The following is a 51,062-nucleotide window of genomic DNA, read 5'->3' as shown; positions in this document are numbered from 1 at the left end:
ATCTGAAAAGAGCAATTGATGCCGATTGCGCAAAAGACGTTCAGAAGACGTTGCGCCGATCCCGTCATTAACTCTCATTAAAGCGTCACTGGCTGGCATTTTGCATTAATGGATGTTTGCGTTACTGCAACGCTGCTTTAATGGTGGGCTCAGTGCTACGATTTGAAAGCCTTTCACGCTATCACAGTCACGGATGGGTTAACGACGGGAAAAGGACAGGGGAACGATCCCATCCCTATCCTGTCTTTGTGTGATAGTGTCCTTTGTGTGATAATATCCACGGGTCATATAAAAATTCATAATAATTTTGGCCCCAAAACCTTACCTCGACTTATACATGAGGTCGAGTATAGACGGTATTTTGCTATATGGCCAACATGGCTACCTCTGAATATGTTTCATAGTTGAAAGGCGTGTGTCTATGTGTGTGTGTGAGAGAGAGAGAGAGAGAAAGAAAGAGATGGTCAAAAATGCAAAAATGGCACAATGCTAGAGATCAATAGAATCCTTGTTTTCCATTCCAAAATTGTTTTGATTTCACTGTATCAAAAGAAAAGGCAGGAAAGTGAAGGCCTCTAAGAAGGCCTACTTCTCAGGTCAAGATGTTCAATGGCGGCGTTGCCTGGTTCTCCCAAAGTGTCAGTGAAGAACTCTGCAGATTTTGGGGTGAGGGAAATAAGCCCTGACTGAAGGAGGAAAAGAAATCAGTGTGAGGGAAAAAGCAAGGGCAAAAAGGAAAAGCCAAAACTAGTCTTTCCCCGAGAGAAATGTGTTGATGTTAATGGAGTGGGGCAACGAGACAATTACGTTTCTAACTTCTGAAGAGACAACAGAATGAACTTATTTTCCTTCCTTCCTTCCTTCCTTCCTTCCTTCCTTCCTTCCTTCCTGTCATATTTGTAATACTTTATTTCTTAACTTTCAAACACTTTTCTAAGGTAGACTTATGGGGAAGATATGATTGTTCTGGAGTGACCATTCCTGTATAAACAGAAGAGCATAACAAGCAATCTTGAGGCACATATTAAAACCAAAAGAAGAGGCCAAGAAATTATGTATTTGCTTGTTTATTTATTTCGTTTATATGCTGCCTTTCTCCCCGAAGGGACCCAAGGCGGCTCACGGATAAAACATTTAAAATCTCAATAAAATTCAAAACAGGAAAGGTTAAGAATGTGGAAGAGTTACTCCTTTTGGATAACTATAAGGTTCAAAACACGCTGCAGAAATAATCTATTTTGAGACCGCTTTAACTGCCCTGGTTCAGTGCTAGGGTGTCGCGGCAGAGAGACGCAGAGACAGGAATGGGGGTGCAAAGCTTCTTCTGGCCAGGTCTTGGCCAGCCCCTTTTATTGACATCAGGGTTACATTAGGTTTTCATTATCTCATAGTACATCAGAAGGCAATTTGCAGAATCAGGGACCAATGTGTATTCAGGAAAATCCTAATTAGCAAAGGGAACAGGATGTGTACACTGTCTCAGCCGAATCAACATGGGCTTATCCAATTATGGATAAAGCATTGTCAACCAGAAGGTGAGTCATGACCTCGTGGTTTGCCAGCGAGGCCATCACATCCTATTCTCGGTAGACATTGCTATCCTGGGAGGGGGTGCAGCCCCTGGGCTTTCCAGGGGATGCCACATCTCCCTCTTTTTTGTTTTTTATGAGCTGGTGTACATATCCTGCGACCAGCTGCTTTTCCGTGGTTGTCATTGTCTTTTGCGAAAACCTAGAACACAAAGCAAGAACACATTGGATGAGATGGCAAAATAGGATCATAATACAAAAATGATAATGCCATATACAAGAAGTCTTTTCAGCCAATGAAGGTCTGGCAAATAGTAAATCAATCAGCTTCATAATCCAGAATATCCAATGTTCTGGTGGACCTGAGTCAGGTAAATCATGTAGCTCTTCAATCAAATTATTAATGGAACAAGAGTTATCTGACAATTTGAAACAACACATATCTTGACGTCTTCACACAGCAAAAGTATTCAGTTGGGCTATGGAGGTATATTGTAGTCAGAGGTGAGTGTTACTGCTCTTTGAACCCTGGAAACATCCAAGATAGAAGGGTGTAGGAGAACAGGAACAAGCCTACTCAGACAGCACTGTGTGCCATCAGACACATTGGCAGGTATAGAATTATAAGTTTGACAGTTACAATTAAAAAACTATCCAGGTGGCAACAAAACATGGATATATATAAATGAAATCCCCTTTCCCAAACATTTTGATCTCCCCTTTGATACCACTGGGCTGAAGGGGCTCCACTGGTCAAACATAATAAACCAAGTACAACAGTTAACACAGAATTATGGGTTAATACAGCACATATTTTTGATTTCTTCACATAGCAAAAGTAAATAGTCTATGGCTGCTCCATTGTCCAGAGTGGCATTTCTAAGTTCATGTTGTTCATGATTTAGCATCATGTGAAATTGTTGAGTGGGTTGAAATATTAGGTTCTGTGGGTTTAAGATACTTGGCTGATGTCCACACTGTGCCTATTGGGGTTGACACTGCTGCACAGCCTCTTTCCCAAATGACGGGGGTTGCTGGTCCTTTCCGCTGTCTCTGGAAACTGTCAATATCACACCAAGGGCCACAGCAGCAGGGAAAATGAAGAAAATGTTTCTGTGTTGGAAATAAATAATCAGACAGTGCAATTAAATTATTCCAGGCAAATCAAATATAACAGATATGACCCGGTTCACAACCTTTTTGTGTTGATGGGGAGGTTGCATTCCCCCTTTTTTGTTTATAGAAGAAGGCTATCCATAGGGGAAAACATAGAAGAATGGCAATAGCAGACTTTAGTAAAGAAGGTAGGATACCAATTTTAGCAAAAATGAGGAAATCTATTTTAGCAAATCCTTTTCTGCAAGCAGACCTATGGAGTACAGGATTAAACTCCAGAACAAAAAGGACGAGGCAGAGGAGAAGGAGGGGGTTCTCCTCCCTCCAGTAATCCCACTATAGCTAACCCAGATGAAGAGTAAGAGAGACAGATAGACTGTGCTGGTAAGAGAAGCTCTCTCTCTAGGAAACAATGTATAAAAGAAGGAAGCAAAACAACACAAATGGAGGAAGAGTACAAGAAATTCAGGCTTATGTGTTGCAGAAGTGTAGCACAAATCCAAACACATTAACAGACAGACAAATGAACAATTTCTAGGTGCAAGAGGACTAGAATCTGTTTCTAAACATGTACCACAAATTAGGTAGATGGGATATGTAGTCCTTTAGCCATGAGAATATAAAGCAACTTAGACAAAACTTTTTTCCTACTTTAGCCAAGACAGTTTTTACAGATAGACTGTGCTGACCAGAGTGAAGCTTAACAGCAAGGAAAAAGACGCTTGAGAACAGGAATTAATCCCTATTGAGAAACCAATGCAGCAAAGACCTTTGGAGTAAAGGAAGGGAGCTGTCTTCACATTTGCAAATCACAAACAGCCAAACAAACAAGCAAATTAACAAATACAAGCAACAGTTAATAGGATCTACAACAACCTTTAGTTGTTGCAATTCTCCAGCCAAGCCTGGGCAAATCAAACACATAAAGGAGACAGAGGGCAAGACAAGCTGACTACTAGAAGAATGAGACATAGTTTTCCAAGCACACTCTAAGTACTGATTTTATTCCACAAAATGGTATGTTCTCTTTGTCTGTAAGATTTGTGCATCCAAAGAGAATTTCAATTATGCTTTATCACAATCAAAAACGCAAAATTAACACAGATTTGAGTGGGGGGGGGGAACCTAGAAACTCCTGTCCCTTTACAATTTCCACAATTAAATAGGAGAGAACAAACTAAAGGCATACAGAATCCTCTGAAAACAGAATGTAGAGACAAAAGTTGAGACAGTGTCACTCTGCCTGAGCACATGTAGAGTGCCAGCAACAGAAAATAGTGAGACATTTCTCAATCTCAATTTGCAAAGCAGGAGCAGAAGAGGGGGGGGGGGTCCTTACTCAATTTGGAATTTCCTACTGAATGATCTTATCCACTTGCCTCATGGGCACAAAGGAAAATGCAGAAATGCAAAAACACCGACTACTGAATAAACTGGACTTACTGAGGGGAAGGAAAACTTCCTGTCTTTTAAGATCCCAACACTTACAAAAGTTCTCTGAAATGCTTAAAATGCCTACAGGGTTTTGAGTTTCTCAAAGAGCAGTTTCTACTATTCCTTTCCGAGAACTACCTTCTGAGGTCTTTGTTCTGGAAGCTGAGGCTGAAACAGTGTGCCTCACCTCTTGGTCAAGGAGCTGGGTTGAAGCTGAGATGGTGTCATCCATTTTCACTGTTTTTCCCAGGGAGCTGGGCTTTTGCCTCTTCCAGGAAACACATCTCCCAGTGCCACTCCAATCTGAACCACGGGAATGGGAAATATGACCTCTGAGGTTCCCTTTCTCTGGCATGTCTGGCTGGAAAGGTTTCCAAAGCTTGGGGTTTTGTGGTTGAGTCCATGCCCTGTTTTCTGGGGTTTTGACCCTCTTGGCCTCGAAGTGCTTATTTGGGGTATGGTTCTGATCTCTCTGTAGACTGTAGTCCGAACAGTAGCAGAGGTGTCTCCAAAAGAAAGTGAGACATTTTTCTTTCCGTTTGGGCAAGGGGGGCTTGCTTTCCTGAGATTTACAGAGCAACTAGTAATATAGGGGCTCTTGGAATGGAGTCCCTTGGGGGTCTCTGGCAATTTCTGCTTGCTATGGTGAGGCAGGCCTTCGGGTGTTTCCATCTCTCTTTGGGGAATGAGGGAAGGCTGAGTAGGGCTTTTAGATGGATCTAAAAAGCCTTTTTTAAGGGAATTTTCCCTAGCTTTCTTCTTTAGGGCTAGGGACTTTTCTTGTCTCTGTGCTATCATCAGATGAAATTTTGAAGAGAGCTGCCTTAGGTGCTGGGAAAAGGTTTCCCAACCCGCAAATAGCTCTGACTCTTTGATTTGGCATCCCAGAGACTCTTTGCTCTTGGGATGAAGTCCTCTATATATCTCACCCATGAACTCTTTATTCATAGCTTTGGAGGGGCGAGCTATTCTTGCAAGCAACATTTTCCTAGCCATGTATGTTTCTGGACCCTCATTTGTTTTTTGCTCTTGTGCATAGTATAAATCCTTGGCCAGTTGTCCTGGCCACAATAGGCTCAAGATATGTCCCATCCAAGAGTACATATCTTGGGACAAAAGGTTTCGACACATCACTGCTGCTTCCAGGTTGTCTCTGTCCACAGAGGACATGCACAGCCTAGCCAACTGTGTCAGATGAAATCCTGCAGCATATGGATAACTATTTGCAGCCCGAATCATCCATTTTATGCTCGTTTCCTGATTTAAGGGACCTAACAAATCTGCCATTATACATGCTTCTGCGATGGAGAAATGGGTTTGTTCTTGATTTGACGTTGCTTCCCATTTTTGAACCTTGGCTGCCAAAATGGAATTTTCCTCCTTGAGGAGGTTGACTTGGGCTATCAATTCTTTAATCTCTTTCTTCATTTTATTGGGGAAAGCCCTAGCAATTTTGGGAGCTTATCTGAGTCTTATCCTCCAGTGGGAGGATGAAGGGCAGAAAAGCTGAGAAAACTTAATAATAATAAATATAAATAAATACTTTATTTATATCCCGCCCTTCCAAAAAGATCAGGGCGGCTTCCAAATGCAAACAAAGCACAAACACAGATTAAAAACACAGCGACAGCATCAATACTAATACAAAAACAATAAAAACAATAAAAAGCCCCATTAGCCCATCCTCATGGCCACGGAAGAGGAGGGAGGCCCGCAGGATGTTTAGTCGGGGAATGCCTGCTTAAATAGGAAGGTCTTGAGGTCCTTCCTAAATTGGGCCAGGGTAGTAGATGAGCGGAGCTCAGTGGGCAGCGTGTTCCAGAGGGCAGGGGCAGCTGTGGAAAAGGCTCTTCTAGAGGTAGAAACTAGCCTAGCCCCTGGCACCTTCAGCAATTGCTGCCCAGATGTTCTGAGGGTGCGAGGCGGATTGTACGGGGAGAGGCGGTCCTTCAGGAATCCTGGGCCCAAGCCATTTAGGGCTTTATAGGTGATAACCAACGCCTTATATTGAGCTCGGAAGCGTATAGGCAGCCAATGAAGATCTTTAAGTATAGGTGTTATATGGCTGGTCCTGTTCGCACCAGTGACCAGCCGGGCTGCCATATTCTGTACCAATTGGAGCTTCCGAGTTTGGTATAAGGGTTGCCCCATGTAGAGTACATTGCAGAAGTCCAATCTCGAAGTTACCAGGGCATGTACAACAGTTTCTAGGTCCCTCCGGTCCAGGTATGGGCGCAGCTGGCGGATCAGCCGAAGCTGATGACAGGTGCTCTTGACCGTCGCATTCACCTGAGCAGTCAGATGAAGCGACGAATCAAGAAGCACTCCCAGACTGCGCACGGAGTCCTTCACGGGGAGCGTGACCCCGTTCAGGACAGGTGGAATCACCGTCATTCCCGGACCGGGGGAACCTATCACTAGTACCTCCGTTTTCTCTGGATTTAGTTTGAGTCGGTTTTTCCTCATCCAGTCCATTACTGACTCCAGACAGGCCACGAGAGGAGAGACGCCATCCCCGGTCACTGCATCAGTCGGAGACATAGAGAAAATAATCTGGGTGTCATCAGCGTACTGATAACCCCGCGCCCCATGTCTCCGGATGATCTCTCCCAGCGGTTTCATGTAAATGTTAAATAGCATGGGAGACAGAATGGCTCCTTGAGGGACCCCAGTTTTAAGGGCCCGCTCACTGGAGCACACGTCTCCCAGCTGCACCATCTGGGACCTCCCAGAGAGGTAGGACCGGAACCACTGGAGCACAGTGCCCCCGATCCCAACCTCTGCCAGGCGCCCCAGAAGGATACCATGGTCTATGGTATCGAAAGCCGCTGAGATGTCCAAGAGCACCAACAGGGACACGCTACCCCCGTCGATGCTCAGACGGAGATCATCGACCAAGGCGACCATGGCCGTCTCAACCCCGTGACCCGCCCGGAAGCCAGTTTGAAATGGATCCAGATAATCAGTTTCATCCAAGACCGCCTGAAGCTGGATCGCAACCGCCCTCTCAATCACCTTCCCCAAAAATGGTAGCAGCGAAACAGGCCGATAATTATTATGTACCAGGGGGTCGAGGGAGGGCTTTTTTAGGATCGGTCTTACGGTGGCCAATTTTAGATCCGATGGAAACTGCCCATCCCTCAAAGAGGTGTTGATTATCCGGTGTAGCAATGTTGTTACTACCGGTCCCCCCTGGGCCGCTAACCACGAGGGGCAGGGATCAAGAGAGCAGGTCGTTTTCCGAACACTTCCGAGGATCTTGTCCACATCCTCGGTACTCACCAACTCAAACTGATCCAGTGTAACACAGTCCACGGAGGCTCTGGACACTTCTACCCTAGGCTCTGCATTAACATCGGCGTTCAGACCTTCGCTTATACGAGAAGTTTTATCCACGAAAAAGTCATTGAAAAGGTCGCAGCAGGCCTTCGAAGGTTCAAGGATCTGGTTCGGGGCAGGAGGGAGCTGAGTTAGCTCCCTGACCACCCTGAACAACTCTGCCGGACGTGACTCCGCGGACGCAATACGAGCACCATAGAACGAATTCTTAGTTGCTCGTATTGCCTCTCCATAGTCCTTCAACAAGCGGTCTAGGAGAGTCTTGTCGTTTAAGCGTAGGTATTTCCGCCAACGGTACTCTAGTCGTCGCAGGACCCGCTTCCTCGCCCGGAGATCTTCCGTATACCAGGGCTTACGATTGGAAGCGGGCCTGAGAGGACGCTTGGGAGCGATTCTGTGTATAGCCCCAGAAAGACCGGTATTCCAGATACCGGTAAGGGCATCAACAGAGTCGCCGTCGTTTCCAACCGTGAGCCCCTCTAAGGCTTCTTGGAACCTCTGAGGTTCCATCAGCCTTCGAGGGTGGACCATCCTAACTGGTCCACCACCCCCGGGAGGGATACGGGTAGAAGCCTTGATTTTCACCTCTACCAGGAAATGATCCGTCCATGACACGGGGGAAATCTTAGCAATTTCCACCCACGGATTTTCCGCGTCCGTACAGAAGACCAAATCGAGTGTGTTACCCGCACAATGCGTAGGACCCTGTATCAGCTGGGACAGGCCCATGGCCGTCATGGTCTCCATGAATTCCCGAGCCGCACCGGATGGAACATAGCTGGCCGTGAGGGAGATGTTGAAGTCACCCAGGACAAGAAGCCTGGGCGTCTCCAACATCAGCTCAGCGACCAACTGTGTCAGCTCGTTAAGGGAGTCCGCTAATGCACGGGGTGGCCGATACACCAACAGAATCCCTAGACTGTCCCTAGCTTTTAGGGTCAGGTAAACACACTCAATATAGGAGGTCTGTCGGACGTGGTTCCGGGTGAGGGACACGGTGTTCCTATGCACCAAGGCCACACCCCCCCCCCGCCCACCTAACCTGCGCTGGTCCTTCACCGAGTACCCGGCAGGCAGGGCCTGAGCCCACACAGCATCCCCTTCAGGCCCCAGCCAGGTCTCGGTAATGCAAGCCAGGTCACACCTAGAGTCCTCCAGAAGGTCATGGAGGATGTGGGACTTGTTGTTAATAGACCTGGCATTGCACAGGAGCAGCGACAGGGTTTGTGGCACGGTTGGAGAGACCCTCAGGTCCTTTAGGTTGGGAGGGGGACAGGAAGGTGAGATAGATATGACGCATCTATCACGCCTTCCCCTGGAACGCAAGTCCCTTCTCCCACCGCCATACCTCCCCCTGCCCCACACAACCTCTATTGGAGCTCCGCCCACCAAGGTGTTATCCCTGGCCCAGGCATCCCCCACAACCCTGTCCTCCCCCCACCCCTCTATGGCTATTAGAGGAGCAGAGGTGAGCCACTACAGGCATCCTCTGCTCCAAGGGCCAATCAAGCCTCCCACACTAATGCTGCGCAGCTGCGCAGATGCGCAGTTGTGGTGGTCCGCAGTCCGTAGGCGGTCCTCCCGAGGCGGTGCGCTGCTGCGCACCTCCGACACCCCGGGAGGAACCGCCCGGCAGAGAGAGCAGTCCCAGCAGCGGCGGCGGCAGCGGTGGTCCGGTGCGAAGGGCAAGAGGGGGCGTGTCAGAGAGGGCCCGGTCGCCCGGCTTTATCTCCGCCGCTCTCACCTGGCGGAGTTCCCTTCTGGCTTCCCCCCAGGTGGTCCTTAAAGAGCCCCTGCACCTAAAACTGGCCGCCAAACGCCAAGGCCAGCACTGCAAAGTCCAAAGAGGAGCCCCTTCGGGGTGCTCCGCAGTCCGTGGACGGTCCTCCCGAGGCGGTGCGCTGCTGCGCACCTCCGACACCCCGGGAGGAACCGCCCGGCAGAGAGAGCAGTCCCAGCAGCGGCGGCGGCAGCGGTGGTCCGGTGCGAAGGGCAAGAGGGGGCGTGTCAGAGAGGGCCCGGTCGCCCGGCTTTATCTCCGCCGCTCTCACCTGGCGGAGTTCCCTTCTGGCTTCCCCCCAGGTGGTCCTTAAAGAGCCCCTGCACCTAAAACTGGCCGCCAAACGCCAAGGCCAGCACTGCAAAGTCCAAAGAGGAGCCCCTTCGGGGTGCTCCGCAGTCCGTGGACGGTCCTCCCGAGGCGGTGCGCTGCTGCGCACCTCCGACACCCCGGGAGGAACCGCCCGGCAGAGAGAGCAGTCCCAGCAGCGGCGGCGGCAGCGGTGGTCCGGTGCGAAGGGCAAGAGGGGGCGTGTCAGAGAGGGCCCGGTCGCCCGGCTTTATCTCCGCCGCTCTCACCTGGCGGAGTTCCCTTCTGGCTTCCCCCCAGGTGGTCCTTAAAGAGCCCCTGCACCTAAAACTGGCCGCCAAACGCCAAGGCCAGCACTGCAAAGTCCAAAGAGGAGCCCCTTCGGGGTGCTCCGCAGTCCGTGGACGGTCCTCCCGAGGCGGTGCGCTGCTGCGCACCTCCGACACCCCGGGAGGAACCGCCCGGCAGAGAGAGCAGTCCCAGCAGCGGCGGCGGCAGCGGTGGTCCGGTGCGAAGGGCAAGAGGGGGCGTGTCAGAGAGGGCCCGGTCGCCCGGCTTTATCTCCGCCGCTCTCACCTGGCGGAGTTCCCTTCTGGCTTCCCCCCAGGTGGTCCTTAAAGAGCCCCTGCACCTAAAACTGGCCGCCAAACGCCAAGGCCAGCACTGCAAAGTCCAAAGAGGAGCCCCTTCGGGGTGCTCCGCAGTCCGTGGACGGTCCTCCCGAGGCGGTGCGCTGCTGCGCACCTCCGACACCCCGGGAGGAACCGCCCGGCAGAGAGAGCAGTCCCAGCAGCGGCGGCGGCAGCGGTGGTCCGGTGCGAAGGGCAAGAGGGGGCGTGTCAGAGAGGGCCCGGTCGCCCGGCTTTATCTCCGCCGCTCTCACCTGGCGGAGTTCCCTTCTGGCTTCCCCCCAGGTGGTCCTTAAAGAGCCCCTGCACCTAAAACTGGCCGCCAAACGCCAAGGCCAGCACTGCAAAGTCCAAAGAGGAGCCCCTTCGGGGTGCTCCGCAGTCCGTGGACGGTCCTCCCGAGGCGGTGCGCTGCTGCGCACCTCCGACACCCCGGGAGGAACCGCCCGGCAGAGAGAGCAGTCCCAGCAGCGGCGGCGGCAGCGGTGGTCCGGTGCGAAGGGCAAGAGGGGGCGTGTCAGAGAGGGCCCGGTCGCCCGGCTTTATCTCCGCCGCTCTCACCTGGCGGAGTTCCCTTCTGGCTTCCCCCCAGGTGGTCCTTAAAGAGCCCCTGCACCTAAAACTGGCCGCCAAACGCCAAGGCCAGCACTGCAAAGTCCAAAGAGGAGCCCCTTCGGGGTGCTCCGCAGTCCGTGGACGGTCCTCCCGAGGCGGTGCGCTGCTGCGCACCTCCGACACCCCGGGAGGAACCGCCCGGCAGAGAGAGCAGTCCCAGCAGCGGCGGCGGCTTTGGAAGAATGTCCTCCAAGTCTGTCGTGAAGCTGTAAAGCCTCTTAGACGTGATTGGCTTAGGGTTTAGACCCAATTTTTAGCCGAAGTTGGTGCATACCTTAAAAGGTTTGTCCAGTGAAGAGTCTGGGTTAAAACCACTTGCTCCAAACCAAAATTGGCCAAGACCTTAGGGGTTATTGGCATTCCCTCCACCTTTCAACTCAGGTAGAGTTTAAAGCCAGGCCACTTCTAGTGTTCTGACTTTAGGATTTGTCTTTGCTTCAGCTATTCCTGCTTCTACCACTCCCAGCCGGGGCCTTACAGGCGATAAGGGAGGAGCAACCACTGGAACAGGGTAACCAGGTGGATCTCCTGGAGGAGCTAATGTGGCTAGAGGAGCGGGGGGCTGTAGGCAGGATTTGGGGGCCGTGGATTGGCTTAGCCGTCCCACGGCCGTGTTTACCACCTGCCAGGCAATCAAGTGGGGTGCCGCGGCACGAGGCTCAGCCTTAAGATGATTGCCTATCTTCTCCCATTCCTCTGCAGAGTATTCCCCTCTCTGGGTACCAGGGACACTGGCATGAGATCTCTGCGACTAAATTTTTAATGTTTCTCTGGGTGATTTGTTTATCCCTTGACAACTGCTTAACTATAACTCCCTAGCGTGAGACCTTTGCTTGGCGGTCAGCGTTCCTCCCATACTCACGGGATCCTTTGAGGATGTGTGCGCAGACTATTCCAGTCGAGTGAGCTGGGCCAAAGCCACCTTCTCCGTATCACGTCGGGGTCACCAGCTGTCGCGGCAGAGAGACGCAGAGACAGGAATGGGGGTGCAAAGCTTCTTCTGGCCAGGTCTTGGCCAGCCCCTTTTATTGACATCAGGGTTACATTAGGTTTTCATTATCTCATAGTACATCAGAAGGCAATTTGCAGAATCAGGGACCAATGTGTATTCAGGAAAATCCTAATTAGCAAAGGGAACAGGATGTGTACACTGTCTCAGCCGAATCAACATGGGCTTATCCAATTATGGATAAAGCATTGTCAACCAGAAGGTGAGTCATGACCTCGTGGTTTGCCAGCGAGGCCATCACATCCTATTCTCGGTAGACATTGCTATCCTGGGAGGGGGTGCAGCCCCTGGGCTTTCCAGGGGATGCCACACTAGGGAATCCTGGGAAATTGTAGTTTATTATGGCACTCTGACAGAAAAGGATAAATGTCTCAAAAAAACTACAGTTCCCAGAATTCTTTAGCATTGAGCCAGGGCCGTTAAAGTGGTCTCAAACTGGATTATTTCTGTAGTGTGTTTTGGACCTAAAAGACTTCTAGTTTAATAAACCAAAACCCAAAATATACTGCAGAAATAAGCCAGTCTGAGAGCGCTTTAACTGCCCAGGCTCAACACTAGGGAATTCTGGGAACTGTAGTTTTATGAAACATTTAGCCTTCTGTCAGAGAGCTCTGGTGCCACAGTAAACTGCAACTACAAAAAATAATAATAATCCAGCTGTAATCCAGTTAGGTCCAAAACACGCTGCAGAAAAAATCCAGTTTGAGACCACTTTAACTGCCTTAGCTCAGTGCTAGGGAATCCTGGGAATTGTAGTTTGTTATGGCCCCAGAACTCTCTGAAAGAAAAGGCTAAATGTCTCACAAAAGTACAGTTCCCAGAATTCCCTGAGCAAGGACAGTTAAAGTAGTCTCAAACGGGATTATTTCCGCAGTGTGTTTTGAACTAACTGGACAACAGCTGGATTTTTTATTTTTGTGGACTGGCCATACTGATGGGGGGATTCTGGGACTGGTAATCCATAAAAGTGGCTTTCCCACACTATGGAAAGGCATATCTCCAGGCCCTAGATGCAAGAGTCTACAATCCCACTAAGATACTTCTGGGAGTCCTATAATATAGGACAGTATACTACTACTACTACTACTACTACTACTACTACTATTATTATTATTATTATTATATTTATTATTAAATTTATTTGTATCCCACTCTTTTCCCAGAACTGGGACTCAGAGCAGCTTCACAACATTAAAAAACAGTACAATTAAAGACATAGAAAAAAGTACATTAAAAAGGAAATTAGTGTATTGTGGCACCAGAGCTCTCCGACAGAGAAGGCAAAATGTCTCAAAAACTACAATTCCCAGAATTCCCTAGCATTGAGCCAGGACAATTAAAGCAGTCTCAGTTTGGATTAGTTCTGCAGTGTGTTTTGGACCATGGTCTCCCAAGGACCAGCTCCAGTTAGTCCTGAGCAGGGCATTTCCGATAACCTACAACCTCTGAACCTAGAGAAAGAGTGAGATGTTGTTAGATTGCAATTCCCATAATCCTCACCATTGCCTATTCTGGCTAGGGATGATGGGAGTTGTAAACCAAAAAAACCCAGACTCCAACTGCAGAGGCATGCATGCCCAGTCTTAGCTGAATATTTAATTTAACCACAATTACTCCACATAGCCTTTACACAAATCTCAAGCATACATTTGCTTCTTGTATAAAGAACAGGCTCATAGGCTACGCTGTGGTGGCAGTAAGAGAACAGTACACATAATAACTCGGGATGCACACAAATATTGGCGATGGCTCAATACATCTCATTAATAATTATAAGGTTTGAACCACACCTTATTATGCAGAAAAGATTTTGTAATTCTGTCTCTTTTAAAGCAAAAGCCTGCATAATGACATTTTGAGAGCATAGCACTGAAAGCAAGGGATAGACCTCTGCAAATCCAAAGACCATTTTCCAAAATCAAAATATTGTAAAGAACATCCATATCTCCTTGTGATGTTTTTTTTCTGCAGCTGCTGAAGGAGGAGTGATTACAAACCAGGATGGTGCTGACTATCTGTTTAGCAGTGATGCTTCCCACCCTGATACAAAAAGGTATACTTTGTCACTATTTCACACAGACTTCATTAATACCATACATAATCTGAGATCTGGACATACAAATTCCATCCTCCTGCGTCTGCTTCCAGTGCTTAATTTGTAAAGAGTAAATATCCTGGACCCATGAAAACCTGAGAAGCACAGCATGCTGTATATATATTTAACTGAGGTGAGAAAGTGCTGTCCTTCTGTGTAAAGGCCAACTTGCTGTAGTATGAAAGATCCTAGTGGTACCCTCATCTGGTGGTAAAATATAATGACAAACTAGTAATTCTCATAAAGACATCTATCTCTTCCGTCTGGGGATGATGGGAACTGTTCTCCAAGGTCTCTAACACTGACATTCAAGTCAATAAAATTATGAACATTATATATGACTGTGTATATATTGTCTGTGTGTGTGTGTGTGTGTATAAAACTGTTACATATGTCGGCGTGTGTGTGTGTGTGTATATATATATATATGACTGTGTGTATATTATATATATGCATGTATATATGTGTGTGTGTTTATATATGTATATACACAAACCTCTGTGTGTGTGTGTGTGTGTGTATAATATATTATCCAGCTCCATAGATCGCTTGAGGAGGATGGGGGGCCAAGGGCGCAGACAGGCTGCATGACCTGGGGATGATGGGAATGGGACTTCTTAGTTTTGGAGGACTACAATTCCCATCACGCCCCAACCAACCCACATGGCCCTGGCCCTGGAGGGCTAAAGAATGCGCTTGAGGAGGGAGGGGGCCAAGAGTGCAGACAAGATGGAGGGAGACTTCCCCCAACCTCTGGATTGCCTGGGGGTGATGGGAAGTGTTCCCCAACCCTATTCTTGAAGGGTCTGAAACCCCCCCCCCCCATGCTATGCCTGATGAGGATGATGGGAACTGGAGGGAGACCTCCCCAACCTCTGCATGGTCTGGGGATGATGGGAAGTGTACTCCAACCTTAGTCTTGAACGGCTTGCTGTGCCTGATGAGGTTGATGGGAACTGGAGGGGGACTTCCCCAACCTCTGCATGGTCTGGGGATGATGGGAAGTGTGCTCAAGCCCTTGGAACCCCTCCCCTGACATTCTGTGCCTAATAATAATAATAATAATAATAATAATAATAATAATAGGATTCATTTATATGCCGCCCAATCACTGGGAATCCAGGCGGCTTACAACAGAGGTGATAATAGACGGTTCCCTGCCCTCAGGCTTACAATCTAATGAGGATGATGGGAAGTGTCCTCCAAGACCCCTAACACTGACATTCAAGTCACCAATAAAATTACATCTACGTACGTGTGTGTGTGTGTGTGTGTGTGTGTATATATATATATATATATATATATATATATATATAACTATATTATTTATGTGTGTGTCTATATGTATGTATGTATGTATATACACACACACACACACACACACACTGTGTGTGTAATATGTATGAAGGCACACGACATACTGTGTATATATATACACACACACAATTCTATATACAGTTATATATAATTATATATACTCACAAGTCACACTCTCTCAGCCTCAGAGAAGGGCCATGCCAGCCCCATATAACTGATAGGGTCGCCTTAAGTTGGAAACAACTTGAAGGCACACAACAACAACAACAACAACATATAACAACATAATTACATGTGTGTGTGTGTGTATGTTGTCATGTACTTTCAGTGTATACACACACACACACACATCTTCTTATATCTCCCATCTTCTTCCAGAATACACCAGAGCTTAGATTATCTCGAAGGCAAAATCACCGTTTTCCATTCTTGTTATCTTACTGCTTGTGCCAACTCAGAAATAAAAAACACAGTGCCATTGGGACATTTCCTCCTTCCACCAGCCTGCTTGCATCAAGGTATGTGTTTATGCTTATGGAGTGTTCAGCATTTTATATCCACCTGCCTTCACCATTTGAATGTTACATTCTGGGCTTTGGGGTTTCTTTTGAATTAAAGACTTCTTAAATTAAAGAGGCTAGTGTCCATAGTGACACCAATGTGATAGGGATAGGAGAAGGGAGAACCATTCTGAACACTGCCTCCCTGAACCACCAAAAGAGACAGACTGGCCTGCAAAGAGGGAGCAAATGATGCCTACAGTGAGCAGCAAAGAGCAGGTAGGACACAGAAACATCATGGAAATAGGACCTCAGAACTATCTGAATGGCTGGAATCATGCGAACCAGAAGACAAGCTAGGTTCACAAGATCAGCCAGATGCAGCTGTGAAATCCTTCTGGACTCTTCCATGGACTTTGTATGATCCCTGCCACTGAGTGGGGGGGATCCCTGCCGCTGAGTGGGGGGAACTAAATGTTTGGATCCCCCCCCCCATGGAAATGTATATGTATTCAAAACTGCATATATGGTTATTCAGGAGTCTTTAACCTCTTCCATGCTATCATATGGCTATATGTGTGTAAGTGTGTGTGTGTATATATAAATTCTGTATCTTACCTTTTTATTAGCATGTTTATATAACTCAAAGCTAAAGTTGCATAAAGGAATTACACTGAGGCTGCAATCCTATATCTATTTACCTGGTACTAAGCCCTCTAGAGCACCTGCTGTTATATATCTGGTAGCAAATATAAACTGTACACTGGGGGAATGTTGATACCGATTTCTCCATACGTACTTGTGTTCAAAGAACACTAATGTGTACCTGCAAACACTTTAAGTTTGTGTATCACAAAATGTATTTTCGAGAATGAAATCATATCCTTTGGGAGTTTAACATATGTGTTACTGAAAAATATGTTTCATTTAAAGAGAAACAGCATGGCTGAGCACTGTTGCTATTCGGTGTTAAAAAACCATTTCAATATGCTGAAAATTCATTAAGCAATAGCAAATATTGTGAGTGAGAGAGAGTCATACTCTATTATATGATAAACATATTGCAATGCTGCCCACCCTCTACATATGCTTGGGTGATGGTTTTGTGGTTATTGATCTCTTCTTTTGCATTCACTGCAGAAATTAGACAGAAAATTGGTAGCTTTATATGGGAGCAAATAACCGATCCTCAGAAACAACAGGTAAGAAGTGCACCTTGAATGTATATGACTTTAATTTTGTTGTTTGTTCTGATGATTTTATTATCTAAGATTTTGTAAACTCTATACACACATTTCCATTTAGTCAGTTAAATGTTATTAATGAATGAAAAGATCTTGACAAAGTTAATAGTTAATTTTTTTCAAGAATTTGTTCCAGAACTCATTTAACTTAATTTCTTAATGTAGTATTTGAATATGGAATACTCTGCATATACAACATGAAACATTAACTTTTAAAATGACATAGCTGGAAGTATTAGCTTGGTATATTCCTCCCTCCCTCCCTTCCTTTCTTCCTTGTTCTCTTTGTGTTACTACTTCTCTCCTTCTGCCTCACTCTTCCCATCCAACATAAGTCAATTACTTTATTCTCTTTCTGTTTATCTGCCTTCTTGCTGCTTAACAAGATAATTAGCTGGTCTAAAATAGTGAATGAGTATTTTGGCACTAGTCAGAAAAGATGGCAGCTGTTGAAGCCACTGAACTTGAACCAAATATTATAGCCCATCTATGAACAGTCTATAGATTGCTTCTGATTACTTAACATTGAAAAAGGTTATTTCGTCTCTTTCATAAAACTGCACAGTTAAATGGAATCTTAAGCACAGTTTCAACTAGGATCACTTCGAATATTCACAGGGCAGTCAATATGCTGAAGTAGAAGATAACAAGGCAGAAGATGAACAGAGCAGAAGAACACTGGAAAGAAGGTTTTTCTTGTTGAGATTTTTGGATAATGAAAACACATAATGTAAGAGAGAAAAGTACAGCATACCACATTAAAACTCCCTTCTTCCACATGATTTAAGAAGCAAACTCCTGCCTGAATAAAAAGGTCTTTGTCTATTGGGGGAAAGAGAGCAGGGTAGGGACCAACTGAACCTCCCATGGAAGGGGGTGCCACAATTTAGGGGCCTGTATCCTTACCAAATGTGCAGGTGCTGGTGGTGAGACTAGGTAGTTTATCACATGAAAGAGACTGGGAGTTTATCTCGCGAATATCCCAGAAAAATCACATAATTACGTGTAACGATTTCACACAATGTCATACAAAACCCAATATTAGAATGGTCACAAAGAATCATTAATGTGCATCTTTTTTACTTTTGGGATTTCAGGGACAGTGCATTTCCAATACTGCTTTATTTGCGCAATTGCATGTAATAATCATTCGTGCCATTACTTGTCATTTGCAGGATGCTTTAAATGTGCTTTAATCTCTCTTTAAGGCCAATATCAGCCCCGGTGTGAGATAAACCTCTAAGAGAAGGCCCTCCCCTGAAGATCTCAAAATTTGGGCAGGCATTTATAGGGAGATCGTATGGATCCAAGCCATGTAGAGGCATGTAACCAGCATTTTGGATTGTATCCAGAAGCAGACCAGTAGCCAATGAAACTGTTTCAAAAAGGGAGTTCATATGTTCTGGCTGCAGAATTTTGAAGTTTCTGATCTGTTTCCAAAGGCAGCCCCATGCTCTATGCCCCATTCCAGAAAGGTGGCCCAGAAGGATACCATGGCTGATAATACTGAAGGCTACTGTTAAGTGAGGATGGAATTTTATAAAAACACCCCTAATTTCTCCACATCTAAAGTGCATTTGGTGGAGGTAATTGGCTGTTCCCTTTTTGCATTGCTTTGACATGCAAGCCTCTAGATGAGACATAGTGTCCTTTGTATGCTGGCATTTCCCTTGATGACCCTAATGGAGGGCATGTTGGGAAATGATCCCTGTCTTCCATGGCAGCGAAGCGAACACTCCACGTAGGCAACCAAGCCTTAGTTAGGAGTTGCTAAACAGAAAGAATGCTTCACACCTTTGGGACAGATTTATGATTCTGAGATACTATTCAGGTATCGATAGCCTTTCCCATCGAAAAGGCTGACCATAGATCAAGCAATGTAAATTTGGTTTTACTTTGAAGTAGGAAAGCAACCTCTGCTCAAGACAGGTAGTGTTTTAGAAAGAAACAGAAAATGACTGTCCAGTGATGTATGTTGCTGTTTCCTTCTAAATACAGTTATCAATGTAATTAAGCAGGACACAGATTCCTAACTTTTCAATTGCAAGCTCCTAGAGAGAGAAAGGAATAAAGTGAAAAAAGGAGTAAAAGATCTTATGAGTGTTGTATTCTTAATGAAAAAAGGAAAGAAAATGCTTTTACCCTAACAATTTACTTTTTGTAATTACAGTGAAGACATTCATACCCCCGAGACACTAGAAACAGGGAAACTGACATACATTCCACTTCAGGATTATCCAACAAGTAATATGGTGACAGGTAAGAAGAGGGTTCTTTTAGCAATTATTACTAAGGGTAAAAATAATATGACTAGAGATCTGTGACTGGATATACATCAGGACTAGCATATTTTCTTTTGGTTTATTCTCACCCTATCATTCCATATACAAAACGCAAACAATTGGGAGGATGCATCTTTCTTCAGTACTGACAATGGAAGAGAAGCCTCTACTGCACTTGGGGAGATTGGGGAGTGCAAGGCAGGTTGCTCAGCACACAGGTCTCAGTTCCAGTAGTTTAAGACTGTGCACCTTAAACTCCTCATTCCAGTTTAACATAATGTGATCCATGTAGGAGTTCAAGCTTCTGGCAGTGGGGATGAGGCTCCTTAAACATTGCAGAAAAAGACTTCACAGTTTCTACTGGAGTATCTGTGGAAATATGCAGAAATGTACAGTATCGCACATGGATTTGGATAGATGCGCATTTTTGGCAATGCAGATGTACAAAAGTCCACAGCAGTCAGCACAATACACTTAAATGTGGACTAGCCCTGAGGCATTTGTCTCACTTTGCCTAATGATAGAGCAGGTTGACTCACCAGCAGTTTGAAATAAAAAGGTTTGCAGGGTCCATTTAAAAGTCAGATGAGTAGAGACCTGAGTATATTACATATTACCCTAAGGGAGGGAATTCCATATACCAATTCTTTCTTAGTACTCTGTTCTTTAGATGACTTGAACTAATAAAAATACTACTAGGAAGATCTGATTATTTTCTCCTTTTAGCTTACCCTACTTCTTTTGTAGAAGTTTCTACCTGTGCTTTTAAAATGGTGTCATGTTGTGAAATTTATACCAATCTACATGCCTTTCATAGGTTATGCTTCTGCTAAAGAGATGAAGAAATTCCTTGGGGAGATACGGGATTTCATTCCTGGATGTTCTGGTTATTTGGCGTACTGGATTCCAAATGAAACAAAAGCTTTATCTGTGGTGAAAACAAAATTAAAAAGAAAATTATAAACAACATCTAGCTTCTTATGAGGAACACGCCATATCTCTGAGTATTTTCCCAGGGATCCTTATTTCTCATATTGACAGGGAAGCTTCACTTTGAAATTTGCTGTCAGAAGGGCTGTTCCATGTACATTACAGAGTTTAATATTGTTCTTGTTGTGTGTATTGTATGTTACATTTGACCAATTCATGCTATTTCCTTTTCTTAGTGTACCTTCAAATCCATTTATTAGAGAACATGTTAGACAACAAGTAAACATGGACATAAGTGGAAAGAATGGCTCCAATCTCTCTATTATTTATTTCTAGGGTGTCCTCAGATATGAGGACATATCTGAAGCCTTAATACAGTTGCCACTTGGAACTCGTGGGGGATCCGTTCCGGACCCCATCCAGCGAGTTCCAAAACTTGCACATATTCAAGCCCCATAGGCTTGAATGGGGTGTGTGCATGTGGGGCGCATACCACAGGCATGCACCCCATTGAGCTTAATGGTGGTTGCCCCTCCTGGGATCTCAAGTCCGTGGACTTGGAGGGGTGACTGTATTGTATTCCATGCACCTGAAGAATTGGATGGTTATTCACAAAAGCTTATGTTAAAATAAATGTTAAGGATGCCATTTCCACAACACTCTTGTTTCTTTGTTTGCTTCAGTCAACTTATAAAGTGTGACTGTGACCTCTAGATGGAGCTCTTTAATAAAACAAATAACTTTAACTGAGAGTAACAAGGGGGAGCAACGTGTGGTTTTGGAACAAGCAGAGCGAAAACTAGGTGTAAGCAACCTCGGGCAAAACTAAAAATATCTTCTAATCTTCATTGCATCACTCACTTCTGAATGTTGTTAGTGTGATGAAGAACATAGAAGAGTGCCAAACTGAATCTTGATTCAGAACAATGTGGAACCTTGATCTAATTTAGTGATGTAGTAAACACACACACACAAATCTGGACAACAAGTTCCAAAAGACTTCCTGTCTGCTTGCATATGGATCTAACCATCCACACTTGTATATATCGTATAAATAAAAGCAATGAAGAACCCCAAGGTCTGTCACAGACATGCTGCTATTTGCTTGCATTTTCTGGCCTATGATGCTAAATCCTGTTTGTTTTTCAGTTGTTGTTTTTTCCCTATGTATGAGTGCATGTTTGTGCGTCTTCATGCACGAGTCTAATGAAAACGTGTTCTTCACCCTTCCTCCAACCTGGTGCCGTTCAGATGTATTTATCTACAAGCCTCCATCATACGCAGCCACCATGTCCAATGGCTGTTCTAGTTCATGAAACCCTATGCCACAATAAATCAGTTACTATTTGTTAACAGATGCTACAGCCTTCAAACATATGGACATTAGCTAAGGTGGACTCTTTGGTTAAACAATGCCAAAGAACTTACAACATGGTCAGTGCTTCCAGGGCAAATTATACTTGCACCAGGGGATGTTTTCTTCTTTTAATAAGGATTAAAGTACAGATTTTATACTGATCTGTGGATAAGTCGACTCAGGTTTTAGGACCAATTTTTTGACTAAAATTTCTAGACTTATACATGAGTATATACAATAAATTAATTAAAGCATTTTATAAACGAAATTACTTTCCCCAGCACACACCCCTATAGCCCTCTTCGTATACATGCCAAGTTTAAGGTTTTAAGGTCTTGACAGATAGGCAAACACCCGGTTTTATTGTTAATCATTGATCTTTACTCACAGAAGAGGTATTGAGCAACCTCAGATCCTCCAATAGAAGGAAATGGACAACCACACGGAGGTGGGAATTTTTCAGAAAAACAAAAATGGTGACATAAAGAGGGAAGTGAACAAGATAGAAATCTTTATGACACAACATTGGGTTGACCTAGCAATTCTGCCCCACATTACAAAATCCATTTTTAAAACAATAAAAGGGTATGAATACAATATGCAAACAGGAATAAACAAAGACAGTGCTTATTACTAACATTAAATATTCTGTAAATGCCTATGGTTAGAGCAGTGGTCCACAAAGTGGCCGGTAGTGTCTCCTGGGGGCGTTGGAAAGCTCCAGGGGGTGCTGAGAGGAAACAGAGCAGCATGGGAGCTCTGAGAGGGGAAAAGGGGGCGGCAGGGAATTGTGGGGATGGGGTTGCAAGTGGGGCTGCCATTGCTGCTGAAAAATTGTAAAAGTCCCAGATCGATGTCTTTGAAAAGCAGTAGGTCTTGGATTGCTGAAGGCAGGAGTGAAAACATGGGGGAAAAACTCATTCAGATCCATCCATAATCTCCACACAATTGCATGAAACTTGACGGGAGCATCCCGCTATGCTCCTGTGACTTTTGCTCATCTGAAAATCTCCTTGGGCTTGCTAGCAGCAACTGTTGTTGTGTGCCTTGAAGTTGTTTTGACTCATGGAGACCTTAAGAAGGACCTATCATGGGGTGGTGGTGGTGGGGGGGGGGGTGTTCTTGAAAAAAATTCTTCAAATGGGGTTTGCCATTGCATTCTCCTGTGGCTGAGGGAGTGTGACTTGCCCATGGTCACCCAGTAGGATTTCATCATGTGCCAAACTACCCAAAAGCAGCAGCTTCCCTTGCTTAGGATACTTTCACTCTTCTCCTCCCCCCTCCAGTAGAACAGTGGACCTAATACCAAGAAATAAGCATGGGCGGGTGGGAGGGTTGCCACCCAAGACGAAAGGGGGCAGTAGCCTGAGAAAGTTTGGGGACCACTGGGTTGGAGCAATCCTTCTGTGGAAATATTTACATTTATGGGAAGACAGTATTTCATTCTAATGCACTTCCGAATCCTGTCAGCCTGCGTGGCTGGTGTCATTTTTGACCCAATTTTGTTGTTCAGTTTTTGAGCCAATCCAATCTTTAGTGGAGTGTTGGAAAAATAAGAGGTCTGTGGATCTTGACTCCATGGCTATCCCAACATCTTCCTAGGAGACTTTGGCCCGGTACATACGGGCAGGAAGTAGTGGGCCAGTGCCGATTCTAGAGTTCAGGAGCAAACAGCAACCGCATGCTCCCGAATCCTAGTATGTACAGGCACCGCCATCATGGTGGCCTCCCGTCCACATGGGGGCCGCTATGATTACGTATGCGATGCGCAGCGTATGGACGTCGCTGGCAGGAAGGGGCGTCATAGGGCTGCATCGCACTTATAACACTTCAAAAAAGAAGCCACTCTAGGCAGCTTTTTCCTGCCTGTGCATCATTGTTTGGTTTGCTGGCGTTTCGCCACCCATCTGTCCAGGGTCATTGTTCTGCTTGTTACCTAGTCCTAGTGAAACTTTCCTGACATGACACCTGCGCTAGTGGAGTGTTACACTGGTGTGCTGACAGCCCAGGTATGTTCTGCTGGGAGTCTTTTATCTTCATTGGTACAGCAAGATTTATACAACCTCATCTACATATTTGCTGGGATTAGGAACGCAGAACCCTCATGAAAGTGGAAAAAACGAGAATTAAAAAACTCTTTTTTTTAAACTTGAGAGAACATTTCTCTAGGAATCTCTAGGTCCTTCAGCACAACACTATGGTCAACATTCACTGGAAAATGACCACAGAATTGTGTTGGAGGACCTACAAATGCCTAAAGAATTCTTATCTAGGTCTTCCAGTGCAACTGGAAAAATTGGCCATAGAGTCATGGTGGAGGAACTAGAGATTCCTGGAGAGAACATATTAATCAAATCTTTGAATAATCAACTCCTCAAAAGTCAAATGAGATTCTCAGACAGGGGACAGGATGTCCTTGCCATGTCATTTTCCTGTTCTTCTCTCATCCTTCCTGCGCAATTGCAGGAAGGGCTTTCAGACATTGTTCCACCCAGGAAGCGTTAGTGACCATGATTGCGCAAAAGACTTTCATATAATGTTGCTATCATTGTCCCGACAGTGAGGTGGAATTGTCCTATCCTTGCCCTTCATTTTGTATTAATGGAAGAACCCGTTAATGCAATTCCACTTCACTGACAGGTTAATGGCAAGATCAGTGCGACATGTGTGAATGTTTTTCACAGGATCACTGTCACAGACAGGATAGGGTGGGAGAGCAATCTGCTTCACTCCCATCTGATAATCTCCAGTGCCACAAATGTGGAGGATTGACTGTATAACCTTATGCAGGATGAGTCTCTGGCATTCATCAGAAAAGTTAACAATGGCCAGTGGGATCTGGTAAGCCACCCCACAACAATGACATCTTTACGAGAACAATGTAGGGAGGCCAGTGGTATGCAGAAATAGGTGTAGGATCTCAGCTAGCTCTCTTGGAACCTAAAAATGCCTCTTGCTTCGAATACTCACATGGAAAAGTCCCAAGCTTGTAACATCCCCCGTGTATTATACAAGAGGTAGGAAGGAAACATAAATTTATGAAGTCTTGTCACTATCCACAGCACTTCTTGGTTCCTGACATTCCTTGAGGCAATGTCTTGCAAACAGTCAATTTCCAGTTTAGGCCATGAAACAGGGAAATAAAAGATGACAAAACCAAAAGAGCCCTGCCCTTGGACACAGAAAACTCAGCAAGCATAATTTCTGAATGGACAGGGGCTAAACCTATGATTTAAGAATGACATTCCATTGAGCTGTATGCAAATACCCAGAGAATTGTCCATCCTTTCCCCTTAGTGGTTCATAATACATCTCCTTGTTGAATGATGTGATTTAGCCTGGTGATAAATGTAATGCACTGTATATACTCATTTATAACTCTTAGAAATTTTAATTTCTAGAGCTGACTTATCCATGGATCAATGTAACTACTTGTATTTTAACTGTTATCAAAAAGGGCACCATGCCCTGGTGAAAGGCAAGAGTGTAATCTGTCCTGGAAGCACTGACCCCCCCCCCCCCCAAACTCTCTCATCCATTCAGCCTTTAACGTAAGCACATATAGTTATACATGCTGGAAAGTTGTAATTTCTTTGGCATTGTTTTCCTTTGCTTCATCCTTTAGATCTTTTGTTCATGACCCTAAGTTTTACTTTTGAGTTATCCACGGGTCATATCAAAATCCATATTTGGGCCCCAAAACCTGCCCCTATGAAGTCGACTTATAGTTGAGTATATACGGTATGTATTCATGTATGAATATTTATGAATCAAGTTCATCTGAAGATTTCAAAACAATGCACAAGCATAATATAACAACATAAAACAACACAAAATCAGGGTGAAATATCTATTGTCCATTAACATAAATGGGAGGAAGCCAGAAGACTTTCAAAAATAGGTATGTTCAACATGTTTTTAAACATAAGAATGGTTGAAGCACATCCCATATTATCTTCATAATATCCTTGTGAGGAATTTTGGTCAAGAAAATAGTGACTGAATTAAGGTCATTCTGGGAACTTCATGACGGTGGGGGTATTTCTGCCATCTCCCTTCAGGTACCCCAAAACAGGAGTTGGGCACCTTTTTTTTCCTTGTAAAGAGCCACATTTCTTTGGAGGGATCCTCATGTTGTGTTGGCCAAGATTGATGGCATCTGTGGACGAGACCAAAGTCAGCCATTAATGGGTTATCCTATTTCCTCCTTTATCCCTGTTCACTCTCTGCAACCCCACTCCTTCTTTCCCTACCTTCCTGCCCAGCAGATCACTATTGTCCACAGAAAGGGACAGATTACTATCGCCAGAAATATGAATTGATCATGAAGAAGAGCATTTCAAATTAGGCTGAGGGTCCTACGAAATTACATTAAGAACCATGTGTGATTCCCAGGCTTCAGGTTACTCACTCCTGCTCTGATCCCTGCATTATGTTGCTTATAATTGGCCGTTTGGAATGTGAGTTTTGCCTTTCTGTTCTGCTGAGCTCAGTAAGGTGCGCTTGTCAAGCCAAGACTTGCTCACAATGCCAATATACTCTGTTATCGTTCCAAAGAATCCAAAGAACAAAATGAACCTCTCTGCTGGCCTCAGAACTAATTGCCATATTTGCCTACCCTTAGGCACTGTCCAAAAAGCTGACCTGTCTTTTGCAAAGATATCTGAAAATGGAGAATATGAAGGTGGAAGGCTGGATAGGTCAAATCCAAGGATACTGTATGAAAAATCAACCCTAATATTTCCTTATAAATGCCACCTTCCATCATTATTATACATTTGAAATAACTGCAGTGCTTACACATGGCTGTAATGGGAACCATATTGAGAGTAGAATATGGTCTTAAAATCTTGCTATAAATTTCAGATAAAACATATTTATCATAAAATAAATATAACTGCATAAGAAATGATAAAACAAGAATAATGTGGAATGAAATGGCTCTGACAAAAAACAAGGCCCAATTCATCTGAAATTCAAGATTGGCCAATAGTTATCTTATGATCTACCAACATCTGTGGCTGTATTTCGTCTTTAACATTTCATTGAAGAGTTCCCAGAAGAGAGCAAGAATGCTTGCTTATTGTTGTTCCTGAAGTGCATGGCCCATTGACTTTATATTTTGTAATATTGGATTCTGTTCTATTTCTGTTAATTCGTTTTCATGAGATCACCATGTCCATCATGAGAAGCTTCCTGATGGCTATCTTTATTAACAATGCTTTCTCATTTCAACAGCAAGTTTCATCATGCTTTTCTCTCCAAGGTCACAAACAAAAGTACTGCACAGAGCCTGACTGATTCATAGTGGAGGGAATGGGAGATTTCACAGTGGAAGAAATGGAGCTTGGGGAAACTGTTAAAACTATGATGCCTTGAATTCCCAAGCCATTGTGACAAATGGGATTCTGGGAGCTGTAGTCCCCAAAAATAACATTTTCAAGGTTGGGAAAGAAATTTTATGTACAAGTTTGACATGACAGATGGAAAGGAGAGGCTTTTCCCCCTCATTCCTAAATCCTTGCTTGATTAATCTGCTGAAAATTCCTACCTGCTCCCTGCCTGAGGATGGTGGAAATTGTACTCTACAATCTCTGAGAGCAAGTAAGGTCCAAAACACACTGCAGAAATAATCCAGTTTGAGACTGCTTTAACTACCCTGGCTCAGTGCTAAGAAATCCTTGGAATTGTAGTTTATTGTGGCACCAGAGCTCTCTGACAGAATTTCCTAGCATTGAGCCAGGGTAAACTAGTCTTAAACTGGATTACTTCTGCACCGTGGCATCCTTAGGGTTGGTGCGGTAACTCATGGTGTCACCCCCCCCCACATTGACCTCTTCCCGTTTCCCACCATACAGAATCATTAGCAATGCTTTTTTGCACTAAGGTTACTCATAAATTGTAATCCCCATATTGCACTGAGTGAATGCAAATAGTTTTTTTTAAACAGTTTAGATTTGGGCTTGAAAAATCCAGGCCTAGGGCCATATTGAACTGTGAAACTCACTGATGTTAGACAAGTAACACTCACTCCCAGCCTAATCTATCTCATTGGAATTTTATTAAAATTCCATGTATGTTGCCTTGAGCTCACTGAAAGAAATGTGAGATTAAAAATATAATCAATAAATAGACAAACAGTCTGTCTTGGTATAAAGGTTGTGCACTCCATCACATAGAGTTTGGTCCTAACACATTTAGGTTGGATATGAAAAGAGTATCTCTTTCATAAGGGCACAGCATACTATACCTATACCTGATGTTGGAAGTGTTGGATATGAAGGAAAGTGGTGTGGTCAAGTCAGGACTCAATGCGTCAAAGTGTAGGGATGATGCTCTACTCAGGCTTCTCTATTCATTTGGAGAGAGAGGTTTGTGTGTGTGTGTGACACACACACACAAAATTTCCTAGCAACAACATTTTGTTCTGAATATTCCTATTACTATTCAATTTGGAGGAAGTGGCTTAGTATTGAATGGACAGTTAAGTACTCATTAGCCTTCTTGCATTTTTGACACTTCTTCTTGTGGTTTTAGATGAATTCTGGAAAACAGAATTTACCACTATACCACTAATGGGAAAGGATTCAATTTCCCCTCCTTTTCTTCTTTGCTTTGCTTGGAATCTACTGTAATCAAATTAGTTTCTTATTGGAGTGACCTTTTCTATAGTCATCTGATGATTTCTGAAGCATCATGGTTGGCAATTTTACATTGGCTCTTTAGTGGGTTGGCTCTTTTAAATGGAGTCTTTGATCCAAAAGCAGGTTGTAGCCTATGATGACATGCCAGAGGTGTGTCCTAAGATGCAATGCTGAGATGTGGGCTTTAGCAGCACCCTAGGAAATTGTTTTGTTATTACCACCTACAGCGTCTTTGTAAGGTGGTAGTTGTTAGTCTGGAAAATCAGTATGCAAAGGTATCTTGTAGCACCTTTGACACTATTGGAAACATGAACTTTCATAGACTTCAGCTTATCTCATCAGCAAGGCTGTAGGCTGGAGTCTACGAAAGTCCATCCTACCAACGTTTTCTATAATATATATCTGAGGAAAATAGGTTGAAGTCTACAAAAAGTCATGCCATTGACTACTTTCTTTCAGTTAGTCTCAAAGGTACTATCAGATCCCTTTGCATAATGTCTTTGTAAGGTTTTCAGATGGAGCACAGATGTGGACATTTATTTTTTAAGGTTAATGATTTTGCCTTTCTTTAAGGCTGCTGTTGCTGATAATAAATAGAGGCATCTCTCTCTTTTTCAATGGCTAATTTTTGAACGTTGGCAGATCTAAATTATAGCTACGTACCATACTTTTGACTTCTGGTCTGCTCTTTCCAAGTGTTGCTGCTGTTGTATTCTCTCATTTGATTTAGCAGGCCGGGTTCTCTCCCTCCCAACTCTCTCAGTTAACTTGGCACCATCTTATATCCAGTCTTGCATCTGAAAGGTAAATAAATAAATACTGTATTCCCATTTTCAATAGGTTCCATAGGACCCTCCAGTCCCTAAACTGTCAGTTTCCTGCAATAGAAAAAGTACAAGCAGCTGAACCTAAAGCTTTTGAAGGCTACAACTCTCAGAATCCCCCAGTCTAAAAAAGTAACTTTTCCAAAGCTCTGCCCCTGCTGCCCTTTGGTATTAATAGGTAATGTTTGACTAACTGCTATATTTGTATTAATAGGCAATGTTTGACTAACTGTTACGTTTGTCTTACAAGATGGCTCCTATCTTTGAATTTGTGTTCGTAGTCTAGATTTCTGGCAGATGTGATTGCCATTAATATCAACAGGAGAGACTGGCAGAGAAATGAGATAGTTGAACAAATGGTGTCGCAGATTAATAAGTGACAAGTTGTGTAAACCATTTCACATAAATGATCATTTTGCATGGAGTAGTTGTTAGTTTTGACAGCTTTTTTCCTCTGTTTTCCTAGGGCTTTTAAAAAAGCTTTTCATACACTATACAAAAAACTCTGCCCAAAACATAGGGGACTTGTCCAGCAGGATTCAAATTACACAACACACAATGCGCATGAGACAACATGCAATCCTAGGTATGTAATAGAGAGTATATTAATGGAGGTTGTCTTTCCTGAGTTATGGATTACAGAGGACAGTTTAGCCTAGGAGAAAGTGGATCAACTGGGTTTGTTAAGGGAGATCCAAAACACACTGCAGAAAGAATCCAGTTGGAGACCACTTTAAGTGCCCTGGCCCTGGCTCAGTGCTAGGGAATCCTGGGAGCTATAGGCAAGCATTGTTTCCATATGAGCAAGTATTCCCCTATATTTCCTTATGGGCAAGTATTCTCCAATGATTCCCTATGGGCAGATATTCCCCAATATTCCACTATAGACAAGTATTTCCCAGTGCAGCCCTATAGCCAAGCAATTCCTAACATTTCCCTATGGGCAAGTGTTCCTCTGTGTTTCCTTGTGGGCTAATATTCCCCTATGTTTCTTTATGGGCAAATATTCCCCCATGTTTCCCTACGGCCAAGTAATTCCCAATATTCCCCTATGGGCAAGTATTTGTCTCCCTGTGGAGAAATATCCCCCTCTGTTTCCTTGTGGGCAAGTCCTGTCCTGTCTGTGTTCCTTGTGTCCCTCCACTGAGCCTAGGCCTGGTTTAACTGCAAGAGGCACGGGTTCCAGATGAGCGGCTGCTCCTGGCGCTGAGAGGGAGGAAGGGAGGAAGGAAGGAAGGAAGGGCCAAGGGCCCCTCCGTCGCGGGCGGCTCAAGGGCCAAGGCCTGGGCCCTGGACTCTGACCAGCCGGGCAGAGAAATAAAAGCCGGCTGCAGGCAGGGCTCTCTCTTTCTGAGGCGAAGGGAGAAGCGGAGGGCCATGGCGGCAGCGAAGGGAGCCGAGGAGGCGGCGAAGAACCTGTCCGTGGTGGTGCACAAACCGGGGGACCTGCGTCTGGTACGGCCGCCCTCCCTCCCTCCCTCCCTCCCTCGAGCGTCGTCCGCCATTTTGTTGAGGGTCCCCTCAGACTAGAGCAGAGCAGACAGAGGTTGCCTTGCCTCTCCCTTAAAGGCCTCTCAGGCGACTCTGGCTGAATCGGGGCTGGGAAGCTGAGGAAGCACATTTAGCAGCCCACACTGCAAAAATAACCCGCTTTGACACCGCTTTAGCTGCCCTGGGAACTGTAGACACACACAATTACACATATTTACACACACATTGTGATGACTGGTCCTTCAGTTTACACACACATACACACATATATACACATACATATATACACACACACACACATATATATATACACATACACACACATATACACACAATTACACACACACATACATGCACATATATACATACATGCACATACTGTATATATACATACACACACATATATACATATACATATATGCACACACATATATATACCTACACACACACACACATATATATATATACACATACACACATATACACACAATTACACACACACATACATGCACATACTGTATATATACATACACACATATATACACATACATATATGCACACACATATATATACCTACACACACACACACACATATATACACACACATATACACACAATTACACATATACACACACATACACACACATATACACATACACACACATATATACATACACACATATATACACACACACACATATATATACCTACACACATATACCTACACACACACATATATACACATACATATATATATATACACACACACATATATACATTTACACACACACACATATATACATACACACACATATATACACACACACAGAGTATACTTTATTTTCATAAAAAGAAATCATGTGTTACAGTATTTACATTTAAGCTTATCATAATATAAGCAATCAGTATCATAAAAAAGGAACTCGTTTTGTGTGAGGCACTGAGCCTTCTCTGTCAGAGAGTTCTGGTGCCACAATAAACTACAGTTCCCAGGATTCCCTAGCACTCAGCCAGAGCAGTTAAAGCAGTCTCAAACTGGGTTATTCCTGCAGTGTGTTTTAGACCTAACTGAAAGAGAGAAGTTCTCCCTTTCAGGATGTATCCACACTGCAGAAATAGTTCAGTTTGAGACCGCTTTAACTGCTCTGGCTCAATACTAGGGAATCCTGGGAACTGTAGTTTGTTGAGACATTATTGAGCCTTCTATATCACAGAGCCCTGGTGCCACAACAAACCACAATTCCCAGGATTCCCTGGCATTGAGCCAGGGCAGTTAAAGCAGTCCCTAACTGGATTATTCCTGCAGTGGGTTTTAGACCTTTCAAGTTGCATCCACAGTGCAGAAACAATTCAGTTTGAGACAGCTTTAACTGCCCTTGCTCAATGCTAGGGAATACTGGGGACTGTGGTGAGACATTGAGCCTTCTCTGTCAGAGAGAGCTCTGGGGCCACAATAAACTACAATTCCCAGGATTCCCTAGCACTGAGACAGGGCAGTTAAAGCGGTCTCAAAGTGGATTATTTCTCTATTTCTGCACTGGGATTTGGACCTGAGAGCGAGCCCCACTGAACTCAACAGAACCTTATTTCTGAATATGTTTGCATGGCTGGATCAGACTAAAAGCCTGTCTTGTCCAGCCTTCCCATTCCCACAGCAGCCAAGCTGATACTGGCAGGGACAGCCCCAATTTAATTCTGGCCAAACTGGTACTGCTGGGAAGCAGGTAATGAAGGCAATAGCCCTCCTCTACTGTGACTCCCACATATCTTGCATTCAGTGATATACTTAGGGAGATCTTGTAGCACCTTTGAGTTTAACTCAAAGATGCATTTCTAAATGCATCTGAGAAAGAAGACTGAAGTCTGCAAAAGCTCATGCTGCCAATTTCTTTCTTTCACTGAGTCTCAAAGGTGCTACAAGATCTCTCTCCTGATTCTGCAGACTAACATGGCTATATCTTTGCATAATGATGGAATGCCACTTTACTCTTGGCAGGTGGATAATGAGGATTTTGTTTCTTTGCAGTAAAACCCATCAAGGTCTGCACCAATATTTTCCTTTTTAAATGCCTAAAGCTAATACTTAGCCTCAGCAAGAGCAAACCCACTGAAAGAAATGGTTTTTACATACCATAAAATATACTCAACTATAATTCGACCTCATATAAATAAATAAATAAAATAAATATATAAGTCGAGGGCAAGTTTTGGGGCTGAAATTATGGATTTTGCTATGACCCATGGATAAGTTGAAGGTAAAACTTAAGGGGCATAGAGCAAAGGATCTAAAGGACGAAGCAAAGCAAAATAATGTCAAAGAATGTACAAAAGCAGACAAAGCTCTTTGTGTTCACTCATAAGGCCAAATGGATGAGAGAGTAGGGAGGATTGGTGCTTCCAGGATAGATTATACTCTTGCCTTTCACCAGGGCATAGTTCGTTTTTTGAAATAAGAGTTAAGATACAGTACTTACATAGGCCCATGGATAAGTCGACTCAGATTTTTTGGGTCAATTTTTTTACCTAAATTTCTAGAATATATACACACACACACACACACACACACACACCTATATACATACATACATACAGTAAATGTTGATTTGATTCAAAGAGTCCATTTTAGTTGGCACTAAGAATAGGATTTAGGCCATAATTTTATTTAACGCAAACAGCAATTAGATATTTAAATTGTTGGAATTTTACTATCCTGAGACATCTGTTTGCTAATCCGAACCAGTACTGTGTTTGCTTACTGGCTAAACATTAAATACTTCCTTTCACAACTTCCACAACCATTTTTCTCATCTCACTTTTCTTTGACTTACTACCTTTAAACAGCAAAAATGCTAGGCTACACATAATTTCTCTAAAGTTTAAAGCTGGACCTGACTATTTAGAAGCCTGTTGTGATGAGGACAGATGGGGATAATACTTAAGTCTTCACTGAATTTGCTAGCGATATTATTTATGTTTATAAAACATTTCTTCTAGCACTAAAAGTGGTTCACAGTCAGAAGTGAATGGGAAAAACTATAGTATTTTTTGTCCTCTTCATATTAGGAATGTTGTCATTTTCTGTCCAGTGGGGAAGAGAGTTATATTTTCATCAAAGAGCCCATTCCAGCAAAGTAAATCAAGAATATATATAGTCTGAAAATCTTAGAAAACATTTGGAATCCAGAATTAACTCTTATACCAATTAGAAAGAATAAGGGTTAAATTCCAAAAGAAATCAGTTGAATTTGGAGTGATTATCTTCTGAGTAAATCTGCTTAGGATAGTTGAACTGTTCTATTTCCAGCAATAGAACCAATAGATTAACCTTTGTTCCCACTGGGTTTTCATTGCAGCTAACAAATGAATTCATCTCACTTCAGGGCAGAATTTGGAAAGTAACTATTAAAAAAAAGGCTTTAATGGAAGCTGAAGTCATCCATAATTTTACTGGTTCAGCAAAAGTGTAATGGTCTGTAACATTTTAAGGCATTCAGATCAGAATTTAGAAATGTTGTTGTTTTTAGACTGCAGTTCCCAGTGTCCCTTAGCCAGTTTAACCATGTTGGCTGGGGAATGCTAGGCACTGGGATCTAAAAAAGGAACTTTTCCAGGCTCTGGGTTGCTTATGTGTACCTCAAAATGCTCTCTTTTTAAAAAGGATTGTCACTCAGTTATTGAACTGTGAGATATGATCTACTAGTATAACATGAACCCTATTGACTCTTAAAATTTCAAGGAATTTACAACTATAGTCCACCTGAATAGGATAATCTGACCTAAAGTAAGTAACAACTAATTTTCATGCAAGTTGAATCTTATTTATTTTGTATCCTTGCAGGAAAACCGACCAATCCCTGAACCAGGACCTAATGGTATGTCTGCATAACTAGTTGATGGACTAGTCTATCGATTTATTCAAAACATAATGTATGCTTCAGTGTATTAGTTGAGTTGTTTTGTTGGATTCAAAGTCAGGCTGGTTCATTATTCAGATGTTATCTTCATTCTAACTACAGCTGGTTCAGTGAAAACTACAGTGTGAACAATTTTAATTCTGGACCTTTTATTCAAGCCACAAGGCTTTTACGGGCATAAGAAACCATTGCATAAATGAAGAATGGTTTTTTGTCTAGGAGAACTGATGCTGATTTTGAAACATGTCTGTTGTTAATACCAAAGGTGGGCTGCTTAGACAATCCAGGTACTAGATCTCCTGTGACTTGAAAAAATTATTCTTTCAGTTTTTATAGTATAAAAAGTAGCTTCTACTCCAGGCCTGGAGAACCTGTGGCACCTTGGCTCTTTTCTCTTTATCTTCCTTTCAGCCTTGGTTCAGTTGTACAGATGTTCTGGGTATTCTTGCCTAAGAAAACCCTATGAAATTCATGGGGTTGCCAATGGCACCTTATAGGTATACACATACATTGTGATTTGACACAGAATTTTCATGGTGTAGTTAAAAAGAAAAAGAAGTTGCCAAAGCAGTGAGTTTGATTTCAAATGCAAAGATAAGTGTATTAAAGATCTATTATGACTTAGCAGATAACTTTCAAAAGGAATCTTGGCAACTGTTATTAAACTCAACTGGGCACAGATCAAACTTGCCTGTCATTGATAGCATGTCTTTGAAATGTTCTACCAGTCTTCTGAAAAGACACAATAAAAGAAATGTCAACATTGCAGAGCTTTCTAATTAGATAGCACACAACTAGGAACACAAATATTGAAAAGCCAACCACTTTTCAAGGCTTCTGTTATTTTCTTGTCATTATGTGGGAAACAGTTTAATTATATATGTGGCTAAACTACATATTGATGCTAAGTGTTCAACATCAGTAAACTTTATCTATGCATCTGAGGAAGTAAACTTTAGTCTACGAAAGCTCATGCTGCCAACCTCTTTCTTTCAGTTGGTCTCAAAGGTGCTACAAGATCTCTTTACATACTAAACTTTATAGTTTACTAATGAGACTACTATTCATTTCAGTGGGTCTGCTGTAAGTACACCTAACTTTGGATCTAAACCACCAAACTTTAACGTCTTTAATAGTGCTGAACACAGATTTACCCTGAGAAGATTTTACCTTCCAATTTGTCTTTTTTCTGGTAGAGGTACTTTTGAGAATGCATTCTGTTGGGATCTGTGGCTCTGATGTCCACTATTGGCAGCATGGACGAATTGGAGATTTCATTGTGAAGAACCCAATGGTACTAGGTCATGAGGCTTCTGGAACAGTAGTCAAGGTGGGATCTGCAGTAACCAAATTAAAAAAAGGTGAGTAGTGGCCATTCCATCATCATAAGGCCCATTTCCTCTTTGTGACTGAGGGGCAGGTTTCGATTATTTATTCATAGGAGCATTAATAACCTGCCTTTCAGCCCTCATCTCCCTTCACAATAATGATTCCCAAAAATGAATCACAAGAGAGCACGTGTATTGAAGTGGTTACTGGGAAAGTGTGTCCTTTGGGCTACATGTAGCCTCTTTTGGCATTACCAAGTTTCTCCATACACCCGCAAGGCCCTTTGAGTGAGCAAAGGGGAATCTTTCATTCAAAAACCTGCATAAATGAGACAAAACTGCCTCCCAATGTGACACTTTTGCATGATTTTACCCCTGCTACTCCCAAAAACTTCCAAAACTGGCCAGAAAATAAAACCAGAGTGATATGATATTACTTTCAGGTCACCAAAATGTGCTCATGTGGCCCATGGTGGCAAAAATTGGACTCTACCTCAGTTGTCCAGTCCCTCACTATGTTAGGATTGTGGAGATCCCAAGGTTGTTTCAGTGGGTCCCATATCTGTGGGTTGTTGAATCTGCTCTTGTGTTTTTGTATGAATCCCAAGGAGCTATCCATGGTGCTCAACACTATCCCCAGAATAAATATAACATTTTGGTTGACTCTTTTAGAGCAGAACTATCTTGGCTCTGATATGGAAGCCACCAGTGTCTCTGTTGTAATGGTGAAATTAAATCCTCCTTCATCACCATGATCCCAATCAAGGTTGCTTTTCCAGAGAACATCAGCATTTCCCCTATTATCCAGCTGGTGCCAGACCAGCAACTGAGAGCTTTGTGTGGTTCCCTGATTTTGGATTGCCTTTATTTTCAAAGCAGTGTATTACAGCATATATACAAATGCAAAGCTATTTTCATGAGAAGTCTCCCAAGTCTCTTACCTTGTTTACTGTCTTCCAGGTGACAGAGTGGCTGTTGAGCCTGGGGTTCCCCGAGAAACAGATGAATTCTGCAAAATTGGGCGTTACAACCTCTCTCCAACCATCTTCTTCTGTGCAACTCCTCCTGATGATGGAAACTTGTGTCGCTATTACAAGCATGATGCAAACTTTTGCTATAAGTGAGTTGCAGATACCTTTTGGGAATGGTGTATTGTGAAGCTACATAAGTTAAACTAAATTTCTCCTCCAAGTTTGTTTGGAGGAAAATTGTAAGGAATGGCTGTTCTTATGAACGTAGTCTACACATGGAAGCCCGGTTATGTCTTAGGCTGCTGCCTCACATGGAAAGCAGTCTGAGATGTGATAGTGGTAAGTGTTGGAAAAAAAGACCTGTGTCCTTTATGAGAAGTCCTGAACCCATTAAGGATGGTCTGGGGGCTGCACCTGCCCCATTTCCTACTTTCTGGCCTTCTATGGGCAGCATCCATCCATTTTTTCTGAAATTGGAACCAGTCGTATTTTGGGCTCCTCAAAATGATATTTTGGGCTCCCTTCCATAGAATTAAAATAGAGAAGTATACCCTCTCAGAGGCTACTAGGGATGCTATTTTCCATTTGGAGCAAACAAATGTTTGACAGTGGGGGCTTGGGGGAGTTATGGGCTTCAGTGGGGGCCTTGGTGGGCTGGTTCTTTTGGCCATCCTAGTCCTAAGGTAACAAGTGTGGTGGAAGACACCCTTACTGCCTTTGTTAAAGTAAGATTTGCCACCCTAATTAGTTTCTTTATGTGCAGTGGGATGGGGGGGGGGGGGGGAAGACAGCCATTTTGCCCTGCTAGCATGCTCATGTTTGAGCTGGCTGATCTTCCCCTTTGTCTCAGAAACCTCCAGATATCCAAAGGATTAATAGAATAATGTTTTCAGGGCAAGAAAAGAAATTTTTCTGCTCCTTTCCTCTTTACATGGATGTATTTCTGTTTGACCTATTCTCTCTTAGTGAAACGATATTCAAGAGTGGGATAAATTACTAGCCAGTTTGGGGTCATGTTTAGGGACCAACAAAGCTGTGGATAATTCATAGTCTTTCTCAGACTATCCTAAACATAGTCTCCTGGCCTTTGTTGGCACATTCTCCTGGATTCCATTTCTTTCTTTCCAAAAGCCAGAGTTCCAGGTCCTGAAGAGGTCAGGACCACAGAAGTATCAGTGTGGGAATTCAGAGTTTGGATTTTCTTTTCTAAGGGGAGGCATCTCTCTCTATCCTAAAAATAAGATATTCCATCTGCCTGGTGGTTGTTGAAATGCCCTACCTACTTGGGACTGCAGCTTAAAAGTCTAATAGAGTGGTTATTAGCCAACAGATCAATTTAAAATCAGTTAAAATCAATTAAAAATGGAGTAAGCCTGCTGTGGTGCAGTAGGTTATGAAGTGATGAGGGACAATAATAAGGAAAAAAAACCCACACTTTTCTTATATATCTCCATTGTATTGCTTTCTTACCTATTTAATGCTGCATTATATTCTGTTTTCCCCATCTCAGCCATGATGTTTCCCAATCTGGTTTAGAGATCAGGAAATGTTTTTCACTGTGTGCTAAAAAAAAAAAGAGAGGACCTCTTTGTGTCTTTTAATTTCTTTAAACTGATCTGCAGATTTGTTAAAAAAATAATTCTTAAAATACTAGGATTCTTTAGATCAGACCAAGATGCCTGGAAGTAGATGAAGCAGCCTATTCTAATAATATGACAGAAAGCAGTGAGTGAGATTAGCAGCAAATTTAAAACAAAGGTAGTCATTTTGTTACAGTATACAATTTAACAGTGTGATTTTTTGTGGTGCAGAATTCTGAGAAGTAATTGGATATGCAGGTTTAAAATGAATTAGACAATTGGCATGCTATTCATCCTCATTCTCAGAGTGCCACGAAACCTCTAATAGCAGCTAATGAGTGACAGCATTATAGATCATTGCCCAAGGTCTTCTTAATTCTTACTAAGAAAAAAACAACTATTAGCTATTGCTGAATGGAACAGTAAAGAAGACACCTAGATGGATGATTAGATTCACTTATGAACACCAAGAACTGCTGGTTAACTGAGTAGGTAGGTAGGTAGGTAGCAAAAAGTGCTCTGTTAGAATTTACATTAAGAAAGAATTTTCTCTTCTTAGACACATAATGGCTGTACTTTGGTGATTTGGAGTCGTGTCCAATTTTAGGTTAATCCATCCAAATCTGAATAAATGGTTATAGATATGGGGCCAGATCTCAGAGTTGATAATGGTACTCTGACCCAGTCTAAGATGATGGGATTTTTTGTTATTTTGGAATCTGTCTCTCAGACTTTCTAACTTGGTAGAAAAAATCTTAAACCCATCCATTCAAATGACACCATTGAAAATGAAAGAGGTACTCTGAGGAACATATTTTCTAGGGATGCAAGACTTGTATGATGAAAACAAAGCTTCCCTCTGAATTTAACTTTCTATTTCCATTGTTCGTCCTGCAGAAAAAGTCTAATGACATACACAGTTGTATCATTATGTTATTCTGCAATTATAAACCATTTGGGGATTAAAAGACCAAGATAATGTACAAGAGGGCTCTGTCTAGCTGTTGCCAGGAGTGTCCCAAGACAGTTTGTTGCTTGAAGTGAAAGGCATGATAGTCCCTTTCCCCTTCCATGTAAGCAATATGATTAGACTGTCAGTTGAATAGAGTATAACTTCAACATTACTGATGGCACATCATCTTTCACCATTACAGAGCAGACTAAATCAAGGACTAAGAAGGAATGATATGTGATTCATGCCATTCTTCACCTCTACTTTTCAAAGCTCTGAGTGCTTGTTCAAACCATAATTTGCTTTGAGGTAAATTGCAGTGGTACTTTAAAGAATTACTCCTGTTTCTCATTATGAAGCAAACTATGGTTTATGAAAGTCATAATTTGCTTACAGAGAATGCTCTGAGAGTTCCTAGGTCTTGTGAAAAAAGGTAGTTTTTCACAGTTTTAGAATTCAAAGATACAGCTGTGTTAGTCTGTAGAATGAGAATGTAGAGAGATCTTGGAGCACCTTTGAGACTAACTGAAATAAAGAAGTTGGCAGCATGAGCTTTTGTAGACTACAGTCTACTTCCTCTTGTTTGCCTGATTCTTATCTGCTGGCCAACCATGCTTTGCCATGAATTAGGAAACCAAGAGAGGAAGAGGAGTGTAATGAGGAGGACTCTGGGGAGCCTAAGGTCTATTTAGAATGGTCAACCATGGTTTACCTTGTAACTTTATCTAGAGATGTTGATTCTAGTCTGAAATACAGTGGTACCCCGGGATACGAATGCGCCGCCTTACGAAATTCCCGGGTTACGAAAAAAAGTTATTTAAAAAAACTGTTCCGCGTTACGAAAGTTTTTTCGGGTTACGAAAAAACTTTTGGTGCTTTTCGGCGCGATTTCACACCAAATCGCGGCTTTTCCCCATTAGCGCCTATGGCAATTCGGCTTGCGAAAGTCTTCCGGGTTACGAAAAGGGCAGCGGAACGAAGTTTTCATTTTTGTGAAAGGTGTCTTTGTCTTGCAGGCTTCCAGATAATGTTTCATTTGAGGAAGGTGCCCTCATTGAACCCCTTTCTGTGGGGATCCATGCTTGCAGAAGGGCTGGAGTGACTCTTGGGAGCAAAGTATTCATTTGTGGTGCTGGTATGGATGATTCCTTGTTTTGCTTTTGTTTGCTTTTGCAAGCCCACTTCTGGCTCACAGCTTCCTCAGATAATGCCTGTCTTGGACACAGGGCTTGTTGCACCACTACACAGAGTGAACCAATTGCTTCAATTGGCACTTGCCAGGGGAAGGAGGTAACCCTTTTATGCCACCTACCCAAAATTTGAAAAGTAGTTCTGGGCATTGTAGTCTGAAAACATAATCCCCAGCCCCCCTGATGCTTTTCCATCATGTGGGGTGTGGTATCCTATTATACCCCCAGCTTCATCCAAAAAAGGCTTCCAGGATAGCTTACATGTAATTAATTTGACTTTTCCCTCCTCTCAGGCTGACAGTCTAAATAAGACATGACACATAAGGAGACATGTTTGGGTGGGGATTAAGTCCACGAGGTTCTGGCTGCTCTTTTCTCCCTCTGAGGCCAGAGCAATGGTACTTGGAACATGGAGAAGCATTAGAACTTTATTGAAGTAAAATTAAATTACCTTTCTAGTTAGATTCTATATGTGGAATAGGGGGTTTGGGGTGTTATCTTTGCCTCAGGCAGCAAACTATCTTGGACTGGACCTATCCTGGGCATATTCTTTAAAGTACTTACCACAGGATATAACTGCCATGATACTCTTCTTCTCTACTTCTTCGACCCCCAGTACTGTATTCCTAGATGCTACTGGGTGCATAGATTTGAAAGAAACAGAAATGCCACATGAGGGCAGCAGTCTGCACAGTTTTAAACTTTAGAGTTGGAACAGGAATTGCTCCATCTGGAGAAGCTGTTTCAGGCAGAGCTTGGCAAAATTACTTTTCTTATTACAACTTCAGAATTTCCCCCTGGCCTGCAAGCTAGTATGGTTAACTCTGATTTTACATAACATGAGAGAGCATGCTGTGATAGATAACCCTTTATGGCCTATAACTCCATATTGTGATTCTTGAGCCTACCTGCAAGTTTACAGACATTTTTTTCCTGGTTGCTGTATCTAAGTACTACAGTCTATTAAGTTCTTTATATAAAGTTCTGGATATAATGTGTCTGTCACTATTTCCACTGACATATTTTTGGTTGAGCAGTTCCCTTCTCTCTCCCCAAAGTTACCCTTCTGGCAATGTTGTCTTTTAGGGATGAGACAATGAAAAAAAATCTCCCATGTTTTCAAAACTGTTTTAACTATTGCTTTTCAACTGCTCTGTTGTATTGTTTTTTAAAACAACTTTTTGAATTACACATACACTCTCTTGCTTTCTCTTTCTCTCTCACACAAATACACTGTTAGGGCTGGCAGCTGCCTCAGTTAGCTGGGTTGAGTTGTCATGAAAAATCAATAAATTATTTTTTTAAACTTTTGTTGTTATTGTTATTATTTCTACTGTTAGTGTGGAATGGGCAGAGACATTTGTGCAGTTTCCTGAATCAGGAGCCAAAATAATTTAGTTTATTTTGGGTATTAAGTGGCTTGACTTGGGTGAATGAGCAGACACAAGTTGCAGCATTGCCTTAGTCAATAAAATGATTTGGAATGGTCCTACAAACTACTTTAGAAATGTTTGATGAGGGACAGTATTTTAAAAATCTGTACAATAAATAAATACAATGCTTCCTGAATTTTCCCCTTCTGCTTTTATTTCAGGGCCTATTGGGCTTGTGACTTTGCTTATCTCTAAGGTAATGGGAGCTTCACAAGTTATTATAAGTGGTAAGAAAGACTTTCATCTGCTCAGTTTCTTATGTTGTACTTATTTGCAGTTAAATTCTCCAGGTTCATAGGGGATTAAATGCAGTAGTTGTCAGGATGTGTGCAAACTGTTTTGAAGGCTGAGATGAAATAGGGCCTGAACAGGCAGGTGAAAATAAAGCTGCTTCGGGTCACTTTGGAGGTATGCTATTTAAATGATGCATGTGTCCTAAGAGGCCAGAAGTCGTGCCAAAGCCACAGTCCAGTCCTGGCCTCTTAAGTTGTGTGTGTCATTTAAACAGCATACCTACAAAGTGACCTGAAGTAGCTTTATTTTGGCTTGTCTGTTTGGGCCCATATCTTAAGTACTCTTGAAGTTCACCCCTGAGTCTCAAGTGGCACAAGATATTGAGGGAAACAACCATGGTACAAAGACTGGGAAAATTACTGTTTGGGACCTAATCCAGTTTGTAGTCTCAACTGTAGTAGAACTGTTCAAATAATGGGGCATGCATAAGTGTTGACTTAAAGAAGCTCTGCATTTAAAAATACTGTTACAAAGAAAGAAAAGGCAAAGGCAAAAGAAAAAAATGAGGGAAAGGAGGAGTGCATAAGTAGAGACTTAACGAAGTTGCTCTTGATCCAATTGGTTTACTCTTGTTGGAATAACAGTTATATTCAGCCCTTAGATTAAAGCTTCCAGAATCACACAGTGGCTGGCTATTGACCAAGATAACAAGAGTCTACTTCAGTAAAGAATGACACCATCCTAATCTGATATGGTACGGCCTGGAGAGAGGATTCATATCTCACAGAAAACAAAATCCTGAACTCTGTGACAAGAAGTTTTTTTTGTTCTTGTTGTTTCTGATGGGAATGATGGAGCTGTGGCTTCCTAGTGGATTTGTCTTAAAGTTATTGCTATTGTGTGATGCTAAATGCATGCTTAGCATCAATTTCAAGTGGTACCATTTTCATTATTTTGATTATCTATGTTCTACTTTTATAGATTTATCTGCCCCTCGTCTTGAAAAGGCTAAGGAAATTGGGGCTGATTTCACCATCGAAATAAAGAGTGAGAACCCTGAGCAAGTGGCCCAGGCTGTCAAAAATACACTTGGTTGCATGCCTGACATCACCATAGAGTGCACTGGGGTCCAAGACTGTATCCAGACTGGAATATATGTGTGTATCTTTTAATTGATGGATGTATCTGATATTATCTTTAATTTCTGTTTAGAGATTATTAGATTTTAACAATGTAAAATTTTGGACAAGAACTCCCAGAACACTCCAGATGGTATGGCAAGGGGAATTCTGGGAGCTGTAGTCTAAAATTTAATCTTGCCAAGCTCTCTGAAGCTTATTGTTGGAAGCAATGGGAGAACACATAAAATAAATATTTTTTGCTGGGGGTGGATGACTTATTAGTCCTAGGGCAAGATTGTTCCTCAACCAGTTAAGCAGGATGAGTGATATTGGGAGGGCCATTTCCCCAGAACTCCTCTCCCAACATTTTGAAGTCCCTCTTGTGCACACTTTTATCTGCACAGAAAGCAGCTCTTCACCCCTGCTTGCAGGGAGAAAGGGATTTAGATGAGACTCATAGGAGCAGTTCCTCCAAGCACCAGCTACTTCCATGCATAGGCTGATTGTTGTCCTGAGAGGAACAGTATAAAGTATATGACTTGACTGACACAGGGAGGAGCCAGTAGGAAGCAGAATCCCCTTTGTTATCTCTGGTCAGTGACCAGAGATGAATGAGGATTGTTGGATTCTTTTCCCCTGTGAAGGTGTGGGACATGGAGAAGAACCTCAACAGGCTGGACAGGAATCTTCTGCAGGCCAGATGTTTTTTAAAATGTGCTTATGTGCTGTCTTCAGAAAGAGATGAATATTAATTTGGGGTCCTCAATGTCTGTCCCCAGGCAACCCGTTCTGGTGGGACTGTGGTTTTGGTGGGTCTTGGGCCTGAGATGGTGACAGTGCCCATTGTGAATGCTGCTGTACGGGAAGTGGATATCCGTGGGATATTTCGATACTGCAATACGTGAGTATTTTCCAGAGATCTAAAGGGACGATTGTTGAATTGCATAATTGTATTCAAGAGGGAAAAGGGAAGGCTTGTTGCTTTTACGAAATTTTTCCAAACAGCACTGGCTCTTTATGTAGAATGCTTCAGCCTGCTGTCCTAGAGCATCATATTGGACCTGAAGAGATGGTCGGTTGGCATTGCTACATAGTTTGTGTGCTATGTTTGTCTTTGTATGTAGGAAAATTTCACAGCAACATAAACTGAGCTCTTTTGCAGATCCAGTATGATTCTCCAGGATAGTAGGTTGAAGGTTTCTATTTTACAGTGAGATGGTTGTGTCCGGCGCTACATAGTGTAAAGAAGGCAATTCTAGTAACCCACCCACCCTGACCATTCCATTTAGGACTTGTCTACACCATTCAGAATATCCCATGCTGCTCCCAGAATAGGCTGGCCTCAGAGCTGCCTCACATTCCTCCTTTAGTGATGCCAGGTGTGCAGACAGACACCCAGCATTGTTACAGATTGATGAGGTAACAGGGACAATATGGGGGAGCTCTGGGGCTGGTGTAGATGAGCCCTAAAGGGAATAGTGAGTGGGTTACTAGAATTGTTTTTAATGTTTAAGAAGGGATAGTGTGGATTCATTGCAGATTTATTACAGAACTGGCCTGACATCATGAAGGCAGTCTGCCCTCACATTGGGAATTTGGTCCTGCAACAAGTAAACAGGTCATTGTAATGTGGCGAGGGTGGCGGACCACATATTTGGTCCATGTAGACATGTCCTCAGTTGTAGGACCAAAATCTATGTTCCATGCAGCCTGGTCTACAATTCATAAGGCAGGGATTCTCAGAGTGCATCCCTGGTGTTCATATGGCTACCAAGGCTACTTGTCCCCTAGATTCTTCCTGAATTGCCTTTTTTGGCAGATTTTTATAGATGATACAGGGCAATGAAATTTGAAATTATAGAATTCTGTAGGGATAAAAAGCATTATGTTGCATGACTTTAGGGAAAAAACAAATCCCTAACCCAAGCAGTAAACAAATAGTAGAAATACAAGTCATGACATCAATACCAGGGAAGATTCTAGAGCAGATCATTAAACAGATAGTCTGTGAGCATCTAGAAGGCAATTCCATAATCACAAAAAGTCAACATGGGTTTCAGAGAAACAAGTCATGCCAGACAAATATAATCTATTTTTTTGATAAAATTACTAGCTTGGTAGATGAAAGGAATGCTGTGAATATAGGATATCTTGATTTCAGTAAGGCCTTTGACAAGGTTTCCCATGATGATATTGCAAATAAGCTAGTGAAATGTGGGCTAGACAAAGTAACTGTTACATGGATTTGTAATTGGTTGACTGGCCGAACCCAAAGGATGCTCAACAATGGCTCCTTTTCATCCTGGAGAGAAGTGACCAGTGGGGTCCTAGGGGTCTGTCCTGGGCTGAGTGCCATTCAACATCTTTATCAATGACTTGGAAGATAGAATTGGGGGCATAATCAAATTTACAGATGACACCAAACTAGGAGGAGTAGCTAATACCTCTGAGGACAGGATCAAAATTCAAAATGACCTTAATAGATTAGAAAGCCGGGCCAAAGCTAACAAAATGAATTTCAACATGGAGAAATGTAAGGTACTGTACTTAGGGCAGAAAAATGAAATGCACAGATATAGGATGGGGGACACCTGGCTGAATGAAACTACGTGTGAAAGGGATCTGGGAGTCCAGGTAGACCACAAGTTGAACATGAGTCAACAGTGTGATACGGCAGCTAACAAGGCCAATGCGATTTTGGGCTGCATCAATAGAAGTATAGTGTCTAGATCAAGGGAAGTAATAGTGCCACTCTATTCTGCTCTGGTCAGGCCCCATCTAGAATATTGTGTCCAGTTCTGGGCACCACAATTTAAAAAGGATGTGGAGAAACTGGAGCGTGTCCAAAGGAGGGCGACCAAAATGGTGAAGGGTCTGGAAACCATGCCCTATGAAGCACAACTTAGGACGCTGTGGATGCTTAGCTTGGAGGAGAGAAGGTTAAGAGGTGATATGATAGCCCTGTTTAAATATTTGAAGGGATGTCATATTGTGGAGGGAGTAAGCTTGTTTTCTGCTGCTCCAGAGAACAGGACCCAGAACAATGGATGCAAGCTCCAGGAAAAGAGATTCCACCTCAACATTAGGAGGAACTTCCTGACAGTAAGGGCTGTTCGACTGTGGAACACACTTCCTGGGAGTGTGGTGGAATCTCCCTCCTTGGAGGTCTTTAAGCACAGGCTAGATGGCCATATGTCGAGGATACTTTGAGAGTTCCTGCATGGCAGAATGGGGTTGGACTGGATGGCCCTTGTGGTCTCTTCCAATTCTATGATTTTAGGTTTATAGGAGTTAGCATGACAGAGTATGGTCAGTACATAATTGTGAACAGTGGAGGGAGTAAAGGGCCATCAAACGAACTATATAAGGAAAAACATACTTATACTACTGTAGCACTTTTACTATGGGGCGTTGATGGGACATTAGCACCATGCATAGCCACTAAAGCAATATGGAATTTATTGCACAATATCTATAATACAAATTAAGCATATTAAGCCATACAATTAACACTGTAGCCACTATGCAGCAATCTAATACACCGAGAATAGAATCGTAGAATCAATACCAAGTTAAAACAGAAATATTCAACCAACCAAAGAGCTTATACTAGTTATTTACACTACAGCTTTAATGTATGAATTCTTATTACTAAATGATTTCCTTCCACATTTAATCCTTGGCTGTAAAATGCCTTCAGAGAATGATCTTTGATATATAGTCTACTCAAGACCATATATGTAGAAGTATCACAAAATGAATAAAAGTCAGTAAATGTTGAATATACAATAGCTGTCTCCAACCCGATGTTCTACAAATGTGTTGGGATGCCAACTCCCATCACTCCCAGCCAACACAGTCTGTGGCCATGTAGTCGAAATACATTCAGAAGATGATAGATTGAGGAAGCCCAGTTTAGGAGGCTTAACCTGAAAGTTTTACTTTTTTGCATCACAGTTTCCAGAATATTTCCAGCTGCATGGTCAGTAGCATGCTGGCTGGGTTATTCCGGGAGTTGTAGTCCAAAACGTATGGTTTCTAAACTCTGGTATGCAATGTTATTTGCATTCAAATGGTTCTGGTGTTTGAGGCAACTGACCACTGCAGTTCTTCTGTCTGACATTTGTATATTCAGAAGACATTGGGAATTCTGCTAATTCATAATTTCCCCCTCCTGTTTTCTTGCAGGTGGCCCATGGCGATTGCTATGCTTGCATCAAAAAAAGTGAATGTCCAGCCCTTGGTGACCCATCGATTTCCTTTGGAAAAGGCTCTGGATGCTTTTGAAACAACAAAAAAAGGTGTTGGGATAAAAATCATGCTGAAGTGTGATCCTAATGATCAGAATCCATAAAAAAACCCAACAACTTCCAAAACAAAACAGAATGCTACGTCCTACTGCTAGTGAGGGTGGAATACTTAGCAAAGATTGGCTGAGGACTTAAAGAGCCTTAAAATGAAAAAATGAAAAAAAATGTTAAAACAGAATTCTGTGAAACATTAAATTAATGGTTTGTAGCCTTTTTGATTCACAGCCCTCTTTGAGAATCTGATAAGTTATAGACCCTTTCCCCATAAAAATGAGCTAGACACACATTTTAAAATAACAAAAAGGAAACTGAAGTGGAAAAAATGTGTCTGGTTCAGGGATTCATTGTCTTTTCTGGAATTCTGGTTATGATTATATTGTGGAAGAGGGTTCTTGCTTAGTCTTCTAGTTTTCTGTGCATGTGGACATTTTGTATGGGGGAAGCATTCAGACATAATGTCCCCACTCAGAAACAGTTTAGCCCTGCAAAATCTTTACTGCACAGCTATACTGATCGTGCATTTTTGCCACTTGGGTTTTACCCCACTGATAATTTGCCTTACACATACTGATACAAACACAGACACACACACCACAGAGTGGCAATTTTGGAACAATTTTACACAATAAATACTTCGTATGCAGTGAGAACTAACTTTTTAGAATCAATTGAAATCTAGCTGAAGGTCCAGCTTCCCCAACCCAGCATTATCCAACAGTCTTTGACTGTATAAATATAAATATAAATATAATAATAATAATAATAATTTGTTCACCCCAAATGTCTCCCCTGCTTCTGCTCATTTTAAATTTTAAACTTATCTATTTTAATCCTATATATTTTAAATGTTTAATTATTTTAAACTGTATTTGATGTGGGTATTAAGGTAAGGGGATGAAATTCTAATTGCGTTATGTATTTGTTAATGTATTTTTGTAAACTGCCTTGATCCTTTGGAAAGGCGGTATATACATAATAATGATAATGATGATGATAGTCCCCTTCATTTTGAGAAACCATGTGGGATTTGTAGTCCAACACTTTCAAAAGTGGACTACAGCTGTGCCATCCTCTGCCAGCACAGTGGTTGGCCATTGCTGGTTGTGGATGATGGGAGTCACAGTTGTGAACACACCTTAAAGGTACCAGATTGAGAGGCAATTGTCATCCATAACAGTTGCTTCAATCTATTTTTTGTGTTGTTTTTACAAGAGTTTTCTGTAACAAATGTCCATTGTGTGAAGGGAATAGGGTTTTTGCTTGCTGAAATCTGGACTACAAAAATATTATGCTCTTCCATATTGTTCCTTTTTAAAAAATATGTTCATTTTTTAAGGAAGGCTAATATCTGAATATGCCTATTTCAGTCATAGACTTTACATTTATAAGTGATGCCTTTGGGTGTATTTCATGTTGCAATTCCATCAAAGGTAGATAGTTCCTGGAGCATTATGAGATGTGTGTGTCTTCAACTGTTCATTACCAAACATTGTTTTTAAAATGCTGGGACTCTACTTGTTCTGGTGCCAGTTGCTTTCTTATGGAAATGAAACAGGGAATCTTTGGTTCTGTTGCACTATGTACAAATCCCTTAGATTTATAGTCACTGTGCTTGAATGTTCTGCTTTTGAGCCCTGTGGGGATAACCTAAGTCGGTGCCTTCCCATGACTACTGCAGCAAGAACCACGTCCTCCTCACATTATAGCCCTGAAGGGCCATGCTTCAGCAAGCAGCTAGCTTAAGATGTGGACTGTAATTTTGAAATGCAAAATTGGTAAAGGGAATGACTGACTCCCAAATCCTAGATCTTCTACAAAGGCCTAGGACAGAAACCACTAACAATATATTTTACTCACAGAGTCATGTTATACTGATTTTGCCTTTCACTCATCTAGCACTGTTCACAGATGTAGTCTAAGCCATCACAAGAAATCAGATTCAGATACTGCCTGTCAGGGGAGTCTGAGGTACTGCATGGTTTGACTATTCTGAATACTGGGTATGCTTTGATTAGGATTTCCTGCATGGCAGGAGGTTGGACTGGATGGCCCTTGTGGTCTCTTCCAACTCTCTGATTCCATGAGTCTATTATTTTGATTTTGAAGAAATGTTATTTTGTTTCAAACTCAGGGTACCATGCAAATAAAGGAGTTCTGTTGAGTAAACTGCTTTCACAGTTGTGTGTCTTTAATACAACTGGAAACGATAACAACCAGCTATTGGTAACAGTATGTTATTTCCAGTGGGGTGCATTTTTCACTGTAGATAAGGCCTTTTCATATACACTACACTAAAATTTTTACACTTCCTGCTGCTGTTTCAGAATTAGACTGAGCTGTTCACATTGCATTACATGCCCTGTCTCTACTGACTCTTCCTTTTGAATGACATCCTCTTCAATATCTGTAGGTTCTCACCTAAGAACAAATACACTTATCTGCAAATTAGGGCACCTTTATATAATGTTAGCTGGATCCTGCAATTACTAAACATTTGGGGACTGAAGAAAAAATGAATTTTGGGGAGATAGTTCCTATTAGCCCCCTGCTATGCCCTGAAACAGTCTTACTTCACAAAAACATGTAAAATGCATGCCTTTTCCATATTCCTCTTGCAGCATTTTTCTTCTTTTCTTTCTTTCTAAAATGGTTAAAGAGAAGCTTTAGAAGGGAGATCTGGATGTTTCGTTTACACCTTTTCGGGATAGGTGATGACAAATGGCTCTTCAGCCGTTAAAACTGTAGACATAAATTCACATTCATTAACTTGTTCGCAAGTACCTGGTAGGGGAGCCATGTGGGAGACTACATGGTGCAAAGTCTGTCCCATTGTTCTCACTGTGCAAAAAAAGACATTTATAGATCACCCAATAACCAGAATTTTCTAGGTCGTGTGTAGCCTGGAATTTTTTTGGTGTCTTATCCATGCACATGTTCCTCATCACAAGCACTGGGTATTTCTGTCCAATATAGAATGTCTGCAGTTGTTTCAAGGTTCAGACATGGAGTTGCACATGCAGTGCCATTGTGCATGCAGATGTGCATGCGGATTTGGTTGCGCATATGGATGTACATTCAGTTGCCCAATACTGCCATTCAGCACAAGTGTACATTCAATGAGTAACATCACATGCAGAGAAGTATGCAATACAAAACAGTGCACTCTTCTAGACAGGGGAGAGTTGTCAGGAGGTGGCAATATTTGTTGCTGTATGTCCCCTATCTTATTTTTAAAACAACACAAAACAACATTTTTTGTCAGTCACATAATGTTTCAGGTTATTCCACCTCACCTCCTTTTCTGCAGTATTCTGAAGCATTTTTATTTGTCAAAACACTTTCCCGTTTATCCATTATATTTTCTGTACAGAAAGCAACCAAAGCAGGAAGAGGAGAATCTACTCAGCAAAGTTACATAGCCTTAATTCAGTATTAGAGGAACAACATCTGACACTCAGGTTAATGTAAATAATGAGTACATTTGTACAGTATATCACTGTGGGACTTACTGTGCTCAAACACTCAGCATCAATGCACTGATTTGTCATACATATGCTACAGTATATGCAAATTTCAACATGGGGT

The 51,062-nt window shown here is 42.6% G+C and overlaps 2 protein-coding genes and 1 long non-coding RNA gene across 3 annotated transcripts; 2 read left to right on the top strand and 1 right to left on the bottom strand.

Annotated features, from left to right (window-relative positions):
* Positions 1–1,003: 1,003 nt before the first annotated feature.
* LOC149307262 (telomere repeats-binding bouquet formation protein 2-like) lies at positions 1,004–21,103 on the top strand (the record flags this gene model as incomplete). The annotated part of the gene is made up of 7 exons (XM_089538295.1): positions 1,004–1,055; positions 13,732–13,813; positions 15,551–15,690; positions 16,813–16,874; positions 17,535–17,605; positions 19,087–19,175; positions 20,016–21,103. Coding segments are annotated over 7 exons (642 nt in total), but the record flags the coding sequence as incomplete, so codon positions are not given.
* A 4,229-nt stretch (positions 21,104–25,332) lies between these two features.
* LOC149307261 (uncharacterized) lies at positions 25,333–30,406 on the bottom strand. The gene is made up of 3 exons (XR_016282358.1): positions 30,370–30,406; positions 28,793–28,926; positions 25,333–25,644 (listed from the first exon to the last, which is right to left on the bottom strand). It is a non-coding gene; the product is annotated as an uncharacterized LOC149307261 (long non-coding RNA).
* LOC149307260 (sorbitol dehydrogenase) lies at positions 30,066–49,643 on the top strand. The gene is made up of 9 exons (XM_089538762.1): positions 30,066–30,408; positions 34,283–34,316; positions 35,555–35,719; positions 36,647–36,806; positions 40,206–40,324; positions 41,974–42,039; positions 43,028–43,203; positions 43,947–44,068; positions 47,356–49,643. Exons 1-9 carry the CDS (start codon positions 30,331–30,333, stop codon positions 47,519–47,521), a joined length of 1,086 nt encoding a protein of 361 aa, XP_089394888.1. The 5' UTR covers positions 30,066–30,330; the 3' UTR covers positions 47,522–49,643.
* The last annotated feature ends 1,419 nt before the right edge of the window (positions 49,644–51,062 follow it).

This window comes from Sceloporus occidentalis, unplaced genomic scaffold, assembly GCF_023333645.1.
Source record: "Sceloporus occidentalis isolate IW3139 unplaced genomic scaffold, rSceOcc1.0.p SCAF_9, whole genome shotgun sequence".
In the NCBI taxonomy this organism is placed as follows: domain Eukaryota; kingdom Metazoa; phylum Chordata; class Lepidosauria; order Squamata; family Phrynosomatidae; genus Sceloporus; species Sceloporus occidentalis.
Note: the sequence above shows the minus strand (reverse complement) of the source record. Positions and strands in the feature narration are given on the sequence as shown.

Excerpts from the sequence above, each read along its gene's own strand:
- LOC149307260 (XM_089538762.1), top strand. The coding sequence starts at position 30,331 with ATGGCGGCAGCGAAGGGAGCCGAGGAGGCGGCGAAGAACCTGTCCGTG. Across the intron at positions 30,409-34,282 it reads AACCGGGGGACCTGCGTCTG|GAAAACCGACCAATCCCTGA; the intron begins GTACGGCCGCCC and ends GTATCCTTGCAG. Across the intron at positions 40,325-41,973 it reads AGTATTCATTTGTGGTGCTG|GGCCTATTGGGCTTGTGACT; the intron begins GTATGGATGATT and ends CTTTTATTTCAG.